The 71213-nt window shown below is 42.0% G+C and overlaps 4 protein-coding genes, 1 long non-coding RNA gene and 5 other non-coding genes across 11 annotated transcripts in view; 4 read left to right on the top strand and 6 right to left on the bottom strand.

Moving 5' to 3' along the window:
• Positions 1–21506, top strand: part of LOC117472158 (NACHT, LRR and PYD domains-containing protein 12-like) — a 26887-nt gene extending 5381 nt beyond the window's left edge. Inside the window, exons 5-12 of the mRNA XM_034117306.1 lie at positions 12292–14155; positions 14807–14983; positions 15478–15651; positions 18394–18567; positions 18969–19142; positions 19530–19703; positions 20128–20168; positions 21009–21506. Of these exons, the coding sequence (XP_033973197.1) occupies positions 12292–14155; positions 14807–14983; positions 15478–15651; positions 18394–18567; positions 18969–19142; positions 19530–19703; positions 20128–20168; positions 21009–21070 (2840 nt within the window). The 3' untranslated portion in view covers positions 21071–21506. The remainder of the gene's footprint in view (positions 1–12291; positions 14156–14806; positions 14984–15477; positions 15652–18393; positions 18568–18968; positions 19143–19529; positions 19704–20127; positions 20169–21008) is intronic.
• Positions 21507–31709: 10203 nt separating this feature from the next.
• Positions 31710–33695, top strand: LOC117472194. Its single transcript, XM_034117363.1, has 3 exons — positions 31710–31728; positions 32520–32585; positions 32748–33695. The coding sequence occupies exon 3, from the start codon at positions 32906–32908 to the stop codon at positions 33638–33640; it is 735 nt and encodes a 244-aa protein (XP_033973254.1). The 5' UTR covers positions 31710–31728; positions 32520–32585; positions 32748–32905; the 3' UTR covers positions 33641–33695.
• Positions 33696–38782: 5087 nt separating this feature from the next.
• trnas-gcu lies at positions 38783–38864 on the bottom strand. The gene has a single exon. It is a non-coding gene; the product is annotated as a tRNA-Ser (tRNA).
• Positions 38865–46562: 7698 nt separating this feature from the next.
• Positions 46563–46644, bottom strand: trnas-gcu. Its single transcript has one exon. It is a non-coding gene; the product is annotated as a tRNA-Ser (tRNA).
• Positions 46645–47470: 826 nt separating this feature from the next.
• trnas-gcu lies at positions 47471–47552 on the top strand. The gene has a single exon. It is a non-coding gene; the product is annotated as a tRNA-Ser (tRNA).
• A 1147-nt stretch (positions 47553–48699) lies between these two features.
• Positions 48700–48772, bottom strand: trnaa-agc. The gene has a single exon. It is a non-coding gene; the product is annotated as a tRNA-Ala (tRNA).
• Positions 48773–49782: 1010 nt separating this feature from the next.
• On the top strand, positions 49783–49864 carry trnas-gcu. Its single transcript has one exon. It is a non-coding gene; the product is annotated as a tRNA-Ser (tRNA).
• A 1229-nt stretch (positions 49865–51093) lies between these two features.
• On the bottom strand, positions 51094–57087 carry tm2d2 (TM2 domain containing 2). Its single transcript, XM_034117352.1, has 4 exons — positions 56699–57087; positions 54775–54862; positions 53651–53766; positions 51094–52276 (listed from the first exon to the last, which is right to left on the bottom strand). Exons 1-4 carry the CDS (start codon positions 56992–56994, stop codon positions 52063–52065), a joined length of 714 nt encoding a protein of 237 aa, XP_033973243.1. The 5' UTR covers positions 56995–57087; the 3' UTR covers positions 51094–52062.
• Positions 57088–59552: 2465 nt separating this feature from the next.
• LOC117472183 lies at positions 59553–60396 on the bottom strand. Its single transcript, XR_004554886.1, has 3 exons — positions 60272–60396; positions 60010–60077; positions 59553–59614 (listed from the first exon to the last, which is right to left on the bottom strand). It is a non-coding gene; the product is annotated as an uncharacterized LOC117472183 (long non-coding RNA).
• Positions 60397–63488: 3092 nt separating this feature from the next.
• Positions 63489–67987, bottom strand: LOC117472162 (zinc-binding protein A33-like). Of its 2 annotated transcripts, XM_034117320.1 has the most exons (3): positions 67795–67984; positions 64832–64966; positions 63489–64728 (listed from the first exon to the last, which is right to left on the bottom strand). In XM_034117320.1, exon 3 carries the CDS (start codon positions 64709–64711, stop codon positions 63839–63841), a length of 873 nt encoding a protein of 290 aa, XP_033973211.1. In that variant the 5' UTR covers positions 64712–64728; positions 64832–64966; positions 67795–67984; the 3' UTR covers positions 63489–63838. The 2 variants fall into 2 exon arrangements, with proteins under 2 accessions (XP_033973211.1, XP_033973220.1); XM_034117329.1 differs by lacking the exon at positions 64832–64966 and having other exon boundaries at positions 67795–67987.
• Positions 67988–71213: the final 3226 nt, after the last annotated feature.

The raw sequence follows: 71213 nt of genomic DNA, 5'->3' as shown, positions 1-71213 counted from the left end.
ACAGGCTTTAGATAAGCCAGTCCTTAGTTAGTATATAAGTGCTTTGATAGTAATTCTTTGTTAGAAATTCTTAGTTAGTATATAAGTGCTTTGTTAGTAATTCTTTGTTAGAAATTCTTAGTTAGTATATAAGTGCTTTGTTAGTAATTCTATCGCTCGAAGTGGAAGCGATGAGTTTTCAGTCTGCGCCGGAAGATGTGTGAGCTTTCTGCTGTCCTGATGTCAATTAGGGCTGTGCATCTTCACTGGTCTCATGATTCGATTAGATTACGATTATCCTGTCAACGATTCGATTCAATTCGATATCCCGATGCATCACGATGCATCACGATTCATACCAATGCGTTGCATGGTGCGCTGCACATGGCTTCTTTTTCATCAATGCATACATGCAGTAAATACATATGAACTCTCTTTTTATTATTTAGAAAGTGCTTCAGAAATCAATAACATAAATGTCTTGACATTAATTTATAAACCAAAATAAATTAATTGTATAGGTCTAGCCTCCCTATATCTGTGTGTGAAGTTGTTCCATCCTCAAAAACAAAAAACTAATGCTTCTGCAGTCTAGCTGCAGCTTCTAGCAACGGTCTTCTGTTAAAGAGAGGACACTGAATGTCCTGAATGTGGCATCACACACAGGACATGAGTCTGAACACAGCAGACAACAGGAGTATTTACAACAGCATATCAAAAATAGTGCATGTGGGTGCACACTTACATTCTCTGTCTTACTGTTACATACATCCCATGCATGTATGAGATTAAGTTAGCTTCATTATATCTCAATCAGTGATTAAGTGAATAATAAAGTTTCTATCGGGTCACTATCAGCCTGTCACTCATTATTTTCAGGGAGGGGGCGGGGCTTGGAGGAACGGAGAGGAGACGGTGATCGCGGAAGCTTTTTTCCTCCTGCCTTCACAAACTTTACACACGTATATATCGTCTGAAAATTGCTAGAGGACATTCATACTCTGCAATCCAAGACTTAATTAAATCCACCAAAAACCTGACATGATTGTAACGCGATTATCTTTGAAAAACATAAATCCTTGTGTCTCTGAGCCGCAGCGACACGGAGTGATTCAGAGCGGGTCCTTCTGCTGTTGGTTCTGGACTGGTGTTCTTGTGTTGGTGGATAAAGCCGACTGCTCCGTGTTTGGTGTTGCTGTGCCGCTGTCACGTCTGTTCCCTGATCTCTGCGTCACCGACCGATTTGATATTAAAGTGACAGAAAAAAAACTTTATAGTAAAGCCGCGGCCGGGAAAATCAGGAAGCAACGTTACTACGCTATAATCGATTATCTTCCGTCACTGCATCGATACCGAATCGTCCACGTCCGCATCGCAATGCATCGTAGAAACGATTATTTTCAACACCCCTAATGTCAATGGGGAGCTCATTCCACCATTTTGGAGCCAGGATAGCAAACCCATGTGTTTTTGCTGATGGGAACTTGGGTCCCCCTCGCAGTGCGGGTGCAGTGAGCCGTTTGGCTGATGCAGAGCGGAGTGCACGTGCTGGGGTGTATGGTTTAACCATGTCCTGGAGGTAGGAAGGGCCAGATCCATTCACAGCATGGTACGCAAGTACCAGTGTCTTGAAGTGGATTCTAGCAGTTACTGGAAGCCAGTGAAGGGAGCGGAGGATCGGTGTGGTGTGGGAACATTTAGGAAGGCTGAAGACCAGACGAGCCGCTGCATTCTGGATGAGCTGCAGAGGTCGGATGGCACATGCAGGTAGACCAGCCAGGAGGGAGCTGCAGTAGTCTAGGCGTGAGATGACGAGAGCCTGGGCCAGAACCTGCGTCGCTTTCTGGGTCAGGAGGGGACGTATCCTCCTGATGTTGTAAAGAGTGTATCTGCAGCAGCGGGTTGTAGCAGCGATGTTTGCAGTGAAGGACAGGTTGTTATCTAGGGTCACACCCAGATTCCTTGCAGTCTGAGTCGGGGAAACAACAGAGGTGCCGATGTTGATTGTTAGGTCAAGAGTGGGACAATCTTTTCCCGGAAGGAAAAGCAGTTCAGTCTTGTCAAGGTTGAGCTTGAGGTGGTGAGCAGACATCCACTGAGCGATGTCAGCTAGACAAGCAGAGATGCGTGCGACGACCTGGGTCTCTGAGCGGGGAAAGGACAGAATTAATTGGGTGTCGTCAGCGTAGCAGTGGTATGAAAAACCATGCGGGCTAATGACAGATCCGAGCAAGTTTTTGTACAGAGAGAAGAGGAGGGGACCAAGAACAGAGCGCTGAGGGACCCCGGTAGTTAATTGACAAGGGTCGGACTCGGACCCTCTCCAAGTTACCTTGTAGGTGCAGTCTTTGAGGTATGAGGTGAGGAGGGAAAGTGCAGAGCCTGAAACTCCAAGTTCTTGGAGAGTGTGAAGGAGGATCTGATGGTTCACCGTGTCGAATGCAGCAGACAGGTCCAACAGGATGATGACAGAGGAGAGGGAGGCTGCTTTAGCCGTGTGCAGTTCCTCAGAGACAGCAAGGAGAGCAGTTTCTGTAGAGTGACCTGCCTTGAAACCAGACTGGTGTGGATCCAGAAGGTTGTTCTGATGGAGATAACAGGAGAGTTGTTTAAAGACAGGAACGGGAGGAGAGAGACAGGCCTGTAGTTTATAACATCAGACGGGTTGAGAGTGGGTTTCTTTAGGAGAGGGGTTACTCTTGCCTCCTTGAGACTGTTTGGAAAGTGACTAGAAGTTAGAGAAGTGTTGATGAAATGGGTGAGAAACGGTAGAATATCAGGAGCGATAGTCTGAAGGAGGTTTGAGGGGATAGGGTCCAGAGGACAGGTGGTAGGACGGGCAGAGGTAATGAGGGTAAGAACCTCACTTGGAGAGAGAGGGGAAAAGGAGGTTAGTGTGTGGGTGAAAGGTGGGTCAGGTGACCCAGCGGTGAGTAAAGGTGAGTCAGAAAGAGAAGAGTGAATATCATCAACCTTTTTTTCAAAGTAGTTAACAAAGTCGCTTGGCAGAAGGAAGGAGGGGGAAGGGGCTCTGGGGGGGTTCTAAGAGGGTGGAAAAGATGGAAAATAGTTTATTGGGATTGGAATAGGAAGAATGGATCTTATCTTGAAAGAAAGTGCTTTTTGCCTGAGAGATGGAAGCAGAGAAAGAGGAGAGGAGAGCCTGGTAGGTTAGGAGGTCGTCACGGTGTTTGGATTTCCACCGTTTCCGCTCTGCTGCCCGAAGGATGGTTCTATTAGCACACAGTGCGTCATTTAGCCAGGGAGCAGGAGGGGACTGACGAGCCCACCGAGATGTGAGAGGACAGAGAGAGTCCAGAGAGGATGAAAGAGTAGAGAGGAGAGTTTCTGCAGCAGAGTTTGGAGGCAGGAGTTGGAACGAGTCAGAGGAAGGGAGGGCTGAGAGCACCAATGAGGTAAAGGTAGAGGGGGAGAGGGAACGAATGTTACGGCGGACAGGTGCAGGATGAGAAGAGATTAGTTTGTTATGTTTGGAAAGGGGTAGAGAGAATGAAATGAAAGAGTGATCGGAGGTGTGAAGTGGGTTTACAGAGAGGTTAGAAGTAGTGCTGTTCCTTGAGAATATGAGATCAAGGACATTGCCAGCTTTCTGAGTTGGTGGGGACGGAGACAGTGAGAAAGCAAAGGCGGTTAAAAGAGATGTTAGTTCAGATGTCTTCCCTGTCTGGAGGTTGAAGTCTCAGAGAAGTACAGCGGGAGGGCCAGTTTCAGGGATGTGTGAGAGGAGATGATCTAATTCCTCCAAGAAGTCCCCCAAGGCGCCTGGTGGACGGTAGAGAACAACAATGGTTAATTGTATAGGATGGGTTACTGTGACGGCATGGAATTCAAAGGAGGAAGGAGTGAAGTGAGGTAGCTTGAAGAGGGAAGAGCTCCATTTGGGAGAGAGCAGGAAACCAGTGCCACCTCCTCTGCCAGTGGGTCTGGGTGTATGGGAGAAGGAATATGCTGTGGAGAGAGCTGCTGGGGTGGATGTGCTGGATGGAGTAATCCAGGTCTCAGTGAGAGCAAGGAAATCCAGAGACTGCAGGGAAGCGTAGCCAGAGATGAAGTCAGCCTTAGGAACAGCTGACTGGCAGTTCCACAGGCCACCTGTAACTAGATGTTGGATCTCAGTGGAGCATGTGGGATAGACGAGAGCAGGCCGGTTATAACGATTAGGAGATACACGGGGCCAGTAATAATTGCGAGAGGACACATGAATAGGAATGGAGAAAATACACATGATTTTAGCATGAGGGGCTAAAAAACACCAGCGATACTTAGCTCAATCAAAGTAAGATTTGCCTCCTCTTTGCCTCCCTCGTGACTCCCGCATGACTCCTTTGTCTTTGTCAGTGTTCATCTGTCTGACGCTGAAGCTGACGCTCCAGGAAAGAGCTGCCTCAAATGGACACTAGTCCTGATTGCCGAGTTGTCACAGCTGTGGGCCTACGCCCCTTAGTTAACTCTCTACAGCTGATGGGCATCAGCTGTGCCTTCGAGTCTATTGTAATGCACTATTTGAGACAAGTGTCCGACTAAGCCCTAGTTACAGATGTAGCACTCCAGATAGGACTCCAGCTTACAGCTTCCTGCCTGCTTCCTGCCTAAGACCTGCCTAAGACCAGCATCTGGGAATGTTAAGCCCTCCCACTATTTTCCAAGAGGGCGTTGCCAGATTTTCAATTTCAGGATTTAACCAGGAGATGGCGCTTCATTCACAAAAACAGAAAGACAACTTTTCATGGACTTTCAGTTTTGTTTAGAAGAGCATTTCAACACATCAATATTTTAGATCAAATAAAGTATATCTAATCTTGTAATTCAATAATATATAGTCTTTATATATTAAATAATCATAATAATAATGTAAATGTTTACATTACACTTCTTTATTTGTCATGCGGTCTACCTACGCTGTAAAATGTATTATCTCTTCGATTTACACATGGCATCTATTGCACTTCTGTCCATCCTGGGAGAGGGATCCCTCCTCTGTTGCTCTCCCTGAGGTTTCTCCCATTTTTCCCTTTGAAATGTGGGTTTTTCTCTGGAAGTTTTTCCTTGTACGATGTGAGGGTCTAAGGACAGAGGGTGTCGTTTTCTCATACTGATATTCTGAACAAACTGTGCTGTTGTATTTGCTGTAAAGTGTCTTTACTGTAGGGTATTTTTAGGGTATAAAATGTGCTATATAAATAAAACTTGATTTGATTTGATTTGATGCTCATACTTTTACCTTTACAATCGTTTCCTTTAATATGCAGTATATTTTTTGTATATGTTTGTGTTTGCTTCCTCCTGCTCCCTTTCGGACACATACTGTATGATTTATTATTATTATTAATATGAAGATATTATTAAGATAATATAAGATGTTACTTTATTGATTGAACATTTTAGTTTAGAATGTGCTATCCCACAGTAATTCAGAAGGCTCACAGGTCACATTCCGACCATTATTTAAAACAATAGGTGCTTTCATAATAATGATGAGAAACTATGAAATAAGAAATGAATCAAATTAAAATATAATTATCATATCATATATTATATAGTGTATTGTATTATTAAGTAATATCATACTTTAACCCCATTATAGCAGATGCCACATTGAATGGATGAACACATTTATGCATCAATAATTACAACAGAGTATTTCTAAATACAAGTTGTAAAAATACTTATATGTATTTAATACTAATAACATAATGATTAATTTCAGATGATAATACTTTTTTTTTATCTACCTAGAGAACTTTATTCTGTCATCGTAGTTGCTGTCTATATTCCACCGAACGCGGACGCGGAGGTGGCTGGTGACGTCATTCACTCTTCTGTGGCCAAACTCCAAACTCTTCACCCAAATGCATTCATAACAATAACTGGGGATTTTAACCGTGCAAAACTGGACAAATCTCTGCCTACATTCACTCAGTATGTGAAATGCCCCACCAGGGGAAATAATACTCTGGATCTTTTATATGCTAATACCAAGAATGCATATTGTGCCACTGCCCTCCCCCCCCTGGGCAGATCTGACCACAACCTCGTCTTTTTGGCTCCTAAATATGTCCCACTGGTGCAGAGGCAGCCTGTATCCACCAGGACTGTGAGGAAATGGACTCCAGGGGCTAATGAGGCTCTACAGGACTGCTTCGAGACCACTGACTGGGACGTGCTTTGTGTGCCACATGGAGAGGACATCAATAATATGACTGACTGCATCACAGAATACATCAACTTCTGTGAACAAACAATATTACCGGCTAAAACTGTCAACTGTTTCCCCAATAATAAACCCTGGATTACTAGTGACCTGAAAACTCTTTTAAATAAGAAAAAGGAAGCTTATAAGTCTGGGGACAAATCAATGCTGAAGAGTGTCCAGCATCAACTGAGAGACAATTTGAGGAGGGGCAGAGATTCGTACAGGAAGAAGCTGGAGACTAAGCTCCAGCAGAACAATAGCAGGGATGTCTGGGCTGGGATGAAGGCTATCACTGGCTTCAAAGGGAGAGACAGACTGACTGTGGGCACCCTGGAGAGGGCCAACGAGCTGAACACCTTCTTCAATAGGTTTAGCTCTCCGCCCGCTGCTGTCTCCTCCACTTCCTCTTCTCACCTCACCTCCTCCTCTCAGCCTGGCGTCAACATCCCCCCTCTGCTCACCACCTACACTTCACACCTCTCCTCCACCACCCAGCCTGGCTTCTGCACCCCCCCTCTGCTCCCCTTGCCGCTGACCCCCCCCCCCCCCCTCTGCTCATCTTGCCTCAGCCCCCCCCCCCTCTATCCCCCCTTCCATCAAGCCCCCCCCCCCCCGCTTCACTGTGAGCACAGGACAGGTCCAGAGTCTGATGGAAAAACTCCACCAAGGCAAGGCTGCTGGCCCTGATGGTATCAGCCCCAGGGTCCTGAGGACCTGTGCACGCCAGCTGGCTCCTGTTCTCCAGTATCTATTCAACCTGAGCCTGCACTTGGAGACCATCCCGGTGCTGTGGAAGACATCATGCGTTGTTCCGGTCCCTAAAAAGACAACTCCTTCTGGGCTCAATGACTATCGCCCTGTAGCACTCACATCTCATGTGATGAAGGTGCTTGAGAGACTGGTCTTGGCCCATCTCAGACCGCAGGTGAGATCATTCCTTGACCCTCTGCAATTTGCCTACCAGCCTCACCTGGGGGTGGACGATGCCATTATTTACCTGCTGCAGCGTGCTCACTCATACCTGAATGGATCGGGTTGCACTGTGAGAATCACCTTTTTTGATTTCTCCAGTGCATTCAACACGATCCAGCCTCGGCTACTGAGTGACAAGCTGCAGGCTATGAGGGTAAACTCGTCCACCATCTCCTGGATTACCAACTACCTCACGGACAGACCACAGTACGTCCGGCTGGGCAGTGTGCTGTCTGATGTGGTGGTTGGTAGTATTGGAGCCCCACAGGGGACTGTGCTGTCTCCTTTCCTGTTCACCTTATACACCTCTGACTTTCTATACAACTCAGAGTCATGCCACCTGCAGAAGTTTTCGGATGACTCTGCAGTGGTAGGGTGTATAAGGGATGGACGGGAGGAGGAGTACAGAGCGCTGGTGGGTGATTTTGTTGAGTGGACTGGAAGAAATCATCTGCTTTTGAATGTGGCCAAGACCAGAGAGATGGTCATTGATTTCAGGAGGAAGAGGACATCTCCTCCTCTGCCCCTGTGCATTCTGGGAGAGGATGTGGCAGTTGTGGAGGTCTACAAGTACCTGGGAGTGCACTTAGACAATGGGCTGAACTGGAGGATCAACACTGACGCTGTGTACAAGAAGGGGATGAGCAGACTCTATTTTCTGAGGAAGCTGAGATCCTTCAACGTATGCAGTAAGATGCTGGAGATCTTCTATCAGTCTGTTGTGGCTAGTGCACTCTTCTTTGCTGCGGTCTGCTGGGGGGGCAGCATCAGAGCCGGTGACACCAGCAGGATCAATAAACTGATCAGGAAAGCTGGGTCAGTCATCGGCATCAAGCTGGAACCCTTTGAAGCTGTGGTGGAGAGGAGGACACTGAACAGGCTGTTGTCCATCATGGATAACCCCACCCATCCTCTCCACCTGCAGCTGGACAGTCAGCGGAGCTCCTTCTCCTACAGACTGCTGCAGCTCCCCTGTCACAAGGACAGATACTGGAAAACATTCCTGCCCACTGCAATAACTCTGTACAACAAATCACCTCTGGCTGGAAGAGAACTCTCTGCTCCATAGTTTCTCTAGAAATAAAACCACCTTGTACATTTTACTCACACATAATCTGTTTCATATTTAATACTCCATAATTCCATATATTTTGAATATATATATATTTGTATATTTGTATATATATATATATATATATATATATATAATATCTGTATGTATATTTTGTATTTTGACATGTATATTTTATATTTTATTTTATATTTTATTTTATTTTATTTCTATTCTTGTATATTTTGTTTTATTGTAAAATGCCTTTTATGCTGCTGTAACAAAAACAATTTCCCAATTTGGGATCAATAAAGTACGATCTATCTATCTATCTATTTTCAGTGTCTGTCTCATGAAGCAGCTGATCCAGTAATGAGTGACCCGGCCGACAGTAAAAATAAACATTTATAACTAGGTTTTGGTAGTTTGAGAGGTAATTAAAATAGCTAAGGGTTATGATCTGACTTGAAGTGCGTGTTTTCCTCCTCCCACTGCATCACAGCATATACTGTGTATATCACCATTCTTTAATTAAATGTTTTGATAAGTGCATGCAGATCACAGTACAAGATGTGAAGTCAACAGGTAGTCACTCAGAGGGGGGTACTATTTCTTTTCAAATGCATATAGGCAATGCCTATCATTTACATGTAGGCAACACTGCTCTTTCAGTCAAGAATTTGAATTTGAATGGGATGGGGAGACGTGTGTGATTAAAAATTAGTGGCCAAACTAAGACTTCGTTTTTCAAAAGAGAAAATGCAGATATTACACTCATAAAAGAAATGGTATATATATCAGTACTCTTAGTGCCAAGTTGTCTCAGACAATCTGCATTTCCTAATGTGGGACAGTTCTGTGCAAAATGTGGGACACTGAAAAGTCTATGTTAAAAAGCCTCAGTCACCTTAATTCATGTAATGAAAACATCTCAGGTCAGTAACACTGAAAGCTAAATGTGCAATACCATGTTCAGCTATGTTACTATTTATAATGTTATTGTTGTTACAACAGAAGATGTTTTTCTTTATATTGAAGTTAAATGCATCAATCTGGTGCACTTTGAGGTCAAAATTAAGAGATTTATGGATACAGCTCTCAACACTCATATGAAACAGAACTGTTATAATAATGATGAGAAACTATGAAATAAGAAATGAATCAAATTAAAATGTAATTATCATATCATATATTATATAGTGTATTGTATTATTAACCCCATAATAGCAGATGCCACATTGAATGGATGAACACATTTATGCATCAATAATTACAACAGAGTATTTCTAAATACAAGCTGTAAAAATACTTATATGTATTTAATACTAATAACATACTGATTCATTTTACTTTCAGATGATAATACTTTTCAGGGTTAGGGTTAGGTCCGGTCTGACAGCGCTTAGCTCTCTGCTGCAGAGAGAAAGAGAAGATCACTGCTCTAAGCAAAGTCAAAAATCAACATACAGTAGGGGGGTGGGGGATGGTGAACGGTATGGTCAATGTTTGTAAACACAATCCCCAGGATGTGGGACACTGAAAAGTCTATGTGAAAAAGCCTCAGTCACCTTAATTGATTTGATTTGATGCTCATACTTTTACCTTTACAATCGTTTGCTTTAATATTATTTCTAAATACAAGTTGTAAAAATACTTATATGTATTTAATACTAATAACATAATGATTAATTTTACTTTCAGATGATAATACTTTTCAGGGTTAGGGTTAGGTCCGGTCTGACAGCGCTTAGCTCTCTGCTGCAGAGAGGAAGAGAAGATCACTGCTCTAAACAAAGTCAAAAATCGTACATCCAAACGGAATAAATATAATTAATTATTATGAATACGTCAAGTCTTGTTCATTGTTTTTCACTTTTATGAAATGTTTGATATTTCCGGCACAGACCCTTTCATACCGGCAATGCGCGATAGAAACAACAGGAACTGCGACAGCATAAATATGCGAACACAAACCTACAGACTGCTGGAGAAGAGATATCACAGAGGGGGGTTAGGACACACACATTCCGATGGCCAATTAGTTTTAAACAAAGAGTATACTCAACATAGGGGGGTGGGGGCTGGTGAACGGTATGGTCAATGTTTGTAAACACTGTGACATTTTGACTTTATTTGATCATTTCAGTTAAAAACTAACATTCATATTTCTCTTTTTGAGAAGAGAAATATGAATATGTTAGTGGCTGACCCAGCCCCATGGTCTGTCACAGTAGTGCGGGAAAGAGAAGTGCACTGTTTTGCCTGGCTGGACCTGTAATTTACAGGAAAGGAGTGCACGCTACCAAAGAGACATGCTACCATGGAAACCAAACAATGGTGTAGCTGTATTGAAGTCCGAGTGGAAACAGTCATATTTGGAGCGTTATGTTAGAATGAAACAGCCAGGTCGTGACTCACAAAAAAAAAGTGTTACTTCACTAACTGTAAGCTTGTCACTCAGAGTAACCTACAGTTAACTTAACTGTTGGAGAAGAAAGATCAGGCGGGGGAGAGAGCTGTGGCTGATGGGCCATTAGGTGTGTAAACACACAGCATTCAGACTGTTTAAAAAACGTAACAACGGACTATTTTTCTTAGCGGATGCATGTCAATTTAAATTAATACATACAACTATTTTTTAAATCAATAAAAACATTTTCTAAATCCATAAAAGCATTTCAATTAATATTGGGAGTCATATCGTTACTTTGTTGAGAATGTGGCCATGTAATAAACGGGATAATTTGCAGCGACTTGGTCATTGTCGGGATCCTGATCTGCCTGACAAGGCTCCATTAAAATATAAATATTTTTAGTGAATTACTGAGTTTAGGCACATTAATAACGTTTTAATGAAGTTGAATACAGTATATTCATATTTGTCAGTGATTTCATGTAAATTCGGCGAACATAAACATAAATGATCGTGGTGAAGATGATGATTAAATTAGGATTAAAAATCGAGAGCCGGCTGATAGTGATGTTTTGTAAATGATTACATGTCTTATTTAGCACAGACTATGATCCTATCCGTGACATATGGATCTTAACAAAGATCCGCTATACAGTAGTACCAGACATACTGTCCATCCAGTTTACTGTATCGAAGTTGATTTCACATGAGCTCCAGTGTGGAACCCCACTGCACCCCCTGGTGGATCAATGATCCATTGCAGCTGGCTTCACAATAATTAAATGTATTTATCACGGGGGCGGTCTCAAGTGAAATTGGAGGTTGTCTCTTGATCGCGGGCAGATCACGGGCAGACCCCGTGCCGACCACGGCCCTCGCGTTTCAAACTGTCCTAAATGAGCTGCTACATCTGTACAGAGGTTTTAAGATTACCCTACTTCAGTATCCCCTAGTAAAAGCACTCAGTATTTGTACAATTGGTTTGAAAAAAGAAGTTACCCAGAATTCTGCCTGAAAAACAGGTTTTTTTTAGCTGGTCTGAGATTTCAAAACACCATTTTAGCTAGAATAACTACAGAACAATTATACAGAGTAGAATAAATGGAACAGAGAGGTCTAGAAACAAAAATATAACTTACAGAGATTACTGAGTCAGCAAGAGAGTCCTTATCTGGTCATGATAGCACACTGAATTGTTTAGATTTTCAGTGCTTTATTAAGTACACTTTTGCTGGGGGCGTGACCTCACAACTGAAGCTGTCTCACTTCACGCAATCAGCTGTGCCTTCGAGTCTATTGTAATGCACTATTTGAGACAAGTGTCCGACTAAGCCCTAGTTACAGAGGTTTTAAGATTATCCTACTTCAGTATCCCCTAGTAAAAGCACTCAGTATTTGTACAAAGTTTTTTTTAGCTGGTCTGAGATCTCAAAACACAATTTTAGCTAGAATAACTACAGAACAATTATACAGTAGAATAAATGGAACAAAAATATAACTTACAGTGATTACTGAGTCAGCAGGAGAGTCCTTATCTGGTCATGATAGCACAGTATACTGTTGTAGAGCATAGACAGTAAGCTGTTTATAAAACATTTAAACTCAAGTCTGTTGTTATAATTAGATTATCAGAGCATTTTCTCTCTTGTTCTTCTCTTTCAGCAGATAGTGGTCTGCAGGAGGTTTTAGATGAACATAGGATCAGTCTGAGGAGGAGATGTGAACATGTGACTGAAGGAACTGATGAAAGTGAAACCCTCCTCAACAGGATCTACACTGAGCTCTACATCACACAAGGTCAGAGTGAAGAGGTTAATACCCAACATGAGGTGAGGCAGCTGGAGACAGCTTCCAAGAAAGAGACCCTCCATGACACTCCAATCAAGTGCCAGGACATCTTTAAAGCCTTACCTGACCAACAGACTCACATCAGAGTGGTCCTGACCAACGGAGTCGCTGGAGTTGGAAAAACCTTCTCAGTGCAGAAGTTCACTCTGGACTGGGCCGAGGGTTTGGAGAACCAAGATGTCAGTCTGGTGATCCCGCTCTCCTTCAGGGAGCTGAACCTGATCAAAGGTGAGCAGTACAGTCTTCTCAGGCTGCTCCATGTTTTCCATCCAACCTTACAGAAGGTCACAGCAGAGCAGCTGGCTGTCTGCAAAGTGCTGCTCATCTTTGACGGCCTGGATGAAAGCAGACTTTCTCTGGACTTCAGAAACAATGAGGTTGTGTCTGATGTCTCACAGCAGTCCTTAGTCAACGTGCTGCTGACAAACCTCATCAGGGGGAAGCTGCTTCCCTCGGCTCTCGTCTGGATAACTTCCAGACCTGCAGCGGCCAATCAGATCCCTCCTGAGTGTGTGGACAGGGTAACAGAAGTACGAGGCTTCACTGACGCCCAGAAGGAGGAGTACTTCAGGAGGAGATCGAGTGATGAAGACCTGTCCAGCAGAATCATCTCTCACATCAAGAGCTCCAGGAGCCTCCACATCATGTGTCTGATCCCAGTCTTCTGCTGGATCACTGCTGCAGTTCTGGACCACATGTTGACTACAGACGAGAGAGGAGAGCTGCCCAAGACCCTCACTGACATGTACTCACACTTCCTGCTGGTCCAGACCAAGAGGAAGAAGCAGAAGTATGAAGCGGGACATGAGACAAGTCCACAGCAGCTGACAAAGGCTGACAGGAAGGTTCTCCTGAAGCTGGGGAGGCTGGCGTTTGAACATCTTGAGAAAGGAGACATCATGTTTTACCAAGAAGACCTGGAGCGCTGTGGTCTTGATGTCACTGAGGCCTCGGTGCACTCAGGACTTTGTACAGAGATCTTCAAAAGAGAGAGTGTGATCTTCCAGAAAACAGTCTACTGCTTTGTTCATCTGAGCATTCAGGAGTTTCTGGCTGCAGTGTACATGTTGCACTGTTACACCAACAGAGACACAGAGGTACTGAAGGACTTCCTGCAGGGAGACTATAGCAACAGTTATAACAGTGATAAGGATTACCCATCCCTGGATGTCTTCCTAAAGGGAGCCATGAATAAATCCCTCCAAAGTGAAAATGGCCACCTGGACCTGTTTGCCCGCTTTCTCCACGGCCTCTCTCTGGAGTCCAACCAGAGACTCTTAGGAGGCCTGCTGGGTCGCACAGACAAACGTCCACAAATAATCAAGAGACTCTTCAGAGGCCAGCTGAGTCACACAGACAATAGACCAGAAATCATCCAGAGAGCCATCAACAACCTGAAGGAGATGAGCAGTGATAAAATCTCTCCTGACAGGAGCATCAACATCTTCCACTGTCTGACAGAGATGAAGGACCACTCAGTACATCAGGAGATCACAGAGTTCCTGAAGTCAGAGAACAGATCAGAGGAGGAACTCTCTGTGATCCACTGCTCTGCTCTGGCCTTCATGCTGCAGATGTCAGAGGAGGTTCTGGATGAGTTGGACCTGACCCAGTACAACACATCATGGGAGGGACGACGGAGACTGCTTCCAGCTGTGAGGAACTGCAGGAAGGCCAAGTAAGTCCAGATGTGACTTTATTAACTAATGTAGATCAGGAGTTTAATTATTCAAATAAACACTATAACATTTATGTTGCTTTTAAATAATGTAAGAGCAAAATAAACCAAGACTGTTCTTCTATTTATTTATAATAATAGTTCAATTGAACCGTTTCTCTCTTCATATTGAGTGATGGAGACGACATGTCAAACATATGAAGGACTTTAGAGGTTTCTCAGCATGTGATCACACCACACAGCAGGATTTACAGTTATCAGGGAAAGCTGTTATTATTACTTTCTAGTGGTTTCTTTATCATTAAATGTTTGTTAATTGTGTTTGTGTGCACAATACATTTTCAGATGCTCAGAGAAGCCAAAACATCCTTCATCCGTCATCCAAATATGTACATCTCTAATATTGTCAAGTGATTTTTTTATTTCAGTTTCTTTGGTAACAGTCACTGACAGCAGGAACACAGACATGTGATCAGATCACACTGACAACACATCCAACTCTATTATTATATATTATTATATATAACATTAAATGGACTAACAGCAAATGTCAATCAGAACATGTCAAATATTTTTCCATTAAATGCTTGAGTTCATTATAATGTTTCCTTTTTTTTTATAACATATGTTGTTATATATGTGTTATTATAGACTTGCTAACTGTGGACTCTCAGAGACTCACTGTGAAGTCGTGGCCTCAGCTCTGAAGTCTGACCCCTCCCATCTGAGAGATCTGGACCTGAGTCTCAACAGAGAGATGAAGGATTCAGGAGTGGAGCTGCTGAGTTCTGGACTAAAGAGTCCAAACTGCAGACTGGAGACTCTCAGGTCAGTTCACTGGAGATCTCACATGTTTCATTAGTTATTCAACCTTATTATTGTACATAAATAAATTACATCCATAGGTTTTTTAATATTTTATTCGTATTTTTATTTCTCTAAATGTAGTCTGCAGTCATAACAGTTGATCTTTTCCAAAAGTAACTATTATTCTTCCGCTGTTAGTTGTTAAATTAAATGTTTGTTTTGAATCTTTAGTAAATGGTCTGAATAAAGGAGGTCCTCTGAACTAATATTAGTTTTACATAAAGTTTACTTTCTGACATGGAAATGTTTATGTTCCCATCATTTAGATGTGTTTTCACAGATAATAACCAGAAGGCTGATATAATGATGATCCACAATAACAGAATGATAGTCACTGTAATTCAGGGAAAAGATCATTGATTAGGACGCAGTAATGATGAGCTACACATTTCAGACCTGAACATCTGACTGGATTATAAACTGATTGTTATCCTCATCATGTTTTCTTTATTCAGAATGGAGAGCTGCAGTTTGTCAGAGATCAGCTGTTCTGCTCTGGCCTCAGCTCTGAAGTCCAACCCCTCCAATCTGAGAGATCTGGACCTGAGTAACAACGACCTGAAGGATTCAGGAGTTGAGCTGCTGAGAAATCTTCTGGAGAGTCCAGACTGCAGACTGAAGACTCTCAGGTCAGTTCACTGACTCTTTGTTACTGCTGGAGATCTCATGTTTCATTAGTTATTCAACCTGATTCTTGTACATAAATATATTACATCCATACCTTTGTAAATGTTGTTTTGTTCATATTTGTATTTCTCTAAATGTAGTCTGTCATAAAAGTTGGTTGTTTCCTGAAGAAACTATTATTCTTCCACTGTTAGTTGTTAAAGTCAATCTTTAGTAAATGGTCTGAATAAAGAAGGTCCTCTGAACTAACATTAGTTTTACATAAAGTTTACTTTCTGACAGAGATGTTAATGTTCCCAATAATTTAGATGTGTTTTCACAGATAATAAACAGTGTTGGGGTCGGGTGGCCTGATAATTTATTCCGGCAAATTACTCAGACCTCCTAATTGACCTAACAGAAGTTATTGAGTCTATGTAAGTTTAGTGCTTGGCTCAGATCCACCAACGTCAGCAAGATCCCACCTCTATTAACTCCTGTAGAACCAGGTTCAATTAACTGCTGTACAGGACTGGACTTGTCCAGACATATTCTATGGCTATGGCATAAGACACACCTTCCCATGTTTGTGTAAAAAGGTCATGACCTCTAGTGTGCAGGACTGAAAAACATTATTCTCGGCTATGGCAAAAACACCTTTTGGGGGCCTCAGTATATTTCTCACTAAGTCAGGAGCCCCTCTCCTTGTGCACTGCTGTGGGAAAAGGGAAGAAACTGTCTCCTCTCTCTAATCAGTGACACCCATAAACCATTATAGGATTCTAAACTCAACTTAACAAACCACTTGTGTTTTGTTTATACTGTAAATATAGAAAATCATAAAATATGAAGCATTTTCATTGTGGGTTATCCTGTTAAGCCCCACGGACCCTTCGGCGGGTCCGAAACCACAACATCTGCAAGCAACAGTGTCTGAGGGCTTCTTACTATTTAATAAACTAAGAATGTTTCATATCCATGTAACGGGAAGAAACTCAGCTAACTGATGATTTTTTTTATTTTTAGCAAAAAAAAAAACAAGACTAACGCTGAGCCTGTGAATTAGCCCTGAGCAAAAAAATGCTAACGCCGTTAGCACAGAACTCACGGTATAACACCCTTATTACTTATCGTAACTGCACATCCAACCCATTGATTAGCATCGTGAGATTACACAGATTCGATAGGTATCTGTATCATCACTCCATGATCAGAACTCGCAACATGAGAAACAAAAACAGACATCACACCACGTAGCATTAGGTAGCAAACACGGCAATATGTCTTACCTTTGTTGTTGTCTGATCAAAAGTTGTCTTCAATGGCATTAAAACGATAAAAAAAACGCTGCTGAAGGTTAATCCATAGGTTAATCCAATGTGTCTGTGTCACTTTGAAATGATTTCTGATAATCCATCAGCAATAAACCTAGTTTTAAGTTTTCAGATTTCAGAGCGTAAATTAGGTTTCGCTTTGGGCAAACTGCATGCGCATAGCTTTCATTTCTCAATGGTAACGTGTGTGTGTATGTGGAGATTCCCCTTCGATTCTATTGGCTCTAACGGTTCAAAAGAGATGTCAATCATCAAAATCGACCAATGGGTTCCAGAGAAACGGCAAATACGCCCATTTCCACCCAAATGACCCCAGAGGTGGAGTTTATTTGGCTAAACCTCTCTAAAAAGTAAAATCTGAATTTTCTTTAAAATAAAAAACATCTATATTGATTCTGACTTTTCTACATCCAACTCACAGGTTTATCATTACTTTGAGAATTTTTTTAATTAATTTACACCTTTTAGAAGTGAAGTTATTGTTGTGGAAAGGTCATTTTCGAGCCTGAGACCTGAAAAACAGGCTTGGGGCTTAACATACAAGAATATATTTGATTATATTTAATTATAATGAACTTTCGTTTTAATTATTCAATCTAATATGGAGACCTCAACAACAGAAGGCTGATATAATGATGATCCACAATAACAGAATGACAGTCACTGTAATTCAGGAAAAGATCATTGATTAGGACGTAGTAATGATGAGCTGCACATTTCAGACCTGAACATCTGATTATAAACTGATCTGTATCCTCATTAGGGTTGCAAAGGGGCGGAACATTTCCGGTAAATTACCGGAAAGTTTCCATGGGAAGTTAAGCTGGGGAATTTTGGAAATATTCGATGCAAAATTAAACAAAAAACATGACATTTCAACAGATTCTTCAACACATTTAATTATTTTATTGAACAATTATTTGTTTCATTGAAGACCGAAAACAGGAATGTTGAGTTAAATATTACTCATCCCCCCCCAACCCCACTCATTAAAAAATGAACAAAAATGCACCCCCGATCCAAAAATCCCCACAAAGTCCCATTCAAAATGTTAAATGAAAAGATGTGGCTTCATTTGTCTTGTGCTTTGGGCTCAAAAGTGTGATCCAGTCTTCTCGAAATCATCTGTGCATGTGATGGAGGAATGCACAGTGCCTGTAGGGGGTGTAGTCTCAATAGCCATGCAGTAAGCAGTGTGCTTTGGCATGGATATTCAAGTGTACTTGAATGGCATCTGTTTGTTTTAGTCAAGATTATGCTAAAATATACTTTCCCCAACTATATTTAAGTTCCCTATGAAGAGCCAACCTTATATTTTGAAAATTCCCAGTTTATTCCCATAAATTCCCGTTAATTCCCATGGAAAGTTTCCATCTTTTAAAATTCCCAGAATTTTGCAACCCTAATCCTCATCATGTTTTCTTTATTCAGAATGGAGAGCTGCAGGTTGTCAGAGATCAGCTGTTCTGCTCTGATCTCAGCTCTGAAGTCCAACCCCTCCCATCTGAGAGATCTGGACCTGAGTCTCAACGATCTGAAGGATTCAGGAGTGAAGCTGCTGAGAGATCTTCTGGAGAGTCCAGACTGCAGACTGGAGACTCTCAGGTCAGTTCACTGACTCTCTGTTACTGCTGGAGATCTCATGTTTCATTAGTTATTCAACCTGATTCTTCTACATAAATATATTACATCCATGATGTTGTAAATGTTGTTTTATTCATACTTTCATTTTTAGGTACTAAATTCAGAACTTCAGACTTAAATGTTGTCTGATTCTTAAAGGAACTGTAATATATGTTAGTTGTAAAAAGTAAATCTATGTTTTTAATATTTAGTAAACAATAACATCTGAATAAAGGTCATGTGAAGTAATATTAGTTTTACATTAATAAACTTTACTTTCTGAAGAAGACATTTTTGTTGTTGTTCCCATTCATTTAAATGTTGAGTAACATCTGACTGGATTATAAATGTTTTTTTATCCTCATCATGTTTTCTTTATTCAGAATGTGGCGCTGCAGTTTGTCAGAGATCAGCTGTTCTGCTCTGGCCTCAGCTCTGAAGTCCAACCCCTCCCATCTGAGAGATCTGGACCTGAGTGAGAACAAGCTGCAGGATTCAGGAGTGGAGCTGCTGAGTTCTGGACTAAATAGTCCAAACTGCAGACTGGAGGCTCTCAGGTCAGTTCACTGAATGCAGTTCATATAGATCTGTTTGTAATTTTCTGAATTTGCCAGAGAAAAAATACATTGTTATTATCGTTTTTCACCTTTTGCTAATGACTGAGTATTTAGCGGAATAATGAAAATCAGAGAAGGTCAATGTGTGACGGGAGACTGGCATTGTGCTCGGTGAAGATGCTTTCAGTACTGATGAACTGTGTGAGCGAAATTAGTTGTTAAAGATCTGATGACAGAGAAAAACTGCTGCAGAGAGTTCCAGATTATCAATGGATTGTTTCTTCATTATCGCTGAAATTAAGACAGAGTTTAAAAGATTATTATACCTTGAATTATTTCAAACAGGAACATTGTTTTTTAAAGTTGCATCATGTTTTCTTTATTCAGTCTGAGGAGCTGCAGTTTGTCAGAGATCAGCTGTTCTGCTCTGATCTCAGCTCTGAAGTCCAACCCCTCCCATCTGAGAGATCTGGACCTGAGTTACAACAATCTGAAGGATTCAGGAGTGAAGCTGCTGAGAGATCTTCTGGAGAGTCCAGACTGCAGACTGGAGACTCTCAGGTCAGTAAGGGGTCTCTGCTGGTTCAGCAGTATTGTATTAAACACAGGGAGGTGTTTCTCTCACTGGGGAATCACAACAGATCAGTGATGTTACCCACTGATTGCAGGCTCTTTCATTCTTCCATCAACTATAGAAGCCCAGCTGAAAATGCAAAGCCACACTTTAGTAATCAACTCTCTAACAGACATATGGGATTTTAGAGATGAGTGGGAAAGGTAGTCTGTTTTTTATGGGATGTTTTTAGTTTCTAATGACTGGTTACTTCCTGTAATGCAGCTGAGAGCTGTGGCAGTCAGTCGTAGTGTTTGCAGAGAAGATATGATGGGATGTAAAGCATGAGATCAGGACTCTGAAGCTGACTCAAAGAACAAACACTTATTTTAAACTGGATCTCAAACTGTTGGATTGTGTTCATCCCTACAGGATCAGAGATGAGCCCTTCAGAGCCACGATCCAGAAGACCTGTGAGTACTGAAACCATATCCTCCATTCATCAGTCGGGAGGCTCTGTTGTATGAACAGACGCCTCTCGCTATTTTGCTCCTTGACTATAGACAAATCTGTTAACAGTGGTTAACTCGTGTGGTCCTTATTTAGTTAGTGTTGTTGTGATTATTGGTGTCTAGATTAGCTTAGCATTATGTTGACTGTTGTTCTCTAGTATAGCTGTGTTTTCTTACCTTTTGTTAGTTTGTACCACTTTGATAGTGAGGGTTGTTTTGTTGCTATTTTGTTTATTAGTATCTATTTCTTTGTATTTAAGTAGGCTCCCTTATTAGAGTCCTCCCTTTGTTGGTTGCCCATTTAAACCAGTGCCCTTTTGGCCCTTTTGTTTGTTTCAGGCTGCGTGCCTTCCATTTTATAATTATTACCAATTCCAACTGGTGTATGTTGCTTTCCTCTTCCCCTAGTTGGGACGTAACAAGTACTCAGGTCTTGTATTTCAGTAAAAGTAGAAGTACTCAGATCTTGTACTTGAGTAAAAGTAGAAGTACCAGAGTGTAGGAATACTCTGTTACAGTAAAAGTCCTGCATTCAAAATGTTCCTCAAGTAAAAGTAGAAAAGTATTATCATCAAAATATAGTGAAAGTAGCGACAGTAAAAGTAGTCATTGTGCAGATTGGTCCATTTCAGAATAATATATATGAGCCGGGTTCTTTTGGGACAGCGCAGCGTAGAGGAAACACTGAGTATTGATCAGACAGTATTGATCCAGTTGAACAAATACTCTCCTATCAGTTGAAAAAGCCCGTCTACTATCTACAGGTTTTATAACCAACGTTTTTCCCTGTTTCTCTTCCAGGTCCCAGAGGGTTACCTGTTGACCCGTGTCCATCTCAACAAGGGTCCACAGACATCCTATAATCCTGAGTTTGGTGGGATGACGTTCTCCCTGTAATCAAAGCACTGGTTCTCTTGGAGACGCTCTCAAAGTCTTTGAGGACAAAGTCAGAAAGAGAAGAAGAAATGTGTTCCGCTCTTGGACTTGTTTGTGTTTCTCACCCCGGGTTAATTAATGTCCAATCAAATGTTAGAGACAGTATTTTGAATTATAAAAATGGCCACCTTATCGTGTAGTCAAGTCCGTATAAAGGACTACAATTCCCACAGTGCCTCCTCTAAAGAGACAGAGATGGGCAACCTGTCGGAAAGACGCAGTCGAAGCACCGTTTTTAACCGTTTGTTGCCGTTTTTTTACCGTTAAAATGACAAAAGCCTAAAAAGAAAGAAAGACCACCGAAGTTGTTTATTATTTTATTTGAGTTTTTCCTCTTTAGTTTTTGTTTTGACTTTTGTAAAAGCCTGTTTATATAAATATATGTGTGTATATGTCTGCATCTGTAGCCTGATATTGTCTCATTATACCGCACTGTGAATGAATCAAAGTAAATATATAAGTGGTCATGAACACATCTGTTCATCAGACAGAGGGCTGCTGTGCCTCCTGTCATCATTAATGGACGTCTCTTTAAAATGACCGCTCAGAGGAGAGGAGTTCTCATTTCTCTAACCGCCTGCTGCTTCCCCTCCTCTCTCCTCGGTTCCCCTCCTCGGCTCCTCCGCTCGCATCTCCTGTGGGCGGGACTAAGACACGAGGATAGGAGTCGAGGATAGGAGTCGAGGAGGGGAAATTAGAGAATTGAGAAGCCTTCCTTATCTCTATCAGTCAACAGTAAATAGAAACATCTCACCTCCTCCTTTTCCCGGCCAATCAGAGGGCAGAGCCGCACAGTGACAGGTCACGTTCTGACCAACGGGAGAGAGTCAAAACAGGGAAGCCCCGCCCCTTATAGTGGGGATTCTCGTGGGGGAGGAGTCAGACTCTTAAAGAGACAGCGACCTGATTCACAGATTCTCAAGAATTTGTTTACAATATTTACTGCCTTTTACTCTCAATTCTCACTTTTTATTCTAGTTTGAATTAAATATGTATAAATCTATTTTATACTAAAGCGAGAGATTAAAGAGATTTGCATTTCATAAATTATCTAAAGTTAGTTATTATCTCATGGCTTAGTTGAATACTCAATTCTGATTCTGATCCAGAACAGACAGACCGCTGTCAAGGACTTAATGACCGTTGTTAAGGACGCTCACATCTGCAGAAAGAAGTCTGTTCGATTGAACTGTATACAGTTTGGCCGAAAAGCAAAGTGCATGCAGTTTGCTTTTCGAACTGACAAGACAAGAGCGACAAGAAAACAGCGGAGAAGTAACGGGGCAGAAACCCTCCTTTTTACGCAGCGGTCCAGACATAGACATCAAACGGCGACACATATTCAGTGTGCAGTTCCTTTGGCATTAGGGCAGGGATATCTAGATACTTCCCAAGGTTTGACATCATGAATTGTGCTACTTTTAAAGCAAGCAACGATGTTTTCAAATCTGTAATCAAAAAGCTCCGCCTTCCTGCCGTTGCTACGTTTTTCAAACTGTAACAACGGACTATTTTTCTTAGCGGATGCATGTCAATTTAAATCAATACAACTATTTTTTAAATCAATAAAATCATTTTCTAAATCCATAAAAGCATTTCAATGAATATTGGGAGTCATATCGTTACTTTGTTGAGAATGTGGCCATGTAATAAGCGGGACAATGTGCAGCGACTTGGTCATTATGGGGAAAATAACACCCGACAGGCTGATCAGGAGCCCGACGCGACACGTAATGTCAGTACTTTTCAAACTGATTTTAGTGACTCTGAACCTCATTTTGGTAGCTTTAGAGAACTGAAGGTTGTTAATAGCAGTTATGCTTAGGGTACTTCAATTCTGCAACCAAGGACTTTCTTTTCGTTCCTGCTCAAAGTTTGTCCGGTCACAATGGAAAATATAAAGGGATTTCTTTCCTTGCTTGATTTTGCGCATTGCCGTGGTCATTGGTTGTAGTTCTCCTTCAATGACTTGAAGCATGCACTTGGTAGCTTTGTCATGGATGTTATAATGATGACCGTACAAAAGATCAGTTGCCATGGTTCAGGGACGCGCTTATCCGAAAGTGTTTCCAAGGGCCTATTGGTGGCATCCTCGTTCATGAGTTGATTGATGCTTGCCTCCTTTGGTGAATAAGGGCCGGCTGTTATTGAAAATGCTCCCCGTCGGGGAATCGAACCCCGGTCTTCTGCGAACCAGTCCCATTCATTCTCTATGGCACTGTTGAACCAGAGCCAATGTCATATATATTTGGCCGCTGCCGCGAGTGGCGCTGTGGCGCACTTTTGCCAGTGAGACACTAGCCTCATCCCAATACCCCTCCTCGACTCCTCTCTTCCCCTCCTCCGGGACTTGACCCGGAAATCGATCAAGACACGCCATTTTGAAGGACGTCCCAATAGCTGAAATGCACACGGAGGAGTCGAGGAGGGGTGAGGGAGGAGGGGTGCAGGAGGAGACGAAAGGGAGGATACACGAGAGCAGACTACGCGGAAGTGTTTTCACTACTCGTGTATAAAAGCCCCGCCCCCACCTTCACAGCTGGTCGATTTCAAGAGAGGAAAACGGAGAACTGGAAGAATGAGTGGAAAAGCGTCACATAAATGTATAAGTGCTCACAGCTCCGTGGGAATTATTATGTGCAATTCATTTCTTAAGGTTATACTAACAATTTAAGTCATGTTTAATGATCTTGAACGTCACTAAAACATAGCTATTAAGAAAGCTATTTCATAAATGGCTAGATCTTGATAAATACAAATTATTTGTTTTGTTTTGTGTTAAGATATTCAGGAGTTAAATTATTTAAAATTCACAGTCCTGAATGTGGGTTTGTGGTGAATGTGGGGATCTACAGGACACACATGTTCAGAGTAAAGGCTTTCACATTATTATAATTATATTGAAATGTACATTTTACACCAAAACGGAACACAAAAGCAGGACCAACCATCATACATTGAATTCCTTGACTAAAAAGAGAAAGATTCATCATTTAAAAACATATTTAACAATAAATGGGCCGGTTCTAAAGGGTTATTCAGTTAAACCCAATGAGAGGGGATACAGCTGTGCACATGTCATCATTAACAGACGTCGTTTAAGAGTGACGTTTGAGTGAACGAGGACATCCCAATTAATACCTGAGGACTATGAGGTGTGATTTGTGCCAAAGAGCAGATAACTAAGCTCACTGAGCGGATAACTAACGTGTCAACGTGCGCCAACGCCTCCATCAATTTTGAATGGGTTGACGTACGATACAGGCGACGTCACGACGTTGTCAGACGTCAGACGTCACGGCGACGTATCATAGGTGCGCTCAAAGTACGCGCTCACGTGGCGGCGGCGTAGCTTTGAAAGTGCTATCTTAGATACGCGTGTTGATAACGTACGTGTACATAAGCGTGTACATAAGCGTGTGAATGACGTGCGTGTGGATAAGCGCGTGAATAACGTACGTCTCGCCTCCGTTAGCATTGTATAGCATTATCCTATATTATATTTTTCGAATGATTCCGCTCCTACAGTAGTTTGGAGAGTGTTACAGGTACACTTTCTCATCGGCACAGTGTTGGTATCAGAAGAGAGGGGAATAATAATTAATAATCATTAGTATGAGAATATTTGCTGGTGTTGTTCTCGAGACCGGTCTCCAGACCACTTTTTAACGGTATTGGTCTCGGAATCGACTGCATTTGGTTTCGTATTGTCTCTGTATCGGACCTATAGGACTCGAGATTTTATGTCAAGACCGGTTAGGCTGTGGCTGGGGATGTGATGAGGGTCGGGAACCGAAATCCGGTTCCGATTTGGAACAAATAACAATTGTCCGGTACGGGGATTAATAAGAGTTGTGTCTAGCAGCTGTCTCTCTCTCTCTCTCTCTCTGCTCGGGAACAGCTGATCGCTGCACTGCGATCACCTGTCCCTCCCTCCCTCAAGGTGTGTGTGTCTGTGTGTCTGTGTCTGTGTGTCTCATTCACTGTCCCTCAGGTTGTAGCATGTTTCGATTGCCAGTTTGTGGCTTGTATGTCTTGTGAACGCAACGCTGGCATGATGTGATGTGGCCTGCTGACATGGCCTCTAATAAACACACAGGACTAAAATAATACGTGTTTAATTCAGCCCAGATGCGGTGACTGCAGGCCAAATCCATTAATGCGGCATATATTGAAGGTGTTCAAAGTTGCACCGGTATGAAGCGCAGTGAGAACCACGCACCTGTCAGACCAGACCTTTATATATACAATCTATGTGTCAGACTAGACCTTTATATATACAGTCTATGGTCAGACCAGACCTTTATATATACAGTCTATGGTCAGACCAGACCTTTATATATACAATCTATGTGTCAGACTAGCGAATGGGCACATTTAAATTTCAGGAGAATAATGAAGATGTGATTGGTTGTTCCACTCTCCGTTTCTCACGAGACCAGCGCGCTGCTGTTTACATTAGTGTGGACTGGACCGACTGAAACTGACGGCAAGGTTAATTATTGTGGAAGGATGGACCCCCATCCTGCAAAAAAAGGCAGTGAAATGTGCTAAAGTCACTGATTTATTCAGAACCCCCCGTAAGGTATAGAATGACGAAGCAGAAAGTAAGTGAGCGAACATTATGAGCCACATTTCTTTCTATATTGTAGCCTGATGTGCACATCGACTGTCAACAAAACAGTTTCTCAGTCCAATGCTAAGTTAGTATAGGCCCTGTGTGACTGGAGACTATAAGGCTACACAAAACCCAAACATGTCCTTAATGTTACTCAAGGCAAATATATGTAATATAACCGTTAGACTGCAGCTAACTGTGGGGCTACAAACCCCTCATACTGTGAGGGGATCACTTGAGATGGTTATGTTGTCTAAAGGGGAGACACTCATTATGGTTTTAGGCCATGCAAATACAGGGTCAACTAAGTGATAACATAAGTGTTGCATAATGTATGTTCTTGAATAATGTTATTTCATAAATAGTTGTTAATGTAATGATTACATGTTCTCCTTATTCAGTTCCACTATCAGATGATGCTGATGGTGATGACCCTGAGGGAGAGATGCAGAGCTCAAATCAAATCAAATCAAATCAGGTTTTATTTATAAAGCACATTTTAAAAGCGATTTTTGGTCGAGCCAAAGTGCTGTACATGTAATAAAAAACACATTACTACAAAACACAATAAACAACAATAAATTACAACAGATATATCTATAACAGATATAAAACACACGGAAAAGTCAGGAGTCGTGCTCCGCTCTAACTAGAAGGCCAGAGAGAAGAAGTGTGTTTTTAGTGTAGATTTAAAACCCCCTAGGGTCTGGGCCGACCTCACATGGAGGGGCAGAGTGTTCCAGAGCCTAGGGCCAGCTGCTGCGAAGGCTCGGTGCCCTCTGGTTTTTAGCCTGGTCTTGGGCACTACCAGCAGCAGCTGGTCAGCAGACCTTAAAGCTCTGGCTGGGGTGTAGCGCTGGAGGAGTTCAGCTATATAGGCCGGAGCCAGCACATTTAGTGCTTTAAAAACAAATAAAAGGACTTTAAAATCAATTCTGAACCGAACTGGAAGCCAGTGTAGTGAGGCCAGAATAGGGGTGATGTGGTCGCACTTTTTGTGACCAGTCAGTAAACGTGCAGCCGCGTTTTGGACTAGCTGTAAGCGTTTAATTGAGGCCTGGTCCATACCCACATACAGAGCGTTACAATAGTCCAGTCTCGAGGTTACAAAGGCGTTGATAACCCTTTCCAAGTCTTTAAAAGATAAATACGACTTGGTTTTGGCCAATAGTCTTATTTTAAAAAAGCAGGATTTTACTACGGTGCTGACCTGCTTGTCGAATTTAAAAGTGCTAGTGAAGGTCACTCCAAGGTTCATGACCGAGGGGAGGATGTTTTTTTTGAGGGAGCCCAGAATATCAACCGGAGAGGCTGGAGGTTGCGGTCCAAAAAAGATGACCTCAGTCTTGCTCTCGTTGAGGTTGAGGAAGTTTTTGCTCAGCCAGGATTTTATCTCTGCTAAGCAGTCCATCAGCTGCTGTAGTGAGTGTTTGACATTTGCTTTGAGAGGCAGATAGATCTGTACATCGTCGGCGTAGCAGTGGAAGGGAATGTTATGTTTTGTGAGTATTGAACCTAGGGGCAGTATGTACAGTAGGAAAAGGATGGGGCCCAGAATCGAGCCTTGGGGAACCCCACAGGTAAGAGGGGCTTTGGCAGAGGAGAAGGCACCTAGCTGCACTGAGAAGCTACGGTCTGTCAGGTAGGACCTGAACCATGCAAGGGCAGAGCCTGTGATGCCAGCGGACTGTTCAAGCCGTGACAACAGGATGCTATGGTCCACAGTGTCAAAGGCAGCTGTCAGGTCTAACAGCACCAAGACAGCTGGGCTACCTGAGTCGGCGGCTAGGAGCAGATCATTAAAAACTCTTCAAAGGGCTGTTTCAGTGCTGTGCATGGGTTTGAAGCCAGACTGGAACTTTTCATGGATTCCATGCGTGGTTAAAAAAGACTGCAGCTGGGCGTAGACTACTCGCTCCAGGGCTTTTGATAAAAAAGGCAGCTGGGAGATGGGCCTAAAATTTGCGAGAATGGAGGGGTCGAGATTTTTCTTTTTAAGGAGTGGCTTAACCACGGCGTGTTTGAAGGCAGCTGGGACACATCCTGAGCTAAGAGAGGTGTTTAAAAGTAATAAAATACTTGCTCCAACTGATTCTAAAACATCTCTGAGAAGGCGAGAGGGAATGCTGTCTGAGGTGCAGTTTGTCGGCCGCAGGTGCTTGACTACATCCGAGAGAGAAGAGAGGGATACAGGCTCAAAGTGGTCGAGGACAGCAGGGCACAGAGAGGGAGCAGGATCTGGGGTAGCACTAGTGTGGGCTAGCCTAAGAGCAGATACCTTTTCAATAAAAAATGTAAGAAACTTATCACAGAGAGTAGTCAATGGCACAATAGAAGAAACATCACAGGGATTAATGATAGAGTTGAGGACATTAAAAAGAACCTGAGGTTTATGGCTGTTTTTGGAGATTAACAGAGAAATGTGCTCTGTTTCGGCTGCTTTGACTGCCGTCTGGTAGTCTGAAAGGCAAGCACCAAGGATTTCTAGGGAGACATGGAGTTTATCCATTTTCCATTTTCTCTCTGCACGCCTGCAAGCGCGTCTGAGAGCACGAGTACAGTCATTGAGCCACGGCTCTGAGAGAACTTTGGTGCGTCTAAGCGTAAAAGGAGCAACAGAATCCAGTATTAGTGTGCATGTTGAGTCAAACATGGAGATAAGCTCATCAGCATTAAAAACACAGTTCACATCTAATTTACAGATCGGAGAAGCATTAAAAGCATCAGAGAACTGTGAGGCAGTCAAGGGGTTAATCGAACGCAGACGACGCGCCGGGGCACGTGATTCGACTCCTGCGGAAGGGATGGTGGTTGTAAACAGAACCGGTAAATGGTCTGAGATACGCGTTGCTGCACATATTTCATCCACAGATACAGACAGTCCAAACGATAATACTAAGTCCAAAGTGTGTCCTTTTTCGTGTGTTGGGCCACGGACTGAACGAGACCAAAGGAATCAAGGAGATTTAAAAAGTCCCTAACCAGAGGTTTGGACTCGCAACACACATGGACATTGAAGTCTCCGGAGATCAAAACACGATCATATTTCACCATGATCCCGGAGAGAAAGTCAGAAAAGTCATTTATGAAATCCTTATTACACTTTGGCGGACGATACACGACTGCGCAGAGTATAGGCGAGGCCGGGTTCAGTGGACAGAACTGGCAGGTACAGAGGAAACTGTTTCAATAGGCTATGTCTATGAAAACACTGAACAAAGGAAATGTAATGACAACAGTATAAGCAAGCTATGTTCATGTTCTCTCAATAAGTTACTATAGTTATTGATCACAGTTTAATCCATTTGAGGTCCACCCCCAAATAAAACATGTTCACATGGAAAGGTTCCCAAATACATATGCACACCTTTTTTTTAACAATATCCTATGTCCATATGTTTCTATTTAAGTAGTAGATTCAAACTGTAGGGCTATCACTAAGGGCAGCAACGTTGTAAATATTGATGATACATCCAGCAAAACGCCCCCAAACAGAACTAGTAGTGGCCTGGCTGGGTGTATGATTCCTGACCTGCTATGGTCCCAGTCCGGCCCTGCTGACACATCACACACCCGTACGCTACACACATTACTGATTAACTGATATCACAATTGAGTTACTCTCTTTAAATAAATATACTGTAATTGGAAAATAATCATGTGTGGTGTCCTTGTTTTGTCCGTCCTTGAGCCAGGGCTCCCTCTTGTTGTATAGGTTAATGGTGTGTGTAACACAAACATAATAAATCATTGGATAGTGTTTTTATATAATAGAAATAAAGTAATGTATTAAGACTCAGTGCGAGTTATTACTTTCTTCCTTTACTTGGCATTCTTCAAAAATATACAGACATTGCAGCTCATCGTTTCACGTCTTTGTACAGCCTTTCTCAGCATTAGAGTGCAATGTGTTGGCGAACCTTTGTTTCCTCCTGACAGCTCACTAAAGGTATACTCAATTCAATTCAATAGCTTTATTAGCATGACCTCAGTTACATATAGTATTGCCAAAGCTCTGTATAGTTACAACATCTATACAAAATATATATATATTACAATATATATATACTCCCCCTTGTGGCCAAAGGGGGACACAACTCTTGTCTTCAGAAGTATGCTTGAGTGCAGCAAAATGTAGCACAGTGACTATTTTGTCAACTCAACATCATAAAACAATAGCCTACATATTTTAGTAAACGGGACATTATAATCTCCACACATTAACTCTATATTTGCCTCTGCCATGGTGCTGAAATGAAATAAAATAAACAATATATAGGGGTTGCCTCTTCTCTGAACTTCTCATTCCAGAATTGGAGGACATTTCATGTCCCCCATATAATAAAATCTAATAATCCATGCCCAAAAAGCTAAGACATGCACTTGTTGTGTTAAATATACTTGTCTTGAGACAAGATGCATATAAAGTTGTAGAAAAAGTGGTTTCAAAATATTATTTAAAATATCAAATAGCTCTCGAACACCCCCTAAAATTGCCCTTTTCTCTTGTCCCAGCTTCTTGGTGACCAACTTGCATGTCAGATATAACATTTAAAATAGGGTTTTTATTTACTTTTTTGGTATTATTCTATTGATATATGTGTCTTGTAATGTTAAATCATAAACACATTTTAAATAACATTAATTTTGCACAGAAGGTGTGTCCCTCAACATGCGCGCAACCCTGTTACCGAAACCTTTTTAGCTTGGCAGAGGAAGTGAAAAAACTGTTTGTCGCATGACACAGTGGAAAGGACATCAGCAAGCCATGTGCTACTACCATGGGTAGACCACAACTAAGTCCTCTCTTTTATTTGTAATATATTTCCAATCTTGTCACTCTTGAAGGAGTGTGGCACTCATACAAACGCAACCCTGTTACTCAAATTATGAGACTAAAACAAATTAATTTCAAATGTATCTTTCTTTAGTTAAATATCTAAGTGTGTCCATTCCTTGACAATAGCATTACATTGTGCAGCTAGCATTAATTCCTGAGGTAAAAGCTAAAATTAGCATTGATTTTCAACCCTGTTACTATAATTAGAGTAACAGGGTTAATTCTTCATTGGAAAATATACATTTGATGCCTTAGCTGGGCAAATCACTTTTTTTGATGGTTTATTATCTGTTTTTCCTAAATACATAACAAAAAATAATAAAATGAAAGGTTCATTTTTCAAAAATGTTGGTGTCTAAATTGTCCTCCAATTCTGGAATGACCCGTATACTGCATCCCTCCAAATCAAATAAACCATAAACAAATACATAAAGTCGTGTTCACTGCAGCGATCTATTTCACACACAAAACTATATGAAAACTTGGTGATATACAGTTTTCTCCTGGAGACCAAGGGAAGACAGGCTTCTCCTGTTTTTTCAGCCTTTGTTATCATTTTGATAATTAAAAATATATATTCTTGTCTGTGGTTGTTTTTTGCATTCAGGGCAAGAGGTGTAACATTATTTTAATACCAAAACTATATTGAAATAGAGTCTAGCTTGAACAGCAACGTAGCTGTAACATTACTGGGTTATTTGGTGATAACTAAGTAAAGTAACTTCAGACGCAGACGTCACGTAGCTTCTCAGACGAGAGGGGTGGCGACGAGAGTGTCACGTTACTTCTCTCACGGCATAGTTCACGGCATGGTAGACGACGACCGACACGATTGTCTGCTCAGTGAGTTCGCTCTTTGGCACAAATCACACCTCATACTATCACACCTCATAGAGGACTCCTCTGTCCTCACGTCACCTCCTCGTGTCTCTCGCTCGCATCTTAGGCGGAGCTAAGACGCAAGGAAGGGACGCGAGTGAGGGAAAGGAGGAGTCGAGGAGGGGTATTGAGACGAGGCTCCTGTCTGCTCATCCCCCCGCTCTCCTTCAGTGAATGAGAGAGAGACTGCACAGCGACGTGAATGCATACATCTTTTTCAACTCTGGACATTACGACCAAATTATAAGGTAAGTTAAGTTATATTAACATGAATTAACAGAGAAGCGACATGTAATGTTATGTTATCTGGGCTTTGTCTGACGTGTTTTAGTTTAAATATAAAATAAAATACGCTATAAAGTGGTCCGTGTTTCCTACGTGTATCGAGTCTAACGGTACTTTGGGATGAATTACATTGTTAATGTAAAGTTAATTCAACTTAAGCCGCTTAAAGTTCATGTGGTAGGATTTCTGTGTGAGTTTATTGTGTTTTTGTTGACTTGGTGAGGCGCAATTACCGCGAGTTACTTGTGGCGAAATCCTCCGTGTGGGCGCGTTTACATTAATGTATATTTAAATATATAAATTAACGCTAACTACCATGTAATATTACCATTAACTCCCGTATTATTTTCCAATAAACCGGGGTTAGATATACTAACCCATCACTGTTACAAAACACAGCGTGGGGACAAGTTAACAGCAGTTTACTTTTGGATAAAAAAGTATTATGTATATTCAGCTGTGCCGTTGCCCAGACGGGGTTAAATATACATAATAGATGCAGACACACACACACACTGCTAAACACCAGAACTGTTGAGACCACATCCATAACATTCATCTACTACTTAGTAATTATACTATTTTTCTTTTTGTATTTACTTTTTAATATTTACTTGCACTATATTTTCCTTTTTATCTGTATTATTGTGTTGCTCTGTAGGAGAAGCCTGTGACCTAAGATGCTAAGTGTCATACAACATTATTTCTTTATTTTACTGTTGATAATAATGACATGTTTTAATATTTTCTATAGTGGCTCCTGAGATTTCTGCAGAGCCCTGTCAACCGACACTGCATCCACCAGCTGCACCAACACAAAGTGAGTAATAATAACAATACATCACATTTTTGAGGCACCTTCAAGTGTTTGAATGTTTCTCATTTGGATGTGTACTTGCTAGAAATCATTTTTCACAAAATCACACACACACACACAATATCGTAATTATTTGCCATGTGTTTTTATTTATTGTCTGCCTAGGTCAGCCATTACCCAGGCCATCAACGGTCCCCAGCTGTCCTCCTCCTCCTCCTCCTCCTCCTCCTCCTCCTCCTCCTCCTCCTCCTCCTCCTCCTCAGCTTCCTGCCTACAACCAGGATGTCAGTCAGTGGAACTGTTCGCCTCAGCAGAGGACCTGGATGAAGACGGAGCTGGAATCCATGGGGCTCTGGCCAGGCTCCGTTCCTGTACGCAACCCTCTGAAGATGGTGTCATTGTGGCGTGGCCCTCCCCAGCCAGAGCTGATTGACAGTGTTGATGATTTTCCCTGCGCCAAGTATTTTCAGCTCCATCCCTTTTTCATCTGGAAGCCAGAAAATGACAATTTGATGGGACGGCTGAGGAACAACTACACTCTGCCGTGTATTGACGGCTGTGCTCAGCCTCAAATTGCCTCTGCTGGTGTTGGTAGGCCTCGTGTGATTGTCGGCATCACCGGACAGTACTACTTGCTGTCTTCAAGGCTCTGCTGCAAAGTCTGCCGGAAGAGGTGGTATGCCGACAACCCATCCTGGCTGGAAAAGCTCCCCAAGAGGTTCACCAACCTGCTGCCAGCAGTACTGACTTACAAGAAAGCCATCTGTAAGTCGGTACTGGACGAGCTCAGGCGCACCGGTAAGTCACCCACTGATATGGCAAAGCAGATCACGGAGATGATGCACCTGAAATATGAACGGGCTGACCTGGCGTACCTCCTCAGCTGTAAGAACATCATGGATGGTGAGGAAGGAAAGTACGACCAGAAGACAATTACCCAGTTCCTTCGGCAGGAAACCAAGCCGGCTCCCTTTGGAGAGTATGGGGACTCTGATGGCTGGAACGGGATCTCTGTGTCTGCACACTACCTGACAGACTGCCTCCTGTGTGTCTGTTAATGCCAAATTGTCATCCTTTCTGTTGTTTATAATAAAGATGTTTTCTTGATTCATATCTACATGTCTCATTCATAAGTAAATGATTTATACTACATGGTCCATATCTTAAATATAAATAATACCTTCTGAGTTTTTCTTTATATTTAAATAAATATAAACACAACAACAGTTACTATAACACATTAGGATTCACATTTCTTGATAGCTCTTTATCTTTGATAATGTATCACAGACTTTGCCCCAACCGGGTGTCGAACCTGCGAACAGAAGAAATCTCAGCTGGCTAAGACGGCGGTTCACAGCTTCAGTAATGCTGCAATTTTATTGGCTGTCACTCTATGCCACCTAAGCACGTCTCGCATTGGCTGTCACTCTATGCCACCTAAGCACGTCTCGCATTGGCTGTCACTCTATGCCACCTAAGCACGTCTTGCCTCTGCGTGACAAGCAGAGATACTGTCCACTATACTAACGAGGAATGCTCTAGTAGCAATCCTAGCACGTCAACTCTAGGTGGCGCTCTTCGAGGGGTTACAGGTCATATCCAGGATAGCATTTGGGTTCAGTATACAGTTGCTGTCACGAAAGTCCATGACGCTGCAGCTGTGACTGGATCCAGTGTAAAATCTCTCCGAGTCTCAGAAATCAACCTGTGCTCCGTCGTTTTGAAGGTTTACCATTAAATATCAATGTTGCATCTACGCGCAAACGTGTACTTAGCTTTTCAGCAGTTTCTGTAGTGTAGTGGTCATCACGTTCGCCTAACACGCATAGGTGAGCCGTGTATACATAGAAGACTTTCTATCGGCCAGAAGCCTCTTCAAAAGATACATTCAGTTTCAAAATGTTGCTCATTATACACACACACTACATTTATCTTTGCAAACGTTTAAAGTTAGAGTTCAAACATATATTTGGAGTTAGAGATGTATTATTCTTTCCTTGCTGCTTCTTATCATAGTTATTTTAATCTTAATATATTATAGCAATCATAACAATAATAACATAAATAATGATATCATAATATTAGTAATAATAATATTTTATATAATATTTTTGTATTTTTACTTATAATTAATATTTTTTAAATATGTTGATTGTACAGATGTCTACATTGAGCATATGAGTGTGCTTCATTTTCTATCACTATTACTTCCTCTATCAAGTAAAGACAGTCACAGTGATGCATTCAAGATCATTTATTCAAAAACAGCTGAAACATCAAATATTTGAAATATTAAAAATAGAACTACAAATATATGAAAAACACTGAAAGTAGACCCAGGAAGTGGCGCGTGCCTGTGTGTATGTGAGGTTGAGTTAGGTCTTCCTTTTGTCTGCAATCCATCTGTCCCTTTCAGCATCATAAAAGTCAGACTGCTGGAACTCCCGCCACGTCAACTCCTTCTCCATGCCCTGTGCATTGTATAACGAGAAGACTCTGGAGGGGCAGTAGATATACTTCCCTGGAACCCCTGGGAAGGATGCATGGGTATGAGGGCTGTTGGGACCCTGCTTCAGTGGTTGGTGACAAAACCTGCAGAGACGGCCTGCCTTCCTCTTCCCTCTCTCCTCTGCAGCCTTCCTCCACTCTGCCCCCCTCTGTCTGGCAGCCTCCAGCTCTCGCTCAAAAAACGGAGTTGCACAAAAGTTCTCAAAAGACATCCTGGTGTCTTTGAGGCCTTCTTTAGCATAGGTCTTAAAGACCTTGGTGGAGCAGTACAAGTATTTGACCGTTTTTGACTGGTAAGAAAAATGAACTGAAGAGCCATCCCCAAGATATCGGGATTTAGGCTGACCGCAAGCTAAACAGTTTCTCATCAGCGTCTTTTTCTGATGCTGATGCTGCTGCTGCTGTTGTTTTGCCAGGACGTCTGTCACAATCTTCTCCACTGAAGCCCTGCTCAGTGAGTCCTCCTGTCTGGGAGCCACAGCTGGAGGGTTGAATATGGCAGGTCTCAGAGTTATGACACTGATAGTTTGGCTGCCACAGCTGCTGTGTCTCTAAGACCTTTTCTGGGGATGTGTTGAGGGAAGAGCTGGTATTTTTTTATTTTGCCAGATGTTTAACATATCGTGCGATATGTTGGACTGTGGTCGGGTGAAGGAGGCTGTTCCGGTCTGTGCATCCCCTCTGGACCATGGCAGCATAGTCCGCATCCACCCGCTTCAGGACATCTTTGGCACCACGGTTGTTTACCAGAAGCTCGTCGATGGCAGCTTTCATGGGTTCTGTCCACCGACCATGGTCCAAGACCTGAATGAGGCCACCAGTTTGAATTGGTCCAGTGCGGGGAGAGGAGGACTGAGGCAGCGGTGCTACCCCTGTCAAGTCTAAAAAAGAAATATATGTTAGTTATATTGTTTTATGCCAGATAACACGTGTGTTGCACATGTTGCAAATCAATTAGCTCTTTTGGTCATTTAACTTCACAGCTAATTTAACTTTATTTAACAAATAAATGATTGTCTTATATTCCTACCTCTTGTTCTATTATGCTTTTCAATGGCTTTTACATTTTGCATACACTTGCTTAATGATTGTTGTCAATAAACAATATTTCCACATGATGATATTACATGTATTATGTGCACGCCTGTTTTTCACAGTGAGGTAGGTAGGTCATTTGAATGACCTGAATCTATCAAAGGCTCTGGTTTTTGTGTGGCAGAGGCTTGTGTGAAAGGCGGCAGGGACTTGGTCACAACGTCAGAGGACTGCCGGGAACTGGAAGACAGAATTGGCACTGCCCCAACTGGATCAGCACAGGATTCCTGAAATAGCACAAATATAGTGAATTAGTTAGTCAGCCAGTCTGTCAGTACTTGACAGTAAGTAGATATAAATATGAACTGGATTACCTGAGAGTCCACTACAACAGTAGGGGCAGGGCAATGATGCTCTGTCTCCATGGCTACTGCCGCTGGGTTGTTTGGCTGTGCCCTGTTCTTGTCCCAGTTCAAAACAACAGGACGACAGCCTGGCTCCACGTACTTCACGTAATTCAGCTGCAGGGTGCCACCATACCTGTGTAGAGGATTCCCTCTCCCACTTCAGGGTCGCTCAGGCAACCTCGGAGGATGTGGATGCGCTGGATCCTCCACACCTTTAACATTGAGTCTTTGAAAAGGAGCAAATCATTGGCATCCTTTGTCATGTAATAGTGATGGAGGACGTCTTCCACTCTTTGCAGCAGTTCCATTGGCTGTGGCACCTTTGTCCTGCAGTGCTCTCTTAAGGCCGCTACACACCCACCTGAGACCAAAGAACGCATACCAAAGGCGTCCCGACTTTTACGTCAGCTTCGTCGCCTGCGCCGCCCGCCTACGAACACACCGCAAATACTTCAGTCGACGAGTGGCAATAACTGTCCTTACCAGCAGGCAGCGGTAGTGTGTATTCGTCATTCAAAAGAGGCAACAACCGGAAGACAGACTGCCTTTTATACACCAAGAGAAGAAGAACAGACTGAGTTATATAAACAAACAAACACAGCGTCTGGGTTCCATTTTCACTCTCTCTCGTCGATCGAAAACCTGTCATGGCACTGTCCCAGGAAGATGGAGACAAGACCCTGAACTACGGCAGGCCACCCTGCCACACACCACCATTAATCCAGCTCGAGCCAAGCAGCACAGGGATGAACTATGCCAATATTTTAACGGTGTCGGTGCAGTGCCTTTTCAGTGGGATAAGATATAGCAAATATGTCTAAAGAACTGTACAATGTCAACAATCGACTACAATACGATAAAAATAGTGTGTAATACAACAAAAAAAAGAGTTTGCCAAATATGTCTAAAGCTGTGTTATCAATGGCTGTAGTATCAAGGTACGAAATAAAGTTTTGTATTGCCTATCCTGCTATTTGTGTTTATTCTTTTAATCACACAGCGTTAATAAAAAATAAAAAATGTGCCTACATAACTGCCAATAGCAGTTACCGCGATTTCGTCATTAAGTTGACCCTTGCCAGTTAATTCTTCCAGGAGCGTACCTCAATCAGAGTGATTGCTTGTCCCGACGCCTCCCGCGGCCGATTCAACATGTTGAACATGGGAGGCGTCGGAAGGTGTGAAAAGGTGCCGTAAAGAGACGACGGTGCGGGACACACAAACCTGAGTAGGGCGCCGCGAATGCCCGACTGCCTCTGACGGCCTCTGACGGCCTCTGACTCCCAAAATCGGACTGGTGTGTCCGGGCCTTTATGTGCTGCTTGGGGGGGTTAGCAGGAGAAATTCTGCAAAACGTGTACGCCTCCTTCAGCTTCTGGAGATCGCTGCGGTCCACCACAACGAATGATGCAGAGAGTTTGAGGTCAGCAGGATCCATCTGGACCTCAGAGGCCATGTTGGATCCTCAGCTTCACATCGGACCAGAACACACGTGCAGGTACAGAAATACACTTTAACTGATACGCTTCACCTTCCTGTGTTACGTCTTATTACAAAAATACATTCCTCTTAGTCATCCTTAATGACCCACTCCATAAACCCTGGCATGACTCAGCATTTTCACCACTTACTGTTCCCTCTTCCGGAAGTTTTCTAATGTGTTTTTGGTTACTAAATATATATAATTCAATGAATAAATACAGAAATACATTAAAATAAATACAGCAATAAGTGTTAAAAGTTTTGTATTTCACCCTTTCAATTTTTCTATATTTTTTCCTTATTGTTTTATTCCTGTATTTATTCTAATGAGCTGATACGTTGCCAAACAGTGTAGGCAACGTGTTATTCTTTATGTATTGCCCTATAACTCTTTAAAGGAGCCCTATTCTGCTCATGTTCAGCTGCTAGCCAATAGGAGCGCGAGTGTTCTGCAGTGATGTCACTATGTTCCGGAAGTAAACAAAGGAGTCCAATGGAGAGGCGTTTTCAGGCAGGGGGGGGGGGGGGTCTAGAACACAGGGACTTATCCTCTGCAGACCATTTACATGCACTAAAACCTATAGAACACACTACAGGAGAGGGAGCACCACAGAATGGCAGAATAGGGACTCTTTAAAACAAGCTCTTAAGCCTTAAGGGTTCAGGCTACACACACACACACGTTGGAACACGCAGTTGCTTCCCATGACCTATGAAACCCGGTCAGACCACTTTCTTTTCTCTGTCTTCATGTCAAAACCACTTCGACGAGGATGGGATTCGAACCCACGCGTGCAGAGCACAATGGATTAGCAGTCCATCGCCTTAACCACTCGGCCACCTCGTCTGTGAGCCTAGTTTCTGTCATGTGGTTGTGACGTGCTATATGTGACATGTATGTAGTAACGTATGTTGTTTGCATTTTATTGTTCTCTTTTATCCAGTGTTAATTTCGTTAACGAAAACTATGACGAAAAATGTTCGTCAACGACCTTTTTTACATGACTAAGACGAGACGATAACGAGCTAAAAATAGATTCTTGATAACGAAAATTTGACGAAATGTATATTTAGTTTTCGTTAACGAGACGAGACGGGACTAAGGTGTTAATGGTGGACTAGCGGACATTCAAAATGCAGCATATTTTCCCCCAATTGCCCGTCTTGTCTGTCAAAATGCATCTTACATTTCTAACTTGCAATATCATTATTTCCGCTCTCTTCACTCCAGAAGAGCGATCTCTCTCTGTCTCTCTGTGTGCGGGGGCGGGGCCTAACAGACACGCTGCAGCGGCACACAGAGATCTGCCGGGGACGGAGCGTTCAGAAGTATAGAGACACTACAAGGCTCGATGTGGACAAAGCTCGTTTGCCATGTTTTCGCGTTAGCGCGTTGACACGAGTAGAGTAGTCTGTCCAAACAGCCGGCCAAAAGGCGTCATATTCAGTCGGAGAAATGCACAATTTTCGACTTCCTTAACTCGTAGCTCTGTTGCGCCAATTACGACATCAGGTGTGCAGAGGTGGGAGAAGTACTCAGATCTTGTCGCTAAGTAAAACAATACCATAGTGTAGGAAGAGTTCCTCAAGTCAAAGTATGATCATCAAAATATAGTGAAAGTAGCGACAGTACAAGTAGTGATTGTGCAGATTGTTCCATTTCAGAATAATATATATGATATGTTTTATAATGATTGATCATGAAAGTGTTCTCAAAGCTGGTAAAGGTGCAGCTAGTTTGAATGATATATTATATATCTGTATACTGCAGGGGAGCTTGTGAATTTACTAAAGTCTGATTTAACACTTGATTATATTTCACATCATTCATCCACATCTGTAAAGTAACTAAAGGTATTAAATACATGTAGTGGAGTAGAAGTACACCATTTAACTATGAACTGTAGTGGAGTAGAAGTACACAGTAGCAAAACATTTAAATACTCCAGTAAAGTACAAGTACCTCAACATTTTACTCAAGTACAGTACAATATTTTAACATAATTATATATATTTAATTTATTTCACATTTTAAATAAAGCAATTAATTCGGTTAACAATTTGTTAGTTTTTTCCTTTAAAAAATATCAAAAAGTAAATACAAGAATACCGTTAAAGTACCGGATCGATAAGCAGTATTGATAAGAGTAGCAGTACCGTAGAAAACCTTAATGATACCCATCCCTAGATATTACACAAGTAAAGTGTTAAGAGAGTGAAATGTTGCTTTACGAATGTCAACACTTGATGCTGTCACCTTGATTACAATGTCAGAAACCTGTATTTGCCTAACTGAATTGGTTTAAAGAGAGAAAACATTTTGACTAAAAGTTGACTAAAATGTAATTTTTCATCGACTAAAACTAGACTAACACGTTTTGAGTTTTCGTCGACTAAAACTCGACTAAAACTATGAAGGATAGAAATGACTAAAATGTGACTAAAACTAATTACCATTTTCGTCTAAAGACTAAGACTAAGACTAAATCAAAAACAGCTGCCAAAATTAACACTGCTTTTATCCTCTCGCCTCTATCTACTCGTCTTTCATCCTTTCTTTATAACTAATGCTGTTGATGTGATTTTAAAAAGGTGTCATCTGTTATCATCTGGACAACAGCTGGGAATTAGCCATGTTGGCTAAAGCTGCTCCATTTACTGTTCTTAGTGACAGACAGTTGATCAATGGGGACTGTCCACGACCCTATACACAAATACACTAAATCTTTCAGGTTCTCATGTTATAGATAATGGATAATATAATCATAATAGGGAGTCACAGTCAGTATTCAGAATAAAACAGACCTTTTCTCTTAGCTATGCAGGACGGAAGAAGGCCTAAGTATCACAAAGTAATAAAGTAGTACAGAAATCTATGAATAAATATGGTAATTAAATGCTTTTATAAATGGTGAAATAAAAAACGGAGTTGCACAAAAGTTCTCAAAAGACATCCTGGTGTCTTTGAGGCCTTCTTTAGCATAGGTCTTAAATACCTTGGTGGAGCAGTACAAGTATTTGACCGTTTTTGACTGGTAAGAAAAATGAACTGAAGAGCCATCCCCAAGATATCGGGATTTAGGCTGACCGCAAGCTAAACAGTTTCTCATCAGCGTCTTTTTCTGATGCTGATGCTGCTGCTGCTGTTGTTTTGCCAGGACGTCTGTCACAATCTTCTCCACTGAAGCCCTGCTCAGTGAGTCCTCCTGTCTGGGAGCCACAGCTGGAGGGTTGAATATGGCAGGTCTCAGAGTTATGACACTGATAGTTTGGCTGCCACAGCTGCTGTGTCTCTTACCCCTTTCACACCAACGGTGTTTCAGGGCCGGTTCGGTGCTGGTGCTTGAAAAGCACCGGGTTTTCCTGTTCACACCGCAGCGGAGCAGCGTCATAGCTCCGGAATCCGGTTCGTTTCGAGCACCAAAAAGTTGTCCGTCTAGAAGCAAGAACCGCATACGTCACGCTTACGTCGGAGGGGGGCGAGATTAACCTGAGCTAACACTTAAGGCGAGTACGGCAAATACAAGTTGTAACAAGCAGTAGTGCTGAGCAAAGTGACTAGAACGCAACCACACACTTGTTAAAAAAAACACACTTTATAAAGTCAGGCAACACTAACCAGGCTTCGTGTGATTCTGTTTACTTTGACCATCCGTTCGCTGTTATTGATCATTGTGGAGAGCAGGCAGACGTTTTGTTTGTTATTATAGCAGCTATCGGATGGAATCAATACATGGGCTGCACAGGTTGTCATGTCCGACTATCACAAGTAGAATCATAATGAAAAATACGTCGGTAAAAAGTGCCTGTAGAAAACTGCTTAGCAAGTAGTCAGTTTAGCTTCGGTTGCTATGCTAACATCACCCATGTTATACCAGAGAAACTTTCATAACAGCGTTGTGATGCCAAACAGCGTCAATTCAGACTGACACCAAACAGCGTCAATTCAGACTGACACACATTCACTTAAGGGGAACTGGGGATATGTATCAGCTGCTTGTGTGACAGTCAGACAGTGAATACTTTAGAGCCGTGTGAGCTAACCCGGAGCTAACGGGAGAATACACTCCCGTTGAAGAGCAGCCGGCCAGCACTGCAGCGGTCGGTAAATGCCGCTGAAACACATTAATAAACAATGAACCACGGCACTCTGGAGAAAAGTATAAGGTTGGAGAAGTCGTTATTTAATTTAATCTGGCTTCGTATGATTAAAAGCAACGCAGTCCCCGGCCCGTTGTTGTGAGGTGAGCTCCGGCGTTGGGGAGAAACTCAGCGACGTAAACTGTGACGTCATGACGCAGCAGCGGCAGCACCAGTCGGGCTCTGAGCGGTGTGAAAAGAGCCGGCGCTAAACCGAAGAACCGGTTCTGAACCAGAAAAGCTCTAGCACGGAGCTTGAACCGGAGTTGCGTTGGTGTGAAAGGGGCATCTAAGACCTTTTCTGGGGATGTGTTGAGGGAAGAGCTGGTATTTTTTTATTTTGCCAGATGTTTAACATATCGTGCGATATGTTGGACTGTGGTCGGGTGAAGGAGGCTGTTCCGGTCTGTGCATCCCCTCTGGACCATGGCAGCATAGTCCGCATCCACCCGCTTCAGGACATCTTTGGCACCACGGTGGTTTACCAGAAGCTCGTCGATGGCAGCTTTCATGGGTTCTGTCCACCGACCATGGTCCAAGACCTGAATGAGGCCACCAGTTTGAATTGGTCCAGTGCGGGTGGCTCGAGGAGAGGAGGACTGAGGCAGCGGTGCTACCCCTGTCAAGTCTAAAAAAGAAATATATGTTAGTTATATTGTTTTATGCCAGATAACACGTGTGTTGCACATGTTGCAAATCAATTAGCTCTTTTGGTCATTTAACTTCACAGCTAATTTAACTTTATTTAACAAATAAATGATTGTCTTATATTCCTACCTCTTGTTCTATTATGCTTTTCAATGGCTTTTACATTTTGCATACACTTGCTTAATGATTGTTGTCAATAAACAATATTTCAACATGATGATATTACATGTATTATGTGCACGCCTGTTTTTCACAGTGAGGTAGGTAGGTCATTTGAATGACCTGAATCTATCAAAGGCTCTGGTTTTTGTGTGGCAGAGGCTTGTGTGAAAGGCGGCAGGGACTTGGTCACAACGTCAGAGGACTGCCGGGAACTGGAAGACAGAATTGGCACTGCCCCAACTGGATCAGCACAGGATTCCTGAAATAGCACAAATATAGTGAATTAGTTAGTCAGCCAGTCTGTCAGTACTTGACAGTAAGTAGATATAAATATGAACTGGATTACCTGAGAGTCTGTGCCCACTACAACAGTAGGGGCAGGGCAATGATGCTCTGTCTCCATGGCTACTGCCGCTGGGTTGTTTGGCTGTGCCCTGTTCTTGTCCCAGTTCAAAACAACAGGACGACAGCCTGGCTCCACGTACTGCAGTCCACATCTCTCCCCCGTGTCCCTGTTGGAGAGCTGCAGTGCTGGGTATTTGGACCTTCCTGTGACTTTTACAGAGATGGTGTTAAGCTCTGAAATCAACCGGGGGTCAAACACCGCTGGCAGCTCCACATCTGGCTGTTTCAGGTCCACCAGCCTCTGGTAGTTCCAGCGCACAACTCCAGTCATAGCTTGGGCTGGAATAGTTCACAGGACACCCGGTTGCCTGTCACCCATTGGGCTTGGTGTCCGTGGAAACCCTCCTGCTGAGAGGTGCCTCTCACAGGGATCCACACTAGAGATGGGCGAGTCTTGATTCATCCGGATCATTAACCCGGATCCTAGAAATGAGCTGGTCGTGACGAGTCTCCCCTCTCCATTAACCCGAGTCCTTGAGTCCCACACTTGGTGTGACGTACAAATTAAAACTATAAATTGCGTCACTCGCTACTCTCTTTATAACATGTAAAATCACATTACAACGTATCCCAGTCCATCTGCCTGCCCTTTAGCAAGTAGGATAGCTGCCAGAAGTGATCGTTTGGCTCAGGGGAGGGGACGCGGATCAGTGAAACTTCCTGCAGACTCGTGGGGACTCAGAGGAGCCGACGGCTCCTAACCGTATCCAGAGATCCAGCAGACTCGTCGTCATGCACGATTCAACAGCAGACTCAGATTTGCCAAATCGCAAAATAACCCTTTTTTTTGGGATCAACATTTTTTATTAAAGCAAAATACACTGTGTAGCGGAGGTTAATATAACGTCAGTTTAATATGCTCGTGAAATGCAACAACTTTTCGGTTTCACCGATAGGATTTCTACGGTCTTGGTGATGCTGACTCATATGACTCAAATGACTCATATGACTCAAATGACTCGTATGATCCGGATCTCTTCAATGACTGACTCAGAAGACCCTGAGTCCATAAAAGGATCCGGATTTGCCATCTCTAATCCACACAGGCACGGCAGCTCCCTCGCCCTTGTTGTAATTCAGCTGCAGGGTGCCACCATACCTGTAGAGGATTCCCTCTCCCACTTCAGGGTCGCTCAGGCAACCTCGGAGGATGTGGATGCGCTTTGAAAAGGAGCAAATCATTGGCATCCTTTGTCATGTAATAGTGATGGAGGACGTCTTCCACTCTTTGCAGCAGTTCCATTGGCTGTGGCACCTTTGTCCTGCAGTGCTCTCTTAAGGCCGCTACACACCCACCTGAGACCAAAGAACGCATACCGAAGGCGTCCCGACTTTTACGTCAGCTTCGTCGCCTGCGCCGCCCGCCTACGAACACACCGCAAATACTTCAGTCGACGAGTGGCAATAACTGTCCTTACCAGCAGGCAGCGGTAGTGTGTATTCGTCATTCAAAAGAGGCAACAACCGGAAGACAGACTGCCTTTTATACACCAAGAGAAGAAGAACAGACTGAGTTATATAAACAAACAAACACAGCGTCTGGGTTCCATTTTCACTCTCTCTCGTCGATCGAAAACCTGTCATGGCACTGTCCCAGGAAGATGGAGACAAGACCCTGAACTACGGCAGGCCACCCTGCCACACACCACCATTAATCCAGCTCGAGCCAAGCAGCACAGGGATGAACTATGCCAATATTTTAACGGTGTCGGTGCAGTGCCTTTTCAGTGGGATAAGATATAGCAAATATGTCTAAAGAACTGTACAATGTCAACAATCGACTACAATACGATAAAAATAGTGTGTAATACAACAAAAAAAAGAGTTTGCCAAATATGTCTAAAGCTGTGTTATCAATGGCTGTAGTATCAAGGTACGAAATAAAGTTTTGTATTGCCTATCCTGCTATTTGTGTTTATTCTTTTAATCACACAGCGTTAATAAAAAATAAAAAATGTGCCTACATAACTGCCAATAGCAGTTACCGCGATTTCGTCATTAAGTTGACCCTTGCCAGTTAATTCTTCCAGGAGCGTACCTCAATCAGAGTGATTGCTTGTCCCGACGCCTCCCGCGGCCGATTCAACATGTTGAACATGGGAGGCGTCGGAAGGTGTGAAAAGGTGCCGTAAAGAGACGACGGTGCGGGACACACAAACCTGAGTAGGGCGCCGCGAATGCCCGACTGCCTCTGACGGCCTCTGACGGCCTCTGACTCCCAAAATCGGACTGGTGTGTCCGGGCCTTTATGTGCTGCTTGGGGGGGTTAGCAGGAGAAATTCTGCAAAACGTGTACGCCTCCTTCAGCTTCTGGTGATCGCTGCGGTCCACCACAACGAATGATGCAGAGAGTTTGAGGTCAGCAGGATCCATCTGGACCTCAGAGGCCATGTTGGATCCTCAGCTTCACATCGGACCAGAACACACGTGCAGGTACAGAAATACACTTTAACTGATACGCTTCACCTTCCTGTGTTACGTCTTATTACAAAAATACATTCCTCTTAGTCATCCTTAATGACCCACTCCATAAACCCTGGCATGACTCAGCATTTTCACCACTTACTGTTCCCTCTTCCGGAAGTTTTCTAATGTGTTTTTGGTTACTAAATATATATAATTCAATGAATAAATACAGAAATACATTAAAATAAATACAGCAATAAGTGTTAAAAGTTTTGTATTTCACCCTTTCAATTTTTCTATATTTTTTCCTTATTGTTTTATTCCTGTATTTATTCTAATGAGCTGATACGTTGCCAAACAGTGTAGGCAACGTGTTATTCTTTATGTATTGCCCTATAACTCTTTAAAGGAGCCCTATTCTGCTCATGTTCAGCTGCTAGCCAATAGGAGCGCGAGTGTTCTGCAGTGATGTCACTATGTTCCGGAAGTAAACAAAGGAGTCCAATGGAGAGGCGTTTTCAGGCAGGGGGGGGGTCTAGAACACAGGGACTTATTATCGTCTGCAGACCATTTACATGCACTAAAACCTATAGAACACACTACAGGAGAGGGAGCACCACAGAATGGCAGAATAGGGCCTCTTTAAAACAAGCTCTTAAGCCTTAAGGGTTCAGGCTACACACACACACACACACACACGTTGGAACACGCAGTTGCTTCCCATGACCTATGAAACCCGGTCAGACCACATTCTTTTTTCTCTGTCTTCATGTCAAAATCACTTCGACGAGGATGGGATTCGAACCCACGCGTGCAGAGCACAATGGATTAGCAGTCCATCGCCTTAACCACTCGGCCACCTCGTCTGTGAACCTAGTTTGCTCTGATTGGTTACCTCTCAGTATCTGTTGTGATTGGTCAAACACTTAACCACTCGGCTCACCTCGTCTGTGAGCCTTGTCTGCTCTGATTGGTTACCTGTCAGGCTCTGTTGTGATTGGTCAAACACTTAACCACTCGGCTCACCTCGTCTGTGAGCCTAGTTTCTGTCATGTGGTTGTGACGTGCTATATGTGACATGTATGTAGTAACGTGTGTTGTTTGCATGTTATTGTTCTCTTTTATCCTCTCGCCTCTATCTACTCGTCTTTCATCCTTTCTTTATAACTAATGCTGTTGATGTGATTTTAAAAAGGTGTCATCTGTTATCATCTGGACAACAGCTGGGAATTAGCCATGTTGGCTAAAGCTGCTCCATTTACTGTTCTTAGTGACAGACAGTTGATCAATGGGGACTGTCCACGACCCTATACACAAATACACTAAATCTTTCAGGTTCTCATGTTATAGATAATGGATAATATAATCATAATAGGGAGTCAGTCAGTATTCAGAATAAAACAGACCTTTTCTCTTAGCTATGCAGGACGGAAGAAGGCCTAAGTATCACAAAGTAATAAAGTAGTACAGAAATCTATGAATAAATATGGTAATTAAATACTTTTATAAATGGTGAAATAAATACATGCAAAAATAAATAAATTCTGTAATAAAAAATTGTGAAATAGAAATAATAATAAAGTTTTACTTTACACATTGTACTTGTTAAGCTTGAGGGCGGGACATCTTTCAGTGTTTGACCAATCACACCAGAGCCTGACAGGTAACCAATCAGAGCAGAGCAGGCTCACAGACGAGGTGGCCGAGTGGTTAAGGCGATGGACTGCTAATCCATTGTGCTCTGCACGCGTGGGTTCGAATCCCATCCTCGTCGGAGTAGTTTTGAAACACAGATGTATATCAAAGGTGTGTGTGTGTGTGTGTGTGTGAAACCTGAACTCTTACGTAATCTGGTACAAATTCCAAGTGTGACAGGCCAAAGGGCTTCAAGTATTTTAAAGAGGCCGTTCTGTGGTGCTCCCTCTTCTGTAGTGCATGTCTGCAAAGGCTACAATCCCTGTGTTCCATCATCAGGAGAGGACTCTTTAAAGTAGAGACACTACACACTGATATACACCTGAACATCAGCAGGGGAGGACTCTTTAAAGTAGAGACACTACATACTGATATACACCTGAACATCAGCAGGAGAGGACTCTTTAAAGTAGAGACACTACATACTGATATACACCTGAACATCAGCAGGAGAGAACTCTTTAAAGTAGAGACACTACATACTGATATACACCTGAACATCAGCAGGAGAGGACTCTTTAAAGTAGAGACACTACATACTGATATACACCTGAACATCAGCAGGAGAGGACTCTTTAAAGTAGAGACACTACATACTGATATACACCTGAACATCAGCAGGAGAGGACTCTTTAAAGTAGAGACACTACATACTGATATACACCTGAACATCAGCAGGAGAGGACTCTTTAAAGTAGAGACACTACATACTGATATACACCTGAACATCAGCAGGAGAGGACTCTTTAAAGTAGAGACACTACATACTGATATACACCTGAACATCAGCAGGGGAGGACTCTTTAAAGTAGAGACACTACATACTGATATACACCTGAACATCAGCAGGAGAGGACTCTTTAAAGTAGAGACACTACATACTGATATACACCTGAACATCAGCAGGAGAGGACTCTTTAAAGTAGAGACACTACATACTGATATACACCTGAACATCAGCAGGAGAGGACTCTTTAAAGTAGAGACACTACATACTGATATACACCTGAACATCAGCAGGAGAGGACTCTTTAAAGTAGAGACACTACATACTGATATACACCTGAACATCAGCAGGAGAGGACTCTTTAAAGTAGAGACACTACATACTGATATACACCTGAACATCAGCAGGAGAGGACTCTTTAAAGTAGAGACACTACATACTGATATACACCTGAACATCAGCAGGAGAGGACTCTTAAAAGTAGAGTTAAAAGTGTGTCTGGAGAATGCGGGCATCGATCCCGCTACTTCTCGCATGCTAAGCGAGCGCTCTACCATTTGAGCTAATTCCCCTCTGAGAGAAGTAACAGAGCACAGAGCTCAGTAACGGAGGATCAGCTGTTGGCTCCTGAGTGTCTCTGCTTCCAAAGGTCAGGTTTTATCTGACTGCACAGAGTATGAACTCTTTATAAAACACTCAGCAGGACACGTCTCTTTAAACTCACAGCACTTTGAGAGATAATGGAGAGACTTTTATTCTGAAAAACTCAAACTGGCTTAAAGATTTAGATGAAATTTAGAACAGACATTACATTTTAGTAATTTTTCTGTTTAACTACAACAACCCACGTTTATTTATTCATCTCCGTTTATTTCTGTATTTATTTATATTGTTATTATTTACTACACTCAGCAGTACACAATAAATCAACATCTTTGTACTGATTTCAAAATAAAAGTGTATTTGCCGAAAACTTCCCGTAGCTTTTTGACCTCCATTAACATTTGTGTTTATTCAAGCAGCTTTGTGTGGAGAGAAAATATCTGTTTTATTCTGAATTCTGACTGTGACTCCCTATTATGATTATATTATCCATTATCTATAACATGAGAACCTGAAAGATTTAGTGTATTTGTGTATAGGGTCGTGGACAGTCCCCATTGATCAACTGTCTGTCACTAAGAACAGTAAATGGAGCAGCTTTAGCCAACATGGCTAATTCCCAGCTGTTGTCCAGATAATAACAGATGACACCTTTTTAAAATCACATCAACAGCATTAGTTATAAAGAAAGGATGAAAGACGAGTAGATAGAGGCGAGAGGATAAAAGAGAACAATAACATGCAAACAACACACGTTACTACATACATGTCACATATAGCACGTCACAATCACATGACAGAAACTAGGCTCACAGACGAGGTGAGCCGAGTGGTTAAGTGTTTGACCAATCACAACAGAGACTGACAGGTAACCAATCAGAGCAGAGCAGGCTCACAGACGAGGTGGCCGAGTGGTTAACTGTTTGACCAATCACAACAGAGCCTGACAGGTAACCAATCAGAGCAGAGCAGGCTCACAGACGAGGTGGCCGAGTGGTTAAGGCGATGGACTGCTAATCCATTGTGCTCAGCACGCGTGGGTTCGAATCCCATCCTCGTCGAAGTGGTTTTGACATGAAGACAGAGAAAAAATCAACCTCCGATGCGAAAAAGGCAAATATCAAATGATAAGATAAAAACGTATGAACTTATGAAATACAGGGGGTTAAATGCAGCCGCAATGCATGCTGGGATTGATTGTGGGGTCATGTGATGCGTTCACAGAGCGTCGGTCAGCAGAGGAAACTGGAACTTCTGAACAGGCAACTCAGCAGGGACATGTTGTAGGCCCACTCCCTCGACCGTACCCCCTCGAGTGAACTCCGTCTGTAGCCACACTCGCAGCTGAATGAAGTTCCCTCCATTAAGGGTTAAGGGGATAAATACAGCGCACCGCATTGGGACGGCCTCCCCTCTCTCCGGCAGAAACAGGAAATGCCGTAACTGTATGTAACAACGGTTTCAAATCAGCATCTCTTAGACAAAAACATTAAATTAATAACTCAAATAAAACTCCAAACATCTTTCATTGTGTTACTTTTTTGTAAAGCTCTTTTAGTTTTAAACCTGATGTTTATAAGCTTCTTAGTTTTTGCAACAATCTGTAAATATACACAACTTTATAATAAAATGCACACATTTACCTTTTTCTAGACTAAACACAGGTACGATCCTAAGTTAAAAACATATGAGGTTATCATGAGGTTGTTAACAATGCAGTTTATCAGTGGATGTTTGCTGGAACTGTTTGTAAACAGCGTGTTTCCTGACGGACACACACAGCGTGACTCCGGTCAGGTAGAGACCGGTCTCCAGTCAGCACCGCTGCAGACTCGCTGTTTGAGGGCTTGATAGCCCACTCCCCCTCCACACCGCTCCACACTCGTTGGTTTGGAACAGCACTTAATGTGGTGGACCCTCCGTGCGAACGCGCAAACGGAGGGGTAGTGTGTAGGGGTAGTGTGTAGGGGGCGGTTTGGGATTGGACCCGAGTCTGATCAGCTGACTGTGGATCAGCTGAGAGACCTCACAGACACACACAAAAACACTGCAGGTACACACACACACACACACACACACACAATAAGTATATGTATAATAACCACAGACTTCCTGCGATATACACAATAAAGTCAAAGTATTTTTGTATAAATTATGTTTTTGTGTGTTTTCCTTACTGACATTAACACCATTATTTTAAATATCTTATTCTCTGACATGTTGTAATTAAATATGCAAATGAGGCATCATGTAATTCTGAATTTAGGAGAAATCTACAGAAACATTTGTGTATATTTGTATGTATTTATTTCACCATGACACGTATTTTCTGACTCAATAAGGCATAAATAGAACAGTACAAAATAAATCCCTTCACGATCAAAAGTATGTACAACATCTTAAAGAGACTCCAGGACATTTTCAAGAGAAACACATCTTGGTTTTAAACGGAGGAGGGTTACGGCCACGCGTGAGAAACACATGAGATCTCGGAATTGGAGGAAAAAATGTGAGTTGTGGGAAAAAAAAGTCAGAATTCTAAGAAAATTTTTGGGGATTCTGAGAAAAAAAAGTTGGAATTCTAAGAAAAATTTTGGGGAATTCTGAGAAAAAAGTCGCAGTTGTGAGAAAATAAATCAGAATTCCAAGAAAAAAAATGTGAGTAGTGGGAAAAAAAATTAGAAGTTCTGTGAGTCGGAATTATAAGAAAAAAAAGTCAGAATTCTGAGGAAAAAAATGTGAGTCGGAATTTTAAGAAACATATTTGGGAATTCTGAGAATTTTTTTGGGGAATTCTAAGAAAACATTTTGGGAATTCTGAGAAAAAAAAGTTGAAGTTCTGTGAGGGGGAAAGTGGGAATTCTAAGAAAAAAAAGTTGTGGGGTCGGAATTTTAAGATTTTTTTTTTTAATTCTGAGAAAAAAAAGTTGGAATTCTGAGATTCTGTTTTCCTATAAAAACAAATCTGATTAGAGCAGCGTGAGTGCCCGGTGTACCTGAGACACACAGGGGACACTTTAAATCTATTTTTGGACAGTTAAGGTGGTATTTGGAAACTTAAGGTGGTATTTTAGTAGGTAGTTAAGGTGTTTTTTGGAGACTATTATTTAAATTATTTTATTCTATTTGTCTTTATTTTTACCTTGTGTTTTTTTTAACTGACCATGTTGCTGCCATTAAACGCCTGAATTTCCCCAAGAGGATGAATAAAGTTCCACCTTATCTCATCTCATCTCCCTCTGTTTCTAACCCTCTTTCCTCAGTAGTAGGTGCACCAGTTGCTGTAGTCGCTGGGCATCAACCCGCCGGTGATGAGCAGGATCAGATCCACGAACCACCAGATGCCGAGACCCCCGAGCGTCAAAAGCTTCCCGACCGCCGTGCCCGTGTGACCGAGGCAGAACCGGTCCACCCCGAAGCACCCGAGGAAGAAGGAGTAGAGCAGCGTGGTGATGAAGTAGTGCCCGGTGTACCTGAAAGACACACAGGGGACACTTTAAATTACTTAAGGAGGTATTTTGGAGAGTTAACGTGGAGTTAAGGAGTTATTTTGGACAGTGAAGGTAGTATGTTGGAGAGTTAAGGAGTAATTTTGGAGAGTTGAGGTGTTTATAGGAGAGTTAAGGAGTTATTTTGGACAGTGAAGGTAGTATGTTGGAGAGTTAAGGAGTAATTTTGGAGAGTTGAGGTGTTTATAGGAGAGTTAAGGAGTTATTTTGGACAGTTAAGGTGGTATTTGGAGACTTACGGAGGTATTTTGGAGAGTTAAGGTAGTATTTTGGAAAGTTAAGGTTGTATTCGGACAGTTAGGGTGGTATTTTGGAGAGTTAAGGAGTTATTTTGGAGAGTTAAGGAGTTATTTTGGACAGTTAAGGTAGTATTTTGGAAAGTTAAGGTTGTATTCGGACAGTTACGGTGGTATTTGGAGACTTAAGGAGGTATTTTGGAGAGTTAACGTGGAGTTAAGGAGTTATTTTTGGATAGTTAAGGTAGTATTTTGGAGAGTTAAGGTGGTATTTTGGAGAGTTACGGTGGTATTTTGGAGAGTTAAGGTGGTATTTTGGAGAGTTACGGTGGTATTTTGGAAAGTCAACGTGGTATTTGGAGACTTGAGTTATTTTGGAGAGTTACGGAGTTATTTTGGAGAGTTAAGGTGGTATTTTAGAGAGTTAATGAGTTATTTTGGAGAGTTAAGGTAGTATTTTGCAGAGTTAAGGTTGTATTCGGACAGTTACGGTGGTATTTGGAGACTTAAGGAGGTATTTTGGAGAGTTAACGTGGAGTTAATGAGTTATTTTGGAGAGTTAAGGTAGTATTTTGCAGAGTTAAGGTAGTATTTTGCAGAGTTAAGCATCCGAGGAAGAAAGAGTAGAGCAGCGTGGTGAGGAAGTCGTGCCCGGTGTACCTGAGACACACAGTGATGACTTTTAATCAACCCTCTACCCTTTTTATTATTTTTCTTTCAATGTATTTATTTACCATAGTGTATTTATCTGCCATTTGTTTTGTACCTATTGTGTTCTTTATTATTAATAACGTGTGCATACTTTGTTATTTTTTAATATGTAAGTCTATTCTCTTTCCTTCTGCTGTTGTAATAATGTAAATGTTCCCGTTAGATACAGTATATGTGCAGATTAAATAGGTTTTATATTCATTATATTATGAATAAATGTTTTTTTGATTCAGTAGAGAGAATACCATCATGTTTTTTGTAATGGAATAAGTTTAGGACCACGTGAATATTTTTTCGATCTGATCAAAAGAGACATTAATAATAACAAATAATATATATATTCAAAAAATGACAATTTCCTTCAGGATTTACAAAGTGTTTGAGGTCTTACTTGATGCAGGGGAAGTTGCCTCTCAGGAACTCTCGTGCTCCGGCACACTCGATGTCGTCCAGCGCCGAACACACAACCTTCGTATGGTTCACCTCCTTCTGAGTCTGCCCCCCCCACTGCACACAGGGAAAAGGGTCAATACAGGCTGGGGTAGAGACTTAAGGAGGTAGTATCAGAGTTACGGTGGTATTCTGGAGAGTTGAGGAGGTATTCTGGAGAGTAAAGGGGTATTCTGGAGAGTTAAGTTGGAGTTAAGGAGGTATTGTGGAGAGTTAATGAGGTATTCTGGAGAGTTAAGGTGGTATTATCAGAATTAAGGAGGTATTCTGGAGAGTTAATGAGATATTCTGGAGAGTTAAGGAGGTATTCTGGAGAGTTAAGGTGGTATTATCAGAGTTAAGGAGGTACTATCAGAGTTAAGGAGGTATTATCAGGGTTACGGTGGTATTCTGGAGAGTTAAGGTGGTATTCTGGAGAGTTAAGGAGGTATTCTGGAGAGTAAAGGGGTATTCTGGAGAGTTAAGTTGGAGTTAAGGAGGTATTTAGGAGAGTTAAGGTGGTTTTTGGAGAGTTACGGTGGTATTATCAGAGTTAATGAGGTATTCTGGAGAGTTAAGGAGGTATTATCAGAGTTAAGGAGGTATTCTGGAGAGTTAAGGAGGTATTCTGGAGAGTAAAGGGGTATTCTGGAGAGTTAAGGAGGTATTCTGGAGAGTAAAGGGGTATTCTGGAGAGTTAAGGAGGTATTCTGGAGAGTAAAGGGGTATTCTGGAGAGTTAAGGAGGTATTCTGGAGAGTAAAGGGGTATTCTGGAGAGTTAAGTTGGAGTTAAGGAGGTATTGTGGAGAGTTAAGGAGGTATTCTGGAGAGTTAAGGTGGTATTATCAGAGTTAAGGAGGTACTATCAGAGTTAAGGAGGTATTATCAGAGTTACGGTGGTATTCTGGAGAGTTAAGGTGGTATTATCAGAGTTAAGGAGGTATTCTGTAGAGTTAAGGTGGTATTTTCAGAGTTAAGGAGGTATTTTGGAGAGTAAAGGTGGTATTTTCAGAGTTAAGGAGGTATTTTGGAGAGTAAAGGTGGATTTAAGGAGGTATTTTGGAGAGATAAAATAAACCCCTCACCCCCACGCAGCCGTGTCCCAGCTCCAGGAAGGCGCTGTGGTTTCCTGCGTGGTCCACCGGGTCCTGACAGAACACAAACTCCTCCGGGCTTCAGAAGGAAGGAAGGACACACACACACACACACACACACACACACACACACACACACACACACACACACACACACACACACACACACACACATTAAGTGCCTTCAAAAAAAAAAATCTCTCAAAACTCACTTATTCACTCTAGCTTTCAAACTCTGATCAACAACCCACACACTTTACTCGCACTTGGATTAGGACTATGTCTCCGTTTCTGTTTTTATGTAAAGCGTCTTTGAGCATTAGGAAAAGCGCTATAGAATTGTTTGAGAGAAAGTCAGAATTTTGAGATTTTCCGAAAAAAGCCAAAAGGTTGAGGAAAAAACTGAGTATTTTGTTCATGACAGGAAGTATGATTTCTGACAAGAACCTGTATCCCTCCATCTTGTGACTGTGTAACTCCCTCTCTTGGATATCAGCATGTGAAGGACACTGTTCAGGAACTAGTTGATGCTCTGTATGTGATGACTACTTCCATTCTGGAGAGGATCACAGATACATGGATCCTGATGTTGAAGATCAAGCCGGGGATCAGGGAGAGTTTCTAACAGGTATACTAACTATTTGATTTAAATTCATATAAAATAATAAATGATCAACGTTATTCACCTTATTTTGTTGTAACTGTCACTAATATTTATTTATAATTGTACCTTTTTGCAAAGTCATTCATGTGCATTCACTGGTAAAAAAAAGAGTGTACATGTATGTAATTAAATCTAATTTCCTCTGGGTTTTATCAAATGTTTGTGGTCTTACTTGATGCAGGGGACGAAGCACTCGCTTTACTGTGTGTTGAATTCCTGCTAATTTTTTATATTTAACATGATCAGAGGTGGGAAGTATTGGAGTACAAATACTTTGTTACTGTACTTAAGTACATCTTTCTGGTATCAGTACTTTACTGACTACTTTTTACTTTGACTTCTCACATGTTGAACCCAAATACCTGTACTTTCTACTTCTTACATGTTGAACTCAAATACCTGTACTTTCTACTTCTTACATGTTGAACACAAATACCTGTACTTTCTACTTCTTACATGTTGAACACAAATACCTGTACTTTCTACTTCTTACATGTTGAACTCAAATACCTGTACTTTCTACTTCTTACATGTTGAACACAAATACCTGTACTTTCTACTTCTTACATGTTGAACACAAATACCTGTACTTTCTACTTCTTACATGTTGAACACAAATACCTGTACTTTCTACTTCTTACATGTTGAACCCAAATACCTGTACTTTCTACTTCTTACATGTTGAACACAAATACCTGTACTTTCTACTTCTTACATGTTGAACACAAATACCTGTACTTTCTACTTCTTACATGTTGAACACAAATACCTGTACTTTCTACTTCTTACATGTTGAACACAAATACCTGTACTTTCTACTTCTTACATGTTGAACACAAATACCTGGATGTGTGTACTTCTACCTGAGTAAAGGATGTGTGTATTTCTACCTGAGTAAAAGATGTGTACTTCTACCTGAGTAAAGGATGTGTACTTCTACCTGAGTAAAGGATGTGTACTTCTACCTGAGTAAAGGGTGTGTACTTCTACCTGAGTAAAGGATGTGTACTTCTACCTGAGTAAAGGATGTGTACTTCTACCTGAGTAAAGGATGTGTGTACTTCTACCTGAGTAAAGGATGTGTGTACTTCTACCTGAGTAAAGGATGTGTGTACTTCTACCTGAGTAAAGGATGTGTACTTCTACCTGAGTAAAGGATGTGTACTTCTACCTAAGTAAAGGATGTGTGTACTTTTGCCATCTCTATGCTAACATGTAGCGTGCTAATGCTATCACAGTGATGCTACTCACAGGTAGCTGCACAGGACCACCGGAGACCGAGGTTTGTACTCGAAAGGCTCCGTGTAGTTGGTGCTCTCCGCCGGGGCTTCGTAGCTCTGGAGCTCCGGAGGCAGCTGGCTGGAGGCCGGGGGCTCCGTGGCTCTGCTGCCCGGCTCTGAGGCTCTGTGGCCCGGGGAGGAGGAGGCCTCGGGACTCGCGGGGCTGGAGGAGTTCTGGGAGTGGATCCCCTCCAGAAACTGAAGCAGAATCACGGAGATCAGGAGCAGCAGCTGTCCGCACAGCAGGAGGTAACTCACGGAGATCATGGTTTAAAATACCGCTGTAGGGAGAGGAAACATGTTGTTGTTTACAGACACAACAACAGCAGCTGAGCACGGCTGTTTGGGTTCCTGTGACGTAATCACACTTCTTCTTCTTCTCTGTTTGGCGCATTACCGCCACCTACTGTACTGGAGGGTGTAGTACCACACAAAAATAATAAAATAGGTAAATTATGTTGTATTTTGGAGAGTTACGTTTTTTTGGAGACTTAAGGAGGGATTTTTGATAGTCAAAGTGGTTTTTGGAGAGTTAAGGTGGAGTTAAGGAGTTATTTCGGAGAGTTAAGGAGGTATTTTGAAGACTTAAGGAGTTATCTTTGAGAGTTAATTAGTTATTTTGGAGAGTTGAAGTGGTTTTTGGAGAGTTAAGGTGGAGTTAAGGAGTTATTTTGGAGAGTTAGGTAGTTTTTGGAGAGTTATAAATATATCAATAAGTTCAATAAAATATTTCAAATGTCTTTATTGACTCTGTTTGTCTTAAATAATATAATTCCCCCCTGACCCAATGTCTAAATGATGTCAGGCAGTGGCGTCGCCTGGGGTAGGCATCCGGGGCTTTAGCCCCGGATGTTTTTTCTTTAGCCCCGGACAAATTCTCCCTCAATATAATACATTAACCGTACTTCTTTACCTATAGGACGGCAGATTTGTAATTTCCCGTGTTCGGTGAATGCAACATAGGCAAGCCAAGACACCACCAGACCAATCAGAGAGTTGCATGGAAATAAACGTGTTTTATTGGCTGACAGGTACGTACCTCTCCTCTGTGACAATGTTTAAACTTTAAACTGTCAGCCCCGGACGCGGAGATTCTGAAGATGGTCATTAGACATGTTTTCAATAAAAAATACGGCAATACTCAAGTGGTGGCTCACACAACAACCCCAGAGCCACCACCTGAGCCAGGTGAACAAGGTATGTACATGTCAGTAAACTTACAAGTTATGCGAACATGTAAGCAAAGCATAAATTACAGCTACGTTGACGTTACTTTGAATCGCACGGGTAATCTAAACCGTTAGCAAGTAGCTATAGCGAGCCAGATATATTAAATAAACACTTTGTCATACAATATAAATGTTGTGTTTTTTAGCGTTACCTGGTGATTTCAAAGAAAGCTCTCTGGGAAATGTTGACTTACTGTTCGACAGGAAGCTAGAAGCTACCTTACAGTACACAGTTGATCCTGAGTCCTGTCAGTTAAAGTGTTTCATAGTTAGCTTAGCTAAGCATCAAACTAGCACTGAAATATATGAATGTTATGTGACAGTATTTCTGAGAAAAGTCAGTTTAAATGGTGGCCTAGTTGCCACTGCTTTACTGTCGACAGCACGTTTGAACGTATTTGCAGCAGTAAATGTGGCTGTTTGGCCACTGACGTTGCCATAACACCTGAATTTAAATGTGCAACCTCTTTTTGTGACAGATTTTTGCATGAAATTATAATTCTGATTGATATTTCCTATTGATAGCTAGTTTCTATGTGAACATTATGAGATGGACAGCCAGCTAACAAGCTTTTTATATACAAAGATTTCAGATCAAAGCTAATCCAGTAGGGCTCCTGAAAGGGGACAAGGGACACTATGCTCCCAAATATTAAGCCTCGACCCCCATCTTAAAATTGATATGATCAAAAAATCTGCATTGTCGGAGGCCTTTTTTCCTCATTATCATGTCAAATTGTACAGCTTTCCTTAGTTTTGAATGCAGAAAGATGACTATTCGAGTATTACGTGAAAATGACTATATTTAAGTGTTAAGTAAATATATTAAGTGAATTACTCAAACTGCATTTGTATAGGAATGATTCTCTCCTATTGGCAGATAACTACTAACAGTGATATCTACAAGAGGTTTCCAATGTCAATTTAACTATTTTCAATTGGTTAGTATTATATTTTGTGACAGTGTGGTGACACTCATTTTAATGAAGACAAATTTGTGTATCTTGAAATTCATTTATTTGACAGAGCTGGAAACTGATTTTAAATACTTGTTTGTGTTTACCTACACAGTCATCACAGATGAGCCAGAAAGAGTAGAGGATGAAGAAAGGAGAACAGGAGAAAGGGACACACAAGAAGGAGATACAACAGATAAGAACAACAATGAACAGGAACATCAGAACAGACAAGAGTCAATGGGTAACTAGGGAACTGATTTAGGGACTGCAGATACAGGGCCAAGGCAAGTGAGACATCACTGTTTTCCATCCGGCATGTTTGGCCAGCAAAAGAGATCATTTCAACCAAGTTGGTTTGATACTTTTAAATGGGTTGAATATTCTACCACTGCCAATGCAGCATTCTGCTTTAGTTGTAGACTATATGGCAAACCAAAGCAATCAAGGGATCAAAGGGACACCCTCACCACCTCAGGATACACAAACTGGAAGCGTGCATTGGATTCTTTTCGAGAACATGAAAATTCAAACATACACAAGGCTCTTCTTTCCAGTTCTCGACAGAATGCTGGAGGAGCTTCAAAACAGGTTTTCTGGAGTTGGGGAAAAAATATTAATTGGCCATGTCACCCTCCATGGGGGAGGTCGTCGACCGATTTGCGAAGGTCAAACCAAGGCGATTTAGCCTAACACTTCCACCTACAAAACAATAAAGAGTGTGAAGACAGCGAGTGATGATGGGGAGAAAAAACGAAGCAAATGAAAGGTAATGTGATGAAGGAAGCAGCAAGTGAGGAAGGAAGCAAGTGATGAGGGATTATTATTTCCTCCTTCCATCCCTTTTTTCAGTTTAAATCTAATTACTAACAACTTCTAATAATTTGACATAGTTTATGATTTAATTGGAAAATCAAGTGTTTTTAAATAATAAACCTGTTTCTGATTCTGATTCTTTGATTTTTTTTGACATATGGGTGTTGAGAGATGTATAGATCTCTTAATGTTGCTCTCAAAGTGCACCAGATTGATGCTTTTAACTTCAATATTTAAAAAAAATCTTCCTGGGGGAGTTCCCCCCAAAAATAGTACTTTACCTCTGCTTATGTAACTCCGGTGTAGTGTCCCCTCGGCAACAGATCACTCACAGTTGGTGATTACTTTCCTGCATTTCAATGGACAGCATATAAAAAGGACACGTGAGCTTCATTGCTTAAGAGATCCTCACATGCCATCTCTTTAAAAAAATAAGTGTCCAGTCAACAACAAAACATCAGTGATCGTATAGTGGTAGTATATTTTTCATAAGCAATGTGAAACATTAAACTTAAAAAAAACTGGTGTACAAAACTCACATACCTGCGTTGATCTCCTGGAGTGTCTCTACTCTTTCTTCTCCACCATTAGAGATTGCAAACATTTCAGAAACAGCTAGAGGTAGGGGACAAATAACTTGTTCGCTGGGCATGTCAAAAACCTCCCTGCTTTGACCAAGACTTTAGGGAGCCTTTCAGCCCCTCTGGCAAAGGGGCTGGAAAGCAAGTTTTGCAAATGCAGTACCATCTACATGCTTGTCCTGTTCCAGACACTGCTCTCAACCACTCAGGGCCTGCACAAATACCTGCAGAAAGAAACAATTGACTTGGTGCAGGCAGTAAATTACAAAACAGCAGTTGAGAACACACTGAAAAGTTACCGAAGTGACGAGAAAGCAAGACCAAGGCCCTGTGCAATGATCTTGATATTCCCGAAACTGTGAGACAGAGGAAGAAGCGTAGAAACATGGAAGACTTTGTAGTCGAGGCATCGTGTGGAGCAGCTCTCCCATTGGCTTATTAGCTCAGATTAGCTATTGATGATCACGTTGATAAATCATATAAAACCAATAGCCAAACACACAAAAAACATGCTGCTGTGTGAGCATTAAACGATTAACATTAAACTAAACAAACACAACAAAACGTTATAGTCCTTATAAAATAAAAACATACATTTTGTCCACCAAAATAATACAGGCACCTTACCCTCGAGAGATCCTCACATGTTATGAGAATCTCCCACAATCCATTGCCGTAACAAAGCTAATGCAGGCACACGTTTGTTTGTGACACCAGATGGCGTAATTCTTCTTCTTCTTCTTTTATTTAATGGCGAATCGCTTCCACTTGGAGCATATATCGCCACCTCTGGCGTAACCCGAATTAATTCTCCGATTTAACAAGGATTTTATACCAACCTTTATAACTCTGTACACACACGACACACCTATATGTCGTGAGCTGATTATCGAGCCTTCATTGTAACAGATCTGGTAGGCCACCACGTTATTCTTTACTTTCTACGTCTTTATATGGAGAAGATATTACTTTTTTCTCCGTCATGTTGTTTCCATAGCAACAACAACTTCCTGTCAACAGCCAACGAAAAGTAACAAAAAACACTGTAATATCCTTTTCAGTTTCACAGAACACAAATTGGGTTATTTACATAATGTTTACAGTACTGTTTATTGTTATTTTGTAATATTCTTTGCGGAATTTGGCCATGTAAAATGTCCTATTGGGTTGCTGTACAGCCAATGCGTGACGTCATTGGTAAGCGGCGTAACGAACCCCGAACAGATTCTGGTACCTACACCGCCACTGTGGGCTCAGCCCCGAATGTTTCCAGGTCCAGGCGACGCCCCTGATGTCAGGCATTATAATCTGTATTAATTACTGGGTTTATCTGGAAGTGAATCCCCTCACACAGTAACTCACAGAGATCATTGTTCAGAATACCGCTGTAAGGAGAGTAAACATGTTGTTGTTTACAACAACAACAACAGCAGCAGTTGAGGACCTTTGTTTGTCAGGAAACACGCTGTTACAAACAACTCAAACATGTATTGATAAACTGCACAACAAGAGACTTTTAATATCTCCTTACAGATCTTAACAACTTCATTTGACCTCGTATTGTTTTAACTCAGAATCACATACCCGTGTTTAGTCTAGAAAGTTGTAAAAGTGTGCATTTTATTATAAAGTCTTGTATATTTACAGACTGTTGCAAACACCAAGCAGCTTATTATAAACATCAGTTTTTAAAACACAAAGAGGTTTATAAAAAAGAAACGCCATTAAAGATTTTTATTTTTAAACCGTTGTTACAGCATTTCCTGTTTCTGCCGGAGAGGAGAGTTTGTCCCAAATCTTGCCGCTTTTTTTACATCCTCCATCTGAGTTACACAGTAAGAAGAAGAAGAAGAAGAAGAAGAAGAAGAAGAAGAAGAAGAAGAAGAAGAAGAAGAAGAAGAAGAAGAAGAAGAAGAAGAAGAAGAAGAAGAAGAAGAAGAAGAAGAAGAAGAAGAAGAAGAAGGAGGAGGAGGAGGAGGAGGAGGAGGAGGAGGAGGAGGAGGAGGAGGAGGAGGAGAGAGGAGGAGGAGGAGGAGGAGGAGGAGGAGGAGGAGGAGGAGGAGGAGGAGGAGGAGGAGGAGGAGGAGGAGGAGGAGGAGGAGGAGGAGGAGGAGGACCTTTATTAATCCCCCGAGGGGGGAAATTCAGTTTCCACTCTGTCGTACACACACACATGCGTTTTTTTATACAGGTCATGCAGTACACACAGTACACACTTTTTAGAACATATATAAGATATAGAGAATATAAAGCAGTATTCAATGTTTACTTCAGATTAGCTCCTCGTCAGAAATGAGCATGCTTGTCATATGTCTATCTCCATAGAGGCTGAATCATCATGTTAATTACATAGCTATCATATGCCTCAAACAGTCCTGATGCTCTTCTAGGTAATCACACATCCTGTCATGTTCACAGCTACAGTTGGGATACCTTTGTTATCATGTTACTCTCATGTTGGAAGAGGACATTCAGGATTTTCCCAAAAGTTACCATGGATATCTACCCCGGTAAGAAGTGAACCACCCAGAGTTAACCCTGAAGTTTAAAACCCTGATTGAACTTAATATGCTGAATGTGTTTACTCCTCCAGGCTCTCCCTTGTGACCCTGTTCAACATTCACTACTTATATAACATACTTATGATTATAAAACCTTTTCTTTAATCCCTGATTCTGAGGAACCAAGTGTTAAGCTGGCTACACACCAACCCGATTTTGGGAGTCAGAGGCCGTCAGAGGCAGTCGGGCATTCGCGGCGCCCTACTCAGGTTGGTGTGTCCCGCACCGTCGTCTCTTTACGGCACCTTTTCACACCTTTTCACACCTTTTCACACCTCCCGCGGCCAGAGAAAGTCGGCCCAAGCAATCACTCTGATTGGCTGTTCACACTACCGCTGCCTGCTGGTAAGGACAGTTATTGCCACTCGTCGACTGAAGTATTTGCGGTGTGTTCGTAGGCGGGCGGCGTAGCTGACGTAAAAGTCGGGACGCCTTCGGTACACGTTCTTTGGTCTCAGGTGGGTGTGTAGCGGCCTTTAATTCAGGCTCTAAAACTCTCTTTATTTTATATCATGTCATGAGTTTAAACATTGATTTTAATATCTGGAAACGTTATAATCTGAAGTAGAAATCATAATGTGTTTGTTCAGAGCTGATAAATGATTGGCCGCTCAAACATTCAGGTGGATAAATGTTTGTATTTATTCTGGATCCCGTCACACACAAATCAGAAATGAACAACAATTTAAAATGACACAGAATCAATGAAACAGAAAAGGTTAAACTAACCCGACATAAAGATCTGAAATCATTCATCATGTGAAGAAAGCTCTTCCTCTCATTGGCTCTAAATCAAACTCCATGTTAATGAGAGTTATGGAGAAACATGATTCTTACAAGCTTTGGTTGGTCCCACGTGTTAAGGAGAAGAAACTAAGCTAACTGCATGTAGTTCAGTTTAATAAAGGTTGCAGCTTCAGATTTTAAATTCAGTTGAACTCCATCAGAGATATAATCCTCCTGTTGATCTAACTGCTCTGATCCACTTTCACACACACCTTCCCTGGTAATATCTTCACTCCATCCTCAGTGGAAATGTATGGAAACATCTTCTCAGTGAAAGTGTGTGTGAAGGTGTGTATGTGTGTGTCAGGGTCAGGACCAAAGAACGACAGCTTTCCTCTGTCCCAGTCCAGATTCACTCTGACCCTCTGGAGCTTCTTCTTCAGGCTGAGAGGAGTGTCTGGACCTGATGGTGACCCTGCTGAGTAGTTACCTTGATGATAATCTATTCTCCATACTCCAGACCCTATGATTCCCTTCCTCTGGACAGACTCTACTGACACACCCAGTTTCCATTCTGTACTGTCTCCAACCTGGACCTCCCAGCTGTGAGTCCCTGAGTTAAAGCCCTCAGATCCCAGGACAGAGAAGACATAATCAAGCCTCTCTGGATTATCAGGAAGTTCCTGTTCCTCTCCTCGCTTCACGCTGGTCAGATCTTCAGACAAGATGAGGTCAGAACCAGCAGTGTTTGGGTCCAGGATGAGAGGAGAGTAGGACACCATGTCCTTCATCTTGCTCCAGATGTTGAAGCTGAGGTTGCCCAGGTGTTTGGCCTGGTCTATCAGAGCTCCTGAGGGCAGCTGTGGAGCTGCTATCTCTCTGCCCACAGCCTTCATCTTCTCCTCTATCATCTTCCTCTTCTGCTCCTCTTCCTTCCTCAGTGCAGCCATCCTGGCCTCCTCTTCGTCTTTTAGAAACTGGTGAAGCTTCTTAAACTGCTTCTTAATCTGCGTCTCTGTGTGTCGGGCCTGGACCGTCAGGTGTCCTGCTGTTAGATACAACACCTGAAGCTCCTCCAGGTGTTTTGCCGCTTCATTGTTGGATCTGGAAGCCATGTTGTCTCTGAGTGAAGCTGAAACACAGCAGACAGGAAGTACAGTCAGTCATGGCTCCCCTCCCCCCCTCTACTGACTTCACTGATATCTACTCAGAGTGATGTTTGGAGTCAGACTCACCTTCAGGGGTGGAGGGTCCTCAGGTTGAAGCAGCAGTGTTGGAGTTTCCTCTTTTCTCTCCTGTAGCTGAACTCAGAGGAAGTTGTTAGTTTGGTCTGAAGGTGAATCTGATCGTCTGGTTTTCAGTCCGTCTCTCTGTAGTGATGAAGAAGAACAGAATCAGAATCAGAATACCTTTATTAGTCCCACAGAGGAGACATTTACATTGTTACAGCAGAAAAGAGCCAAATACAGCTTAATGTTAAAGGGGACCTATCATGCAAAATGCACTTTTGTACGTCTTTTATACATGAATATGTGTCCCTGGTGTTTCAGGGAACTCACCAAGTGTCAGAAAATACAACCCTCTCTATTTTCCTCCGTACCCAAATCTTTTAAAAATGGGGCTACAACGAGCGGATACAGATTTCCATCCGAACTGACGTCAGCCCGGAATAGTGGGCGGTGACGCTCCGCCTACATGGGCAACGCTCCACCTATCATGGGAATGAGAGGTTGGGCCACGTCCACGGCCATGGGCCAACCTCTCATTGCCATATAGGCTGTCGGCAGGCTGAATCTCCCCGAGTCGCATCTGTGTTATTTGCCAGCATGTCTAAGGCAGTGAAAAGTTGTGCTGTTGTTGGCTGCAAAAATCGGGACAAGGGACTGCATGCAATGCCATGCCTGTAGAAACAGAAGAATCTGTGGCTGGACTTCATTGTACCAGAACACCTCTGCAAATGTCTGCTTGTGTGTTCTAAACATTTGACCTCGGACATGTTTGAGAACTTCACTCAAGTCAAAAGAGGATATGCTTCCAATCTAAGGCTAAAAACTGGATCAATACCAACCCTCCGGGATGGATTGGAAGCTGTAAGTTTTTCCATGTTAATATTTGCATTCCTTTTTATTTAGCGGTGTTTTTCCTGATAAAGTTATCTCTACTACGTAGTTTGTAGCATGTAGCTTGTAGCATGTAGCTTCGCCGTATCAATGTCGCCTCAAACCAAAACAGTAATCGGTTGGGTGTTTATATGGTTTTGTAACATTTTATTTCATTTTGTAAGCTCCGCAGTCTTTTCAACTATCAGGCATTTGCTAACCTGTTCAGACATACTGCTGTAATGGCGATCTGTGTGAAGGCTGTAAAGCTACGCCCTAGCCGATAACACTAGTATTTATTCTCCTATTTATTAGTATTTTTTATCCTCTAAAATCATATTGAGTAAGCTATAATAACAAACGTAATCTTCTGTAGGTAAGTGCCGTTTTTTCCAGCGTTTTATGTAAAGGCTTTTGTGATTGTAGTCTATAAGACTTATCAAATATCACCGATCTGTAAACTAAGCTAAGCTACGCTACGCGAATGAGACGTGATGTGATTCAGCAGTCTTTATTTTCATCTCAAATCATATTGAGTAAGACAACAACACACGTAATCTTCTGTAGGTAAGTGCCGTTTTTTGCAGCGTTATATGTAAAAGCTTTTGTGATTGTAGTCTGTAAGAATTATTAAATATCACCGATCAATCGATCTGTAAGCTAAACTATGCTACGCTATTGGGACGTGATTTGATTCAGCAGTATTTATTACTTGTTTGCGCACATGAATATACATATGTGTGTGTGTGCACGACTGTTAGGATACAACAGTGTGTGTGTATGTGTGCGCAATTGTTGCAAAGAGGGGGGAAAAACACAACACCGCACAGCTCCGTTGATGGGACTTGGCTAATTATCGGCTTGCACTCATTACAGTCTGTCTACTGAGCTCAGCCCCTCTCCAACACATCAGCTTTGCTAAATAGACAGCGTTAGCCCCCATCTTTTGGGATTTCAGATTATAATCATCCAAATAGTATTTTCTCATCCTGAATACTAAATTGAGATGATTTTGTTATAACTATGTTTCTTCTATACAGGCCAGCACCTCACATACTACCAGCGGAAAACCTGTGATGATAGATGATAGATTCTGCATGTCAGACTGACCCACCGAAGCTGCGTACTGTCTTTTTTATGGGTTCAATGAACCGTTGATTTTGACAAAGTTCCGACAGTTTATATAAAATGTGTCATGATTATTTATGTTTGATGGGTAAAGTATATGCAGATTTCAAAAGCAAAAGGTTGTGTGTGGACTTTTTTTGTCATCAACAAATGGGTGTGTTATGCCATTGCTGTGTAGTATATAATATAATAGTAACGCCATGTACAATGACAGAATGAAATGAAAGGTTGCATAAAACCATATACACCAGTATTTATTTTCATGAACAATATTAGCATACGTTTTACAAATTCGCATACGCTCGTGCCGGGGCCGTGCCTCGCCCCCCTCTTCTGCAGGGGGGCGTGGTCAGCTGCAGCTCATTTGCATTAAAGCTACGTCACAGAATCAGCCCTTGCAAAAACAGGGCTGGAATAGAGCAAATAGAGCGAAATGAGGCATGGCTAAAATGCATGATCTGTTTGGTATTTTGAAAAAGAAACTTCACAGACATGTTTTATATAGGTATGGCCCTACAATATAGTATTCAAATATAGCATGATAGGTCCACTTTAAATATAAGGAAACTACTCAGTGATGAATAGGAGCTGCTGGAACAGGCTGCCACTCCTTTGAATGGTTGGAATGGTATCAAATTGTTTCCTGGCATGTCTATTTTTTCAACTTTAACACACAGGTGTGTCTCACTCCACAAACGCCAGCCACTCCTCATCAGCTCATCGGTAACTGGTTTAACTTCATTTAATCTCTACAGTATATGCTCTCTGCGTAGCCACAGGATTACAGACACCTAACTGTTTCCTCAATAATCACTGGCGTTAAAAATAAATACACAGCCAAGGGAGCCCTCACAGTTAATCCACACAGCAAAGATTGTTCATACAATCAGGTTACTGGCATTGGAGTCTATCACCTAAAACATTTAAAGCAGGTTTCAACAGGTATCTAGTGGGGTTGGATTCAGACTCACCTTCAGGGGGTGGAGGGTCCTCAGGTTGAAGCAGCAGTGTTGTAGTTTCCTCTTTTCTCTCCTGTAGCTGAACTCAGAGGAAGTTGTTAGTTTGGTCTGAAGGTGAATCTGATCGTCTGGTTTTCAGTCCGTTCGTCTCTCCGTAGTGATGAAGAATAACAAACTGTTTCCTGGCATGTCTCTTTGTTCAACTTTAACACACACGTGTGTCTCATTCCACAAACACCAGCCACTCCTCTACAGCTCTCAGTAAACTGGTTTAACTTGATTTCATCTCTTCAGTACAGAACATTTTAACCCTCAAGGAGCTCATTCACTGAGTTGGGAATGTTATTTTCCCACTTACCATTTTCAGGCCGTAGGAAATACAAAAAGGTCCAGTTTTACCACAAAAATCTTCAAAATTCCACCCTACATCTATTTAAATGTTGCATCAAGAATTATAAACAAGAAATAAGTGACAGGAAAAACCCATAAACAAAATAACAACCATGTTCAAATCATGCAGGATTACATCTTAACTGGGTAAATAAAAAACAATATTAACTATGAAATCAATTTTCATAACCAAGATTCTGACAGTCCAGAAAACAATATGATGAGAGTCCAGAAAACAGGAAAGTGACGGTCCAGAAAACATTATGAGGATGTCCAGAAACAAAGATAGCAAACACAAGATAGTGAAAAGACAGTGACAGCCAATAGAACCAAGATGGTGACGGCCAAAAACCAAGATGGTGACGGTCCAGAAACCAAGATGGTGACGGTCCAGAAACCAAGATGGTGACGGTCCAGAAACCAAGATGGCGACGACCAAAAACCAAGATGGTGACGGTCCAGAAACCAAGATGGCGACGACCAAAAACCAAGATGGTGACGGTCCAGAAACCAAGATGGTGACGGTCCAGAAACCAAGATGGCGACGACCAAAAACCAAGATGGTGACGGTCCAGAAACCAAGATGGTGACGGTCCAGAAACCAAGATGGCGACGACCAAAAACCAAGATGGTGACGGTCCAGAAACCAAGATGGTGACGGTCCAGAAACCAAGATGGCGACGACCAAAAACCAAGATGGTGACGGTCCAGAAACCAAGATGGTGACAGTCAATAAAACAAGATTGTCAACCTAAACCTTACCCTCTGACATCAAAATTCAGCCATAAAACCCAAAGCAAACCCAAAGTGAACCTCTATGATCAACCTAAATTACTTTCCTTCATACAAAATACATATGCACTCTAACATACCGTGAACTCGCTGAGAGAAATCCAAATAATAATGATAAAACATAAATTCTGTTGTTTGTTTGTTCTAAAGAAACAAGTTATGTGACATATATGCAGCTGGATATACAAGACTACGTCTGGTGCAAGTTATGTCTTATTAGGAAGAATATTAATATTAATACAATGATTACAAGGTCAGACATAAAGATGCATGATACATGTCTTTAATAATAATAATGATTTTGTTTAAATGGCTAGTTTGTATAATTCTTTATTGTCACCTTTATCTGTCATTCCCCTCAGGGGTTTGAGTGTTAGTAATTGGACCTGTTGACTGAAACATATGGAGGAGCGTTTATTTTAATGAGGTCTTGATGATAATGCTAACAGTTTGGGTAAAACATAATGACTGAGGCAGATTCATTAAAAACGCCTCACCCTTTGGCTACGATTCAAATACACAGCGTTACATAATGTTTGACTGCCTTCCAGACTCCATGTTGAGCTCATGAGCAGCATCTGCCTGGAGAATACGAAAAGACTACAAAGAGACAGGAAAAAACCACGAATAAACAAATACATGCAAAATGGCAACAAACACATACAAAATGAACTCTTAATCTCTATTAAGAGACACACAAAGAGACACAAAGCAACCACAAATATATATATATATATCAGCGACGTGCAGTCAGGGGAGGCAGGGGAGGCAGAGCCTCACCTGTCATACTCCAATGTAACGGAAAAACAACTAAAGAAAAACTAAATAGTAATAATAATAAAATGTCTCCACTGATCTTGTGTAAATGTGATTTCTGTTTGATTCTAATCGCATTTTATAGTCAAAATCAGCAAATTTGCCGAGCTCCGCTACGGGAGCGATGAGAAGTGAGGCAGGGATGAGCTCTGCCTCTCGTAAGCCCACAGTAACTTGCTGGAGCACGGACACTAATTTAGCGCGGCCACTTATTTTGTGAGCGCGCTCAAGCCAGTTACCGTGGGGTGAGGTGAGGCACAGATGAGCTCTGCCTCACCTCAGAATGCGTCACCCCACAGAAACTGGCTGGAAAGCGGGCCCTAAGCGCATGCCTGTTCCCATCTCACTGTAGGTCACCAATGTAATGTTTGTAGATCCCTTTATTACATTTATCCTCGCCATCCATAGTCTCTAAATAACTTATTTCACGTATATATGATATTTAGGCTCGCTGGTCTCATCGTACAACGGCAATGAAAAAAGCACCAGGAGAGGCAGCCATAACCTCTGCCGCACTGAAGGGGGCGCACGTGAGCCCACAGGTTCTTGTTGCTACTGTTATTCTACCGCAAACAACAAACTAGACTTTTGAAACTACAGGAAGATAAGGAGGACTTTTACAAAACAGTAATAGAGATTGTTGTCCAGAAGGATAGCATGGACTTCATCTTCAAGTCAAGGTAAGACCACAACTGTAATGAAAATGGGATCTTACTAAGAAAGAACAATCCAATATTTAGATTTTGGGTATCCTTTTGTTGAACGGTCTGTTTAAAATTAATCACAGCATCAGACTAAAAAAGCTTTTGAAAATAACAGAATATTTCGATTAAGGTCAAAATAGGCTATAATATTTGTAAATCTGACTGAAAGAGTCAGTGCCTCACCAGCCATGAACCTCACCGCACGTCACTGATATATATATATATATATATATATATATATATATATATATTTCTTTAAAAATGAATAAAGGTGCATTTACCCTCTGGCGTTTGACGCGGCCAAAGAGGGACACAATAATGGAATTCAATTTCCTGATTATCACGTTCTGAGTGTAATTACAGTACGTCCACTTGGTGAATGGATTACATTCAACACGCTGCACATCGCACATCGGAGGCATTTCCATAACGGCCCTTTTCATTTACAGCGCCTGTCATACAAATCCATTATCTCCCCCGGAAACAAGCCCATAATTCACGAGCTCTTGTGAATTAAAGAGGCTGCCTGCGTGCCTTTGTGCAACTTCCTGATCAGGAGTGGCCCAGTTTCTGAAAGTCAAGAACAGAAGTGTTTTATTCCTCAAACTTCTGCTGCTGGGGAGAGCTAAGCTTTTTAATCTGGTGTTTAATCAACATGAACGCTCCAAACTCAGGACCTGCTAGAGCTCAGCGCTGCTTTAAAGGTCCCATGTCATGCTATTTTTAGGC

Source organism: Trematomus bernacchii, unplaced genomic scaffold (genome assembly GCF_902827165.1).
Source record: "Trematomus bernacchii unplaced genomic scaffold, fTreBer1.1, whole genome shotgun sequence".
NCBI classification, from domain to species: Eukaryota; Metazoa; Chordata; class Actinopteri; order Perciformes; family Nototheniidae; genus Trematomus; species Trematomus bernacchii.
The sequence above is the reverse complement of the archived record's forward strand: the minus strand, read 5'-3'. Positions and strand labels throughout refer to the sequence as shown.

Coding starts and splice junctions, on each gene's coding strand:
- LOC117472162 (XM_034117329.1), bottom strand. CDS start 64,711: ATGGCTTCCAGATCCAACAATGAAGCGGCAAAACACCTGGAGGAGCTT.
- LOC117472194 (XM_034117363.1), top strand. CDS start 32,906: ATGAAGACGGAGCTGGAATCCATGGGGCTCTGGCCAGGCTCCGTTCCT.
- tm2d2 (XM_034117352.1), bottom strand. CDS start 56,994: ATGATCTCCGTGAGTTACCTCCTGCTGTGCGGACAGCTGCTGCTCCTG. Junction 54,863..56,698: donor GTGGTCCTGTGCAGCTACCT/GTGAGTAGCATC, acceptor TTCCTTCTGAAG/CCCGGAGGAGTTTGTGTTCT. Junction 53,767..54,774: donor TGGGACACGGCTGCGTGGGG/GTGAGGGGTTTA, acceptor CCCTGTGTGCAG/TGGGGGGGGCAGACTCAGAA.